This window comes from Miscanthus floridulus, chromosome 15 (assembly GCF_019320115.1).
Source record: "Miscanthus floridulus cultivar M001 chromosome 15, ASM1932011v1, whole genome shotgun sequence".
Lineage (NCBI taxonomy): Eukaryota > Viridiplantae > Streptophyta > Magnoliopsida > Poales > Poaceae > Miscanthus > Miscanthus floridulus.
Genome location: NC_089594.1, coordinates 86,928,252 through 86,998,529, shown reverse-complemented (window position 1 = coordinate 86,998,529; position 70,278 = coordinate 86,928,252). Strand labels below are relative to the sequence as shown.

General features: G+C 43.5%; 2 protein-coding genes and 2 long non-coding RNA genes across 31 annotated transcripts; 3 read left to right on the top strand and 1 right to left on the bottom strand.

The window, feature by feature from the left end:
• The first annotated feature begins 22,131 nt into the window (after window positions 1–22,131).
• On the top strand, window positions 22,132–24,431 carry LOC136508472 (uncharacterized). Its single transcript, XR_010771984.1, has 3 exons — window positions 22,132–22,878; window positions 23,697–23,758; window positions 23,893–24,431. It is a non-coding gene; the product is annotated as an uncharacterized lncRNA (long non-coding RNA).
• Window positions 24,432–28,858: 4,427 nt separating this feature from the next.
• LOC136508940 (uncharacterized) lies at window positions 28,859–36,013 on the top strand. 5 transcript variants are annotated; one of them, XR_010772150.1, is made up of 6 exons: window positions 28,859–29,357; window positions 29,455–29,516; window positions 29,742–29,825; window positions 30,202–30,345; window positions 34,603–34,652; window positions 35,720–36,013. It is a non-coding gene; the product is annotated as an uncharacterized lncRNA (long non-coding RNA). The 5 variants fall into 5 exon arrangements; XR_010772149.1 differs by lacking the exon at window positions 29,455–29,516 and having other exon boundaries at window positions 28,864–29,357; window positions 35,720–36,010; XR_010772148.1 differs by lacking the exon at window positions 29,742–29,825 and having other exon boundaries at window positions 28,867–29,357; window positions 35,720–36,009.
• An 8,929-nt stretch (window positions 36,014–44,942) lies between these two features.
• On the bottom strand, window positions 44,943–45,407 carry LOC136507854 (lysine-rich arabinogalactan protein 19-like). Its single transcript, XM_066502452.1, has one exon. The coding sequence runs from the start codon at window positions 45,405–45,407 to the stop codon at window positions 44,943–44,945; it is 465 nt and encodes a 154-aa protein (XP_066358549.1).
• Window positions 45,408–54,164: 8,757 nt separating this feature from the next.
• On the top strand, window positions 54,165–57,488 carry LOC136506549 (uncharacterized). Of its 24 annotated transcripts, none has more exons than XR_010771641.1 (6): window positions 54,165–54,763; window positions 54,943–54,968; window positions 56,449–56,487; window positions 56,610–56,731; window positions 56,868–56,920; window positions 57,457–57,488. XR_010771641.1 is itself a non-coding variant. In XM_066501462.1 (5 exons), the coding sequence occupies exons 1-4, from the start codon at window positions 54,573–54,575 to the stop codon at window positions 56,696–56,698; spliced, it is 345 nt and encodes a 114-aa protein (XP_066357559.1). In that variant the 5' UTR covers window positions 54,165–54,572; the 3' UTR covers window positions 56,699–56,731; window positions 56,868–57,018. The 24 variants fall into 24 exon arrangements, 5 of the variants coding, with proteins under 5 accessions (XP_066357559.1, XP_066357560.1, XP_066357558.1 ...); XR_010771642.1 differs by having other exon boundaries at window positions 56,594–56,731; XR_010771640.1 differs by having other exon boundaries at window positions 56,610–56,920; window positions 57,457–57,483.
• The last annotated feature ends 12,790 nt before the right edge of the window (window positions 57,489–70,278 follow it).

Sequence of the window (70,278 nt, the reverse complement as noted above, 5' to 3'; positions counted from 1 at the left end):
ACAGGCGAATAAGATCAAGAACTGGGGCCCTGGTTCACAGCAAGCAGCCTTGACGACACAGTTGCAGCAAAACGATGTCTGTTTCACGAGGAAATCAAGAACTAAACAAAACCCAAACCCTAAGGAGAGCGATGGCTGATAATTATAGAGTCTTGGGCGTCACCCCCCTGGACGCGCCCCTAATGGGCCCAAACACGATACACGGTCCAACGGACCAAAAGATGGTGTCGCAGCACCCTGGCAGATTCTGGACGTGGACTTGTGACCATGATTCCTGTTGATTCCGAATAGATTTTGACGTGAGACCACTTGGATTGGCTTCCTTATCAAATTAGCTTTCCATCCATATGTGGATCGTCGAAAACGGAGTCCGGATGCGTCCTGAGTGACCAGTTTAAGGCAGATTGATTCTGGAGACCGAGATGGACTCGAACTTGATTTGGGTCTCCACCTTGGTGACTCAAACCGGATGAGCTTCGGGCCTCCTTCTCGCTTAGGACACCCTCGCTGATCTCCTTGGTCTCTATATGATTCTCCAAGCATGATCATATCTATGGAGGTCATGTCCTCATCAAGCGTCCCATCCTCCTGGCTCAGGAAGCCTCCATGAGCGTAATACCAATTTTTCGATCGATCGGGCCATTCAATAGTTGCTGGTATGATACCCCGATCGATCAGGTCTTGTTCCATCTTGCGCCATTTGGGAATTGCTGTGCTGTAACCACCTCGCCCTAGATGATGATGGTTCTCCTTCTGACCAGCATTTGTAACGTTGGTCTGGACCTTTTTCACACTGTCTTCGCTCCTCTTGTATTCGACAAATGCCTCTCAGTGGTCCCTCAACTTTGGCCACACATTGAAATCCGGAGTTCGGTCCTTCTTAATGTACTTGGCAACCAGCATCTTCTTGAATGTCTGGAATTGTGTGGCCATCTTCTTGAGCGTCCACGCTTTCACATCCTTTTCAATATATCCTTCGGGAAATGTGAAATGTTTCTTGACATCTTCCCACAGCATATTCTTTTCTGTTTGCGGGAGCGCGTTGGATTAGTATTTTTGCCCTTCCATTCCCTGATGCTGATGGGCACATTGTCCCATACGATTGCCCCGATCTGACTCATGTACTTTGTTGCCACTTTTTCGGGAGCAACCGGCCTGCCCTCTTCTGTGACTTCCGTGATGATAAGCTTCTGATTTCCATCCATCACCATGAACGACCTCGGGTCTTCTTACGGTTCATCGATCCAGAGGGCTAACAGTTCAAGATTCATTAATTAGTACATAGTAATAATCAAGAAGACATTATAGATGGGGTAAAACATTGGAAATGATATATACCTCGTTGGAACCTTCCGCCCCGGCAAGGTTTTGCTGGGGCTCGGGCTCTTCATTATCGCCATCGTCGGACATGTTGAGGAACATGTCCGCCTGGTTACCCTCTTCTTCGGTGTACGTTATAGGAAGGTTGGAGCCGGTATCATTACCAGCAATAATCTGCTCCATTATTAACCTTGCGGTCTCTTCGTCTGCCATCTCAACTACTTTAAACACACATGAAATCATAGTTACATGTACGTTAAGGTATATACATGAAATCATAGAACAACCATGAAAAAAAAACTGATTGAAACGCACACATGAGACCATACACGAAATTAAACTTACATGAAAACTTACAAGAAATACACAAGAATGTCTTGAATGAAACTTAATTACATGAAATGTCTTTAATGTGTTACATGAAATCATAGTTACATGTACGTTAAGGTACATACATGAACTCATAGAACAACATGAAACCATACAAATTTCTACTAATTCCTGCTAAATTCTACCAAATTTGAAGTGTTTATACAAATTTCTACTAATTTATTGGAATTTCTAGAAAATTTCTACTAATTCGTACAAACTTTAAGAATTTCTACCAAATTTGAAGTGTTTCTACTAATTTCTAAGAATTTGTACCAAATTTCTTCTAATTTCTAAGCATTATATTTCTACCAAATTTCTACAAATTTCTAGTAATTTATAGAAATTTCTACCAAATTTCTAAGCATATGAAGAACTAATAAATTATATAAAATGTACACAAAATTATATATACTAAGCATATTTGAAGAACTAAATTGTACTTAGTTTCAACTAATAATAGTAATTTCCTATTGATTTTTTACTAATCTACTGATTTTCTAACAATTTCTATTGATTTTCTAACTATGAAATTAAAAAAAAGGGGCTCTTGAGTCAGCAAGCCAGTGGCTTGCGTTAGCAAGGGCCCCACCATACGTGCAGGAGCAAGAGGCGTCAGGGGGTTTTACGCACGCGGTTACGCGACGGCGGCGGGGACGATGCGTGAGAGGCGGCGTCCGGCGGCGGCTGGGGCGGCAATGCGCGCACAACGGGATGAGGATGAGGCCGGCGGACAGGGCGCTGGAGACGAGGAGGAGGAGGCCGGCTGATGGCGTGGTATTCGAGGCAGTGGCACGCGACGACGTACGAGGTGGGGGATCGGGCCAGGCGACGCTGGAGACGAGGCGGACGAGGGAGCGCGAAGAGTTGGCGCAACAGCATGGGGGCGACGAGGGGCGCCGGCGATGGGGACGGAGACGTGGCCGGCAACGGGAACTCCGGAGGCCGACGACGATAGGGGAGGCGGCGACGGGGATGGAGGCCAGTGACGAGGATGGAGGCGGCGACGGGGACGGAGGCCGACGGCCAGGGAGGCGAACGGGCGGGATCTTGGGAAGACGCCGTGAAAATTTCGCTAAGTGTTGGGCGCACGGGTGTGTGTGTGTGTTTAGAAAACGCCTGTTACTTTTATCCCCCCTCCTTTTATCCCGGTTTGTAATTGAACCCGGGACTAAAGGTGCTTTTGTCCTGGGTGGCAGTTGAACCCGAGATAAAAGGCCCCCCTTTTATCCTGGTTACAATTTGGAACCGGGATAAAAGGGTACGTTCCAAGCGGGAACCAAAAAGTACCCTTTTTATCCTGGTTCCAGATTGCAACCGGGATAAAAGGGGGGGCTTTTATCCCGGGTGCAATATGGAACCGGGATAAAAGGTCCTTCTCCCATTTTTCATCTCCCGCCTGTTTTTTGGAAATGGATTTTATTTATGTTTTCGCTGGATTTCAGGAAGCAAAAAATAAAAACTTTACATATTTCGAACATGCAAAAATATATTAAATTATCAAGTATATTTACAATAAGTTTGAATGAGTCATAAGTTCTATACTATTTCTTTTTGCTTCTAAAATAATTATGTTAGTTCATCACTATCATCAAGAAATTATCAATTAAATAATCTCAACGGGCGAAAAATTCAATTGATGTATGTGGTTAACATTGTTCATATTGATCGAATAAATCTTCATCTCAACTAATTTTAATACACAAATTTATATATGTTTTCAACTGGATTTGTTAAAGAAAAAATAAGAACTTTACATATTTCGACCATGAAAAAATATATTAAATTAGCAAGTATATTTACAATAAGTTTGAATGAGTCATTAATTCTATATCCATTTTCCTTTGAACGGGCAGTTTGTGAAATTCTGTATCCATTCCTAAAGATATTAGTAAAAGATATGCTGCCTGCTCACCTCGAATGTATCCCTGCAAAAACACATCTGACATTTTTATAGTACATATCTAATAAACATGAAGCTTCCACCAACAATGAAGGATCATTGAAATCATAACCAAGCATCACCTCCAAACTTCTCAGGTTAATGAACTCTTCAGACTTGATTGTAAAGATGTTTGCAGATGATAATGATACTTATGAGCACTCTGATGATGAAGAGATAGAGGAACATCTGGCCCGTCAACGTATTTCAAAGTACCACGTCAAATCGCACTCGAGATCTCTCACCAACTCCTCCACCACTTTCCAAAGGCAAATCAGCTTATTATCACATGGTAGTGCCTTTGAAACATGTTTAGGGTACAACACATTACGTTTATCATCTTTTGCACAACAACGAATGTGACTTTTGGAAGATAGCCCTTCACGGTGCTGGTCGAGATGAGCTCCGATTCTGCGAGCACCTTGGAAAGTGGAATTAAGTGGAGCCTGGGTTGACTTGTTGGTACAATTAATGTAGCCCCGGCTCCACTTAAGCCCCGGCTCCACTTAATTCCACTTTCCAATGTGCTGGCACTGAAACTCCAGTTCATGTGCGTGTACACGTAGCTCCAGGGGCTCAAGCTCCACTTGGGAAATGGGTTATCCATTTTGATTGCGTAAGCCCAATAGAGGTTGATTACCGAAGATGTCCACAATGATGCTTTCTACAGCTACCAGCATCAAGGTTTGCAATGGATTTTTGCTAACTTCAAAGCTAGGAGGAATGTTATTCTTGTTTCAATTAAGTAGAAAACAAAAAACATGATAGATACGTTAAATTAAAAATTGTATCAAGTAGTACAAGAAATCATAGAACCTTACAGTGTAACTTTACATAAAGGTGAAGCAAATTTAGCGCATTACAATGTAACGTTAAAAAACTTCTTCACGAAAGTTCCTTGGTCACGATCGCGGCGTAAGTATGGAGCCTCTTCCACTAGTACAGAAACAAGCTGTACTCCCGGTTGGGAAACCCCTTCAGTCCCGGTTTTCCAACCGGGAGCACGAATCCAGGACTAAAGGGCCTCTCCTTTACTCCCAGTTTCTCGCCCGGGACTAAAGGTCCAGGGCTAAAGAGGTCTCCCGGCCTGGCCACGTGGGCCGACCCTTTAGTCCTGGTTGGTATTACCAACCGGGACTAAAAGTTTTCTTTTTTTTCTTTTTTTGTTTCTATTTTCAATTGATGATTCGTTTTGGTTTTCGAATAGGTTTTCGAATATGCATTCTACGCTGCTAATAATATACGTATTCTACACGCTTATAATGTTCGAAAATTTTGTACAAACTAAAGTATGAAACTAACGTATATATTACATGCATATACATATATTGTACGCTATTTTATGTACATATACTATGTATATATATTACAAATAAAGCTTGCATTGTATATTCTATCATATCCTTGGGATAACAAATTCACTCCATCTGGTTTGGCTTCCATGTTTCGTTTATGTCATTGTAGAACTCGCCGGCGGGGTTTAAGACCTGGTCATTAAGAAATCCTGCTATGGTCTCTTGAATTGCTTTTAGTTGGTCACGTCGTATGACTTTTTCTTCAACCATAGAGTCTTCAATAAAAGTTAAAGGAAAAGTATTAATATATATATGTGTGTTGGTCACGTGATTACTTATATATATGAGCAATAAAAGAAATTATGAATATATGAATATATTTATATAACGTACTTTGAGGATCTCTTCAGAAGTTCTTTTTTAGTACATCATGACGAACTCGCAAACATAGTATCCGCAGTAGTTGGTCCCATGTTCTTGCCTCAGAACCCACTTTTACGAGAAAAAAGATCCGGTGCATTGAAAGCATGCATGGTGTTAATTGAATTATATATATAAATGTAGCTAGTACTTACTTTGTGTGCGATTACATCCAGTGACGCTTTGCAATGTTTCATGTGGTGTTCCTCAATGAAACTTTCCAAATACTGCGCCCAATAAAATAAAAAATTAATTTGACCTTTAATAATTGCTGCAGTTAAGAGATCGGGGTATATATAGTTGTTAGAGAGACCATATTACCTTTGGATAATATCTATCATGTCTTGGTACTTTGTTTGCTCTTTTCTTAACGAGTCTAAGATGCTCAACCGACTATTGGCCATATCGATGACCATCAATATCCAGTGATTGCTGCATATGTTTTTATACACAAATATGATCGACATTAACTAGAGTCAATATATATATATATATATATATATGGGAGATAGCTTAGCTAGTAAGCAAATAATTGAACAAATGTCCATATGATTGACATTAATTATTTAACACTCACTTGAAGTTGTAGGGGAAGAGTATGTCCTTGTTTTGTTGGTTCACTAAGAACCTCATGAGATTTTTCTCGAGTTCAGCTTTCTATTCAGGCGAGGGATTAGGGTGTTTGAATAAGACATTTGGATCAACAAAACCAACATCATTATCCTTTCTCTTTCTGAGTTCTGTCTTCTCATATCTGCATATATAAAAATCTAGTGTGAGGATATATAATTTATATATATACATGTAGCTTTATATATACACTTTAATAGTAGAAAATAATCACACTTACAGACAATAGCAGCTAATGAGGCTTTTGTCGAGAGAGTTCAGGTGGCATAGTTGGTGTAATTCTAAAAACTCGATATATATAACATCATCGCCACAGAAGTAATGTTGGTTTCTAACTCTGATAGAAACAAAGGTCTCTCCCCGTTCACACGCCGTCATGTACCACTTGTTTAGTAGGTACATTTGTGTACCCAGTTCACCTAAGGCCTCAGGGTTGTATAGACTCTTTCCATGTTCAAATTTCTTTCAAGGATCCACTTTCGGAGCAGATGGTCCTTCAACGAGCACTTGGGCAAGGTCCAAACCAGTATCCTTGTAAAACCGAACCAGGTCCTCAAAATCGACGTCCAGTAAGTCTAAGTTTAAACCATATTCATTATGAATGACAAGAGAGGGACTGATTGTTGCGATTGTTGTCCGAGTTGTGCAATATCTTTCCCTGCTCTAGTCTTTTTCTGCGCCGCCTCAAATGACTTGGTGAGAGAGCGGTCGTAGTCCGATTTTGCAGGGTCTTTTGAGATTCCCGCTTTTTCTGGTCCACCTTCTTTCTTAGAAGATCTGGAGATAGGTAGAAGTACGGTTTCTCCGGGTTCTCCCTCGCTTCTCGTTGCTTTCTTACTTTTTTGAAGAAACTGTTAACATCTTTTTGTACTGCATCATTTAATTCCTTTTCACTTTTCTCATAAGATAGTTTTTGGGGAATAACTGGATTAGAGGAGGCTTTCTTCTTTGCCGGCTGGTGGGCCAATGGCTTCGTTTGTGGGATGGACCTCTTAGGAGCTGGCTGCTTCTTGGTCATCAAGGGAGGCGGGGCAGCCGTTGGAGACCTCTTTGGAGGCGTTGGAGACCTCCTTGGAGGTGGCAGCAGTGGCGGCGTTGCATAATCATTGCCTGGAGCACTATGATGATCTGGAAATTGAATAATTAGACTTAGGTTGACGGAGGCCCTGCTGTGTGAGTACAAAAAAGAATAATTAGGTATAAGAAATTGTTATTATTAATCATGCATGTCAATAGAAAATTAGTGAAAAAATTGTTTCGTTCACTTTTATCCGCACCTATTGTCTGGCAGTTGAGGAAGCGGCGGTGGACTAGAGACCCCAGGAATAATGATGTAGCGCTTGCGCCATAGTATGAATGTCTTCTCTGCTTCTCCTAGAGTCTTCTCCCCATCACCTCCTAGAATGTCAAGAGCCAGATCACTAAAACCTTTGTTAACTCTATTCACTGAGATGCTAACATACCCAGGTGGTATTATTGCCCCATGAATTCTTGGTGTCTTGGTAGGATCTGGAGGAGAAAAAACACCGAGGGCCACCATAATTGTGGCATTCCCTTTTGGAATATGTAGCTCACATGATGTAAACGGTGTAGTAATATCATCCACGGGGAAACGTAGCATTGTGTCATCTTGATTTGATAACTCTGTGGAAGCGCAACTGCTTTTCAACTGATCAGGGGAGCTAATATTAATGTTGATTCTTGGATCTGATGCTAGCCTTTGGCACTTATTGCTATTTGCACTTGCTTTATGATTTTTTCCTGCATTCTAGCTTGCATGTCTTTTTCGCGCTTCTGTGCTTGAAGCAACGCCTCCCGTGACTCACGAACATATTCCTCCAACCTGCTGATCCACGCTGCTTCCTCATCCTTCCTTCTCTGTCGGCTTCTGTAGGTATCTCTGTCATTAGGGAAACCATGCTCCCAAGAAATGTTCCGTCCTAAACCTTTCGTTCGGCCACTGTGTTCAATAGTCCCGATGGCATACGTCAGTTCATCCTTCTCTCTATTGGGCCTGAACACATCAATAGCTTTAGCTTATAGAGTATAAGAAAATCTTTGTGTTGCTCTTTCGAGTTTTGGGCCATGAACCAGCTTCCTAGTCTCTAGGTCCAGTCTTCCCCCATGAGAAAAAAATCAATTCTTCACGCATTTGGCCCAATTGAGTGATTCTGGTGTGATACCCTTGGCATGAATGTCCGCTTCCATTTTTTCCCACATGGGAATGGTAGTCGCATAGCCACCTGATCCCATGCCATGGTGGTATACCTTCTGTCGGGCATTCTCTTGGTTCCTTCTCACCTGTTCCTCACCCTCTTCCGATGTCTTGTACTGTACAAAATCATTCCAGTAGGGCCTCAACTTCGCGAGCGGGCCCCTAGTATTGAAATTGGGCGTTAGGTTCTTCTTGACGTATTTCGTGTATAGGGATTTCTTCCAAGTCTAGAATTGTGTGGCCATCTTCTTTATAGCCCATTTTCGAACTAGCTCCTTCAATTCATCATCGTTGATATCATCATAATCATCCGCTTGCAACGTGAAATGTTGAAGGATATCATCCCAAATTAAATTCTTATCAAGATCATAGACAAAACTAACATAAGGCTCGTTGATCTTTTGTTTCCATTCACGGGCACTGATCGGAAGTCTGTCCCTTACAAGGTACCCACAGTATTGCACAAATTTCCTTACATGTGGACCAAGTGGTTCGCCTGTCTTGATATTGAATTCTGATATTATGTAGCGCCCCTTCAATAGCTTTTTTGGGCCTCGAATATTTTTATTTTTCGCCGTTGTGGTCGTCGATCCAGAGGGCTACGTATAAAAAAAGAATAAATAAATATCATGTGTACACATAATAGATGATAGATATTCAAATATATATATATATATATATATATATAATATTCAAATATATATACCTCGCCAGTAGTTTCTTTCACAATATTTTCTTGCTTATTTTCAAGAGCCAGGTATTGACTCCCGTCATCTACATCCTGCTGGTCACCATCGGTAAATTGGGTGCCGGTGTTGATAATATCCATCATTTCTTCATCCATGTTGTCTCTCGGGATAGCCATCTAGCTTTTACACCACTAGATATATATATATATATATAAAATAAAAATGATATATCTATAAAATGGATCAAGTCATCTGCTTAAAATTAATTAAATAACTACACTCAAAATTCAAGTCTCCAAAGCATAACTTTGATTTCTTATTTTCTAGAAATATTTATTGACAAGTGATATATATAACAATATAAATTTAAAACTCTCTAATATGTATAACAAATATATATATATATATATATATATATAACAATACAAATTTATAACTCTCTAATATGTATGTATAACAAATATATATAACAATATAAATTTATAACTCTAATATATATGTATAACAAATTTAGCTATATAACAATATAAATTTATAACTCACTAATATAGATGTATAACAAATTTATATATATAAAAATACAAATTTATAATTCTCTAATATATATATATAACAAATTTATATATATAACAATACAAATTTATAATTCTCTAATATATATATATATATATAACAAATTTATATATATCAAAACACAGTACGTTGGGGCCGGCGACGTTGGTGGCGTGTGGGGCGGCCGGCGTTGGGGCAGCCGGCATTGGGGTTCCAGTCGAGGCCGTGCACCTCCCGCGTGTGCTCGCAAAGGAGGCGCACGGGGTTCTACGGCGTCGGGATTGATTGGTTCATCATTGATTCCGAGGTGATTGGTCATCATTGTTATTCATCTTCGTGATTGATTGGTTCATTCATCTACATGGTGGTATAACCCTCTTGATCACTCTCTTTACTTTACCGCAAATTAGTTGACAAGCTCTTTAGTGTAGCTAGTTGTGAGAGCTTGCATGCTTGGTTGGTGTGGCTCTTTAGTTAGCTTTTGAGAGCACACTAACATAGGGTAGTGTCATTGCTCTTGTGTGAATTGACACTATCTAAATTAGAATTGTGGTAGGTGGCTTGCATTTTGAGTAGGCTAGCGCAACACTCGCTTCGCCTCATAATTGTCTAACCTTTTGGTTAAGTGTTGTTGTAGAAATTTTTATTAGGCTATTCACCCCCCCTCTAGCCATTAGGACCTTTCAAGTGGTATCAGAGCCGAGGTCACCGTTATTTGAGGCTTAATAACCTTCGGTGTTAAAATGGCTCAAATCAACAACACCAAGAAGCCACCCTAATTTGATGGCTCAAATTATTCTTATTGGAAGTCAAAGATGGCCACATATATCAAGTCAATCAATAGAAAGGTGTGGAAGGTGGTAGAAACCAAAATTGAGATTGGTAATCCGGAAAATCCCACCGCCGCCGAAGAAGTACTTCTCCAAAACAATGATATTGCTCTAAGTGCCATTCATGATGCAATTGATGCAAGAACATTTGAGCAAATAAAAAATATTGAGATGGCACATGAGGCTTGGAAGAAGTTGGAAGAATCATTTGAAGGTACTCAAGCCGTGAAGGGTGCAAAGGCATACATCCTCAAAGAAAAGTTTGCATGCTTCAAGATGAAGGAGGATGAGAGTGTGCCAGACATGTTCCACCGAATGGAGGTGATTGTAAATGATCTCAAAGCACTTGGTGAGAACATAGAGGACAAGGACTTCTCAAACAAGTTCTTGAGATGTTTGCCCGAGAGATTTAAAATGTTGGTCACCTTGCTAGTGAGGAGTGGTTTGAACACAATGACACCAAATCAAATCTTGGGAGATATCATGACCAATGATGCTTATAGAGATGATGATGAGAAGGAAGAAAAGAGGGAGAAGAAAGATGAGAAGAAGGATGACAAGAAGAAGAGCGTGGCATTCAAGGCCACATCATCCAAGGGCAAAGCAAAGCAAGAAACATCAAGTGAGGATGATGATTCATGGGATGATAGTGATGATGAGAAGATGGCTCTCTTTGTCAAGAGGTTTGGCAAGTTCATGGTAAAGAAAGGCTACCATGCAAGAAGAAAGAAGTCTTCATCTAAGAACAAAGATGAGTCAAGAAGATGCTTCAAGTGTGGAAGCAAAGATCATCTTGTTGCTCAATGCCCATATAATAGCGACAATGATGATGACAAGAAGAACAAGAAGAAGGACAAGAAAGAAATGAAGGAGAAGAAGGACAAGACATTCTTCAAGAAGAAGGGTGGATCATATGTGGTCATGTGGGATAGTGATGCTTCCTCAAGTGATGATGATGATGATAGTGATGATCACAAGACCACCAAGAAGAAGGTTCTTGCAAGTATAGCAATCAATGAGAAGCCTTCTCTCTTCGACTCTCCATCATGCTTCATGGCTAAGGCCACTAAGGTACAAACTTGTGATGATGGAAGTGATAGTGAACATGATAGTGATAGTGATGATGATGAACCTACAAAAGATGAATTAATTGACATGCTAGAAGATGCTAGAGAACACTTTGACATCTCAAGAAAGGAATGCAAAAGCTTGCGTAAGGAACTAAAAGCCCTTAAGCAAGCATTTGATGAGCTTAATGCATCTCATGAGAAGCAAGAGGATGCCCATGAGAAGCTTTACAAGGCTCACAAAAAGCTTGAAAAGGCTCATTCCTCTCTACTTGATGAGCAAACTAAAAATAAGCATGTTGAAACTTGCAATGTAGGTTTAACTTGTGATTTAATTGATACATCACTATCTATGCCTATCATTGTTCCTCCAACTAACCCTTCTTGTAGCACTTCCACTTCTACCTCATCTAGTAGTGATGGTCACACTTGTGACACCTCACTAGTGGTTGAGAATGAGAACCTCAAGAAGGAGGTAACTAAGCTCACTCACACCTTGGCTAAGGCTTATGGTGGTGAGGACCGCTTGCTTATGGCCTTGGGTAGCCAAAGAGCTTCTCTCTACAAAGAGGGATTGGGCTATACCCCCAAGAAAGGCAAGGCGGCCTTTGCTCCTCACAAGACAAGTTTTGTGAAGAACAATGGTCGGTTTTGCACTAGTTGCAAGCAAGTTGGTCATAGAGAGCATGAATGCACCAACAAAAGCAAAAATGCTAATGTATCCTCTATTAAGCTTAATTCTTCCTATATGCTTGTTAAGGGTACAAATGGTGTGAAGGCTAAGTTCATTGGCAAACCATGGATGGGCTCAAAGAAGAAAGCCATTTGGGTGCCAAAGAGCTTGGTTACTAACCTTCAAGGACCCAAGCAAGTTTGGGTACCTAAAAAGAATTGATCTTCTTTTGTAGGTCAATTACAAAGCCGGAGGAAGGCATTGGGTTCTTGATAGTGGGTGCACTCAACACATGACCGGTGATGCAAGAATGTTCAACTCAATCAACACCAATGGCAATGATGGTTATGATAGTATCACATTTGGTGATAATGGCAAAGGCAAGGTCAAAGGGCTTGGTAAGATTGCTATATCCAATGATATGAGCATATCTAATGTGTTGCTAGTAGAGAGCTTGAACTTCAATTTGCTATCCGTAGCTCAATTGTGTGATCTTGGATTCAAATGCATATTTGGAATAGATGATGTAGAGATCATAAGTGTAGATGGCTCTAACTTGATCTTCAAAGGCTTTAGATATGAGAATCTATACTTGGTTGATTTCAATGCTAGTGAAGCTAGATTGTCTACATGCTTGTTCACTAAGTCTAGCATGGGTTGGTTATGGCATAGAAGGCTTGGTCATGTTGGAATGAAACAATTGAATAGATTGATTAAGCATGACTTAGTTAAAGGCTTGAAAGATGTTGTGTTTGAAAAGGATAAGCTTTGTAGTTCTTGTCAAGCCGGCAAACAAGTTGGAAACACCCATCCTAAGAAAAGCATGATGAGCACTAGTAAAGCATTTGAGTTATTGCACATGGATTTGTTTGGACCAACACAATACACTAGTATCGGTGGAAATAAATATGGATTTGTGATAGTGGATGATTACACTAGATACACATGGGTATTCTTTCTAGTGGACAAAAGTGATGTATTTGCAACATTCAAATCATTTGTCAAAGGCATTCACAATGAATTTGAAACAACCATCAAGAGAGTTAGAAGTGACAATGGTAGTGAGTTTAAGAACACTAGAATTGATGAGTTATGTGATGAATTTGGAATTAGACATCAATTCTCGGCCAAGTACACACCTCAATCAAATGGCCTTGTTGAGAGAAAGAATAGAACACTCATTGATATGGCACGGTCTATGCTTAGTGAGTACAATGTGAGTCAATCCTTTTGGGCTGAAGCTATCAACACGGCTTGCTATTGTAGCAACCGCCTCTATTGTCACCGATTGAAAGAGAAGACACCATATGAGCTCTTGAATGGTAGAAAGCCCAACATTGCATATTTTCGGGTCTTTGGTTGCAAATGCTATATCTTGAAGAAAGGCACTCGACCAGCCAGGCATCGGCGGGGCCATCCCCTTCAGCTCGACTAGCACAAGAGTCCCCGAGACTCGAGTAGGATGTCGGAATCGGCGAGCAGTAAGTGCCACGCGCCCCGACCAGCCAATGTAATAGGCTTAGAGCTGTAGAAGGAGGACATAGTTGTGTTATTGTAAACTTGAGCCTCTTCAGGCAAGCTTGTAATAACGTAACTGTATATCATTATAAGCTTGTTTGCTTTGTATGAAACGTATTTAAGCTTGAAACTTTATGTTGGTGTAACTAAGTGAGAACATGTTAACGTTCTGTTTAGTTGTACCATTTTGCTCGACACATCATCCTGAAAAGTTTGTGCGGCCCTAGCTTGGCATGTGGTCGGAGTGTGAGGTACAGTGACCTGTGCACACGTAGACGCGGACAAGTCAAACCAAGGGGGACCTGCCGATCACCCGTAACGTAGAGAGCGGATCCCATGCACGTGTTGGGAGGAACCGGAGACAGGGCCTGCTCCGAAAAACCATAGAAGGAGTGGTGGTCGGCTTTTACTGGCCTAAGTTAGAATAACCATAAAATTCGAAGTGACACATTAGAGTGGTCGGAGGAATCATAATTGCTTTATTGAAGTAAATCGAAAGTACAAGAGGAGTACATATCTCAGTAGTTAAGCATAGAAACGTCTAAGCTTGTCGATGTGCCACGAGTTTGGTACGTCCTGTACCGTCCAGGTGAGCTAAACCTGTAAGACGTTGGTCGTGTGACTTCCTTGATCATGAAGGGTCCTCCCATGGGGTTGCGAGTTTATGGACAGCCAGCCTGGTTTCGTTTTCCACTTCAGGACCAGGTCCCCGACCACGAAGAAACGCTCTTTAATGTCTTGTTGTAATACCTGCGACAAAAAAGCAAGGTACTTGGCCGTACGTACACAAGAATCGAGCCTTTTCTCTTCTGCGCTGTTCACTTCTAGCTCCGTACTTCATTGACCTTGCCTTCAGTCGGAAGTTCTCTACCCGTGCTGATCTGAAAAGCTATATCTGGTGGGAGGACTGCCTCAGCGCCGTAAACCATAAAGTATGGTGAGACGCCGGTGTTTCGACTGGGCTGAGTTCTGAGGCCCCAGACCACGGCTGGTAACTCTTTGAGCCATCTGTCCGGGAGCTTTGTCGTTTTCTCTGTACATCCTCTTCTTCAATGCGTCCAGGATCATACCATTTGCCCGCTCGACTTGTCCATTAGCTCTAGGGTGAGCCACCGAGACGTATTTTACTACTATGCTCCTTTCATCGCAGAAGTCCCAAAAAGCGTTCCCGGTGAACTGAGTTCCCAGATCGGTGATGATGCTGTTGGGTATGCCAAAACGGTGGATGACCTGGTTCGAGGAACGTGACAGCCTTCTCTGAGGATGCCTGTACCAAAGGCATGTATTCTATCCACTTAGAAAATTTGTCGATCAGCACGAAGACGCATGTAAATTTCCCAGGAGCCGGTTTAAAAGGCCCGATCATATCCAGTCCCCAGCATGCAAAGGGCCAAGAGGCTGGAATCGTCTGGATCTCATGTGCTGGTACGTGGATTCTCTTGGCGAAGAACTGACAACCCTCACAGTGGCGGACTAGCTTCTCTGCTGTCGGCTACTGCTGACGGCCAATAGAACCCTGCTCGGAAAGCCTTACCGACCAGTGTTCTTGAGGCCACGTGGTTGCCGCAGGAGCCAGAGTGGATTTGGTCCAGGAGATGTTCGCCTTCCTCCTGGGTTATACACTTCATCAAGATTTCCTCCTTTGCGTTTTTGCGCCATAACTTGCCATCGACGAGCAGATACTGCTTACTAGCGACGCATCAGGCGCTCATTTTCTATCCGATCAGTATAACCGCTGCCATCTGTTAAGTACTTGATGAAAGGTACTCTCTAGTTCGGGCTCATGAGTGGTCGGAGGCGGCCCGATGGTGCTCGGCGCCGGAACCATAGCCACCAATTGCTGGTCTGGAGGCTTGACTGCCGTGGAAACTTCCTCTTCGATGGAAGGCGTGAGCAGGTCTTGGACGAATACGCCATGTGGGATTTTGGCTCGGGATGATCCTAACTTTGATAGCGCATCCGCTGCTTGGTTCTTGTCCCGGACCACGTGTATGTACTCGATGCCATAGAACCTGCCTTCCAGCTTTCTTATCGATTTGCAGTATGCGTCCATCTTTTCGCTGGTCGTGTCCCAGTCCTTGATTGAGTTGGTTGATGACCAGAGCTGAGTCTCCGTAGACATAGAGACGTTTAACACCAAGCTCAACCGCAATGCGTAAACCATGCAGGCATGCTTCATATTCGGTGGCGTTATTAGATGCCGGGAAATAAATCCTGAGGACGTACCGGAGCTGCTCCTTGGATGGTGACACGAAAAGAACTCCTGCTCCCGCACCAGTCAATGTTGAGAGAGCCATCGAAGTACATCGTCCAATATTCAGTCGGATCCTAGAGAGGCAGGCATGCTTAAGTCTGTCCACTCGACGATGAAATCGACGAGTGCCTGAGACTTGATTGTAGTACGGCTTGCAAATTCCAAGGAGAAGGGGCATAGCTCCATTGCCCATTTGACGATGCGCCCGTTCGCATCCTTATTGCTGAATGATGTCCCCCAAAGGGTACTCGGTCATGACCACCACACGATATCCATCGAAGTAATGTCTCAACTTTCGAGGATGTTATCAGTATTGCGTAGAGCAGTTTCTGAATCTATGGGTACCTAGTCTTGGATTCGTTGAGTACCTCACTGATGAAATAAATTGGCCGCTGTACCTTATAGGCGTGGCCTGGCTCGTCGCGCTCGACCACCATGGTAGTGGAGACCACCCGATTGGTTGCCGCAATGTAAAGTAGGAGAGTTTCGTCTTCTCTGGGAGCAGTGAGGACCGGAGGTGATGTAAGGTATTGTTTTAGCTGCGTGAAGGCAGCGTCTGCTTCCTCCGACCACTCAAACTTCTCGGATGCTTTGAGCAGTTTGAAGAATGGTAGCCCTTTTTCTCCTAATCTTGATATGAAACGGCTGAGAGCAGCCATGCATCCGGTAAGCTTCTGGACATCCTTTACCTTTTTTGGGGGCTTCATGTCTAAGACAGCTTTGACTTTCTCTAGATTAGGGCGTATGCCATCGTAGCTGACGACTGTTGCCTAGCAATATACCAGAAGGAACACCAAAGACAGCACTTCTTTGGGTTTAACTTCCATTGGAATGTATTGAGGGCTACAAAGGTGTGTTTTAGGTTGTCAACAAGGGTATGTGCTTCCTTGGTTTTGGCAACTACATCATCCACATAGGCCTCTACAAGGTCGTCTTTTATCTCGTCTGCGAGGCAGGCCTGAATGGCGATGTTGGTATGTAGCCCCAGGCGTTCTTGAGCCCGAACGACATAGTCGTGTAGCAGTAGGCCCGAAAGGCGTGATGAAAGACGTCTTGATCTGGTCGTCCTTTTTGAGAGCGATCTGGTAATAACCAGAGTAGCAATCGAGAAAGGAAAGGAGCTCGCAACTCGGCGGTTGAATCTACGACCTCGTCTATGCGAGGTAAGCCGAAGGGGTCCTTAGGGCAGTGTTTGTTGAGATCAGTGTAATCAACGCACATTCTCCATTCATTATTCTTTTTGCGTACAAGAACCGGGTTGGCTAACCACTCTGGATGATACACTTCTTTGATAAATCCGGCTGCCAAAAGCCGTGTAACTTCTACCCTAATCGCCTCCTTTTTGTCAGCGAGCTGAACCGTCGTAGCTTCTGCTTGATAGGTTTGGCCTTGCTGTTGACATTCAAGGAGTGCTCGATCAAGTTCTGAGGTACACCGGGCATGTCGGCAGGTTTCCATGCGAACACATCCACGTTGCTCCTCAAGAACCCGACGAGCGCGTCTTCCTATTTGGGATCCAGGTTGGCCCTGATAAGGGCCTATTTTGCTAGGGGTCGCCGTCGACCAGCTGGATCACCTTGTGCTCCTTTGACTTGATGTTCTTGCGTGGAGCCTCGAGCTCTAGGATCTCCAAGGTGGTCGGCTAAGGTCTTCTTAGCGTCGAGCATGGTCTCGGCCATGCGAATAGAGAGGTCATGGGCCTCTGCTATTTTGAAACTGTCGTCTTCGCAGGTGTAAGCGGCGTACACGTTACCTCGGAGGGTTAGGACTCCTTTCTCGGTAGGCATCTTGAGCACCAGATACCTATAATGAGGTATGGCCATGAACTTGGTGAGCGACGGTCGACCAAGAATAGCATGGTAGGTGCCGTCGAAGTCAGCGACCACAAAGTTGACGTAGTCGGTGCGGAAGTGGTCCGGGGTCCCAAACTGCACAGGTAGCGTGATCTGCCCGAGAGGTGTAGAGCTCTATCCAGGGAGAACACCCCAGAATTGTGCCTCGTATGGCTTAAGATCCGCCTGAGCTATCTTCAGGGCGGGCAGACTGTTCTTGAATAGTATATCAATGGAGCTGCCTGCCGTCGATCAGTACTCTGATCGAACTGGACCTTGTTGATACAAGGATCGAGGACCAGGGGAAAACGTCCTGGCTCTGGTATTGCGGCCCATTGGTCCTTCCTGCTGAAAGAGATTTCGCGGTGAGACCACGGAGGGAGCCGAGGATCGGCGAGGAGGTTATCGGCGTTGGCCACGTTCAAGCAAGCACGGGCGAGCAGCTTGCGTTCCCGCTTGGTCTCGATGGACACTTTGCCTCCGATGATGGTGTGCACGCGATCGGTTGGCTTGACGTACTTGTGACGAGGGTCTGCATCGTCGTCGTCGTTATCCTCGTTGCGCTGTTCCGCTGCATCGTTAGGCTTGTCGGATATATCCAGAGCCTGTTGACGTGTATAGATAGACTTGAGAATGCGGCAATTTTCCATGGTATGGTTTGACTTAGGATGGAGCTGGCATGGCCCCTTCAATGCTTTGGCGTAGTCGTCTTCGTAGTTGCGACGTCCGCCACCCTTTTTAACGGTATTGACCTCGCCATCGTCTTCCCGAGCACGCTTGCTCCTATAATCGTCATGGCGGTTACGTCGCTGATTACGTTGGTCGTGGTGGTCGCGGGAGTCAGTTGCACTGGTTGCGGCGGTCAAAACTATCGTTCCAACCACTGGTTGCCGCGGTAGTCAGTCGCAGTGTGAGGGGTGGTCGGAGCGTGGAACCCTTGCTGCTTCTTCAATAATTATCTTCTTGGCGTCGTCGGCGTCCGCATATTTCTTAGCGGTGGATAGGAGCGCTGTGACCGATTCAGGTCTCTTCCGGAGGAGCTTGTCTCTTAGGGCGTCGTGGAAGCGGAGGCCAGTGATGAAAGCCTCGATTGCCTCGTTGTCAGAGATTGATGGGACCTTGATGCGCATCTCTGAGAAACGCCGAACGTACTCGCTGCAGTGGCTCATCTTTCCAATCTCGGATCCGTTGCAGATCATACTTGTTGCCCGGTTGTTCACAAGTAGCGATGAAATTGTCGATGAAGGCTTGCTTAAGCTCCTGCCAAGAATCAAAGTAGTTCGCCGGCAAGCTAACCAGCCATTGGTGACATACATGGCCAACAGCGACTGGGAAGTAGTTAGACATGACGTGCTCGTCAGCCATGGCTGATCTGCACGCGGTTTCGTAGAGCATGACCCATAATTCGGGGTTTTCTTTACCGTCGTACTTCTGAAGTTTCTCGAGCTTGAAATTCTTGGGCCATATGACTTGGTGAAGGTGTGGAGTAAACTGCTTCAAACCCAGGCAGACCGTGGGCAGTGTCATACTCCATACGGCGATAGCTTTTGTGGGATGCTCGATCGTCGGCTCTCTGGTTGATGCGAGCGCGTAGATCGCGTCCACCGAGGTAATGGCGGAGATCGTTATTGCCATCGCGGCGATCTCGATTGCCATCTAGGATTAGCCCTGCGACCGCGGTTATCGCGGCGATTGTCGTGGTTGTCTCGGTGATTATCGTCCCGGACTGTCGCGACGGTTGCCCTCCTGACGGCGGTTGTCATCCTGACCACCGTCATGGCCACCGTTTCCGCCTTGACAGTTGTCTGATGGGTCGTTGTTGCGCGAGCCACAGTGGGTTGAGTGGCTGTGAGCGACTTGGAAGCTGGCGGCTGTGGCTTGACTCGATTGAGACAGATGGAGCCTGGACTTGATTTACAATCTCTGCAGTCTAGGCCATGCTAGCCGTCAGATAGGCTTGTATTTCATCGCGAACCGCTTGGGTTTCTGGGGTGTTGGGTAGCCGTTGCATTATTGCCATGGCGACGGCTACGTTGGCACTTGGAGTCCTTGAAGACCTGTTTGTCCCCCACCCTGTTGAAAGCATCGTTGAGGTCATGTGGCTGGACCCTTATGCGTCGCGCCTCCTGGTCTGCTTTGGCTTCGATTTGTCGGCGATTGAACCGATCAATATTGCGTGCTTCGCGCGCGGTCCTTTCTTGTTCTGTTTCGCCAACCACCGGCGGTTCGTCATTGTTAACAACATGGATCAAATCCCCTCGTCTTGGCAGGAAAGACGGGAATTGTGAAAACCCCGGGGCGTGGTCTAGCAGATCCAGATCGTACTTGGTGCCGTCGTCTTCGTGATGCTGAAGCTCGGTGTGTACAGATGCTTTAGATGCGATGCTAGACGAGGAGCTAGAGTCACCCTCTTGGACTGTGTGGATGGATCCTTCTTGATAATCTTCAGTCCTGGATCATGTTGACGAAGTCGCGCGGCTTCGGCCGAGGTCGGTGCATAAAACACAGATCCAAGCGGCGTTGTAGGTTATACGCGTAGCTAGAGGCAGCGTTTCGTAGGCCGTAAGGCTGGACCTGGTGGTTCTCCGTCGAGGCTTCGTACTCGAAGAGCTGGAGACCCATCGCGGAGGCTGGCCGGCGACGAGCGGAGCGCCCTTCAGGAGTAGATATGACCACGAGATCTATACCAAGTCATGTCAGGACGACTGGTCTGAGCTGGTCGGGTAGATCTGTTGTGGAGAGCGGTTACCTGCTCGTTAGGTTGACTTTGAATCGTACTTACCAGAGCTAGGGTTTCAACGAGTTTGGTACCGATCCGATCGATGGAGTTGAGCAGGTCGGTGTTGTCGATCTGCTTCCCTTTGTAGTGGGGAAGTGGACGATGAGTCGTCGGCGTGGCTGAAGATGATGCAGGCATGGTCGGAGCTAGATGTACCATGGTCGGAGCTAGATCCATCGTGGTCGGAGCCAGACGTACCGTGGTCGAAGCCAGATCCATCGTGGTCGGAGTTGTACCCGTCGTGGTCGGAGCCATAGCCGATGTAGGTGAAGCAGTGGTCGGCGCAGACTGAATCCATGCCTCCTCCGTGGTCATGGCGATGAAGTCGTCGAAGCCGATGGTCCAGGTGATCTGGCCGACGGTGAACTTGAGGTCGTTCGGCGTTGCCATGGAGGCGGAGACGATGACCATCTTGTTTGCTTGGAGAGCAGTACGCACACACCCTACCTAGTGTGCCACTATCGACGAAATATGGTTGGCAGTCTACCTAGGGGTATGCTCAAGATAGTAGATTGTCGGCAGACAGATGCGTAAGCCACAAACAAGACGGTGACGTAAGACAGACACGAGGTTTTATCCAGGTTTGGCCGCCAAGAAGGCGTAACACCTACGTCCTGCGTCTGATTTGTATTGCTGTATGTCAATGAGAGATATTTTTTAGAGGGATCCCCTGCCCGCCTTATATAGTTCGGGGGGGGGGCAGGGTTACAGATCTGAAAACCAATCATAGTCAGTTACAATTGCCATATGTGGCCGGATAAGGATTCCTATTCTAATCGACCAGGATCCTGCTTGATCGCCAAATCCGCCTTGACTCCTTGTGCGGGACTCCGATCAGGTTGGCTGGGCCGCACGTCGTCTTTCGGGTGGACCGGACCCATCGATCCGGGCCGGCCCAAGCTTAGCCGTCAGGGTATAGGGGTTAATACCCCCACAAGCAGGTACACTGGATGAGGGCGAGCATCATCCCTTGGCATGCTGCGATGGCGGGGAAGTAGGGTCAGGTCGACCTAAGGACGCGGACATGGAGGCGCAAGGAAGGGAGACACGGCAGTACATGGATCCGCGCGCGCCAGCGTTTGGGGTGCGGCGCTAGGACCTGCGGGCGACCTGAGGATGCGGAGACGACAGTACCTAGATCTGTCACGCTGGAGGGCTCGCGCACGCCGGCACCCACGGCGGCACCGATACTGTTGCGGTGGTGCGCGCGTCGGGAGCTGCGGGTGATGCGGGCGGAGGTGACTCGGCGATGGCGTTGCGGCGGCCGGTGGGCGAGGTGTCGCGGTGCTCCGGCGGGGTTGCGGGCGGCGGGTGCAGGAGCGAGGGCGATAGTGGTGCAGTGTGCGGGGATGGGGATGCACGCGCCGCGGCGGCCCATGGGATCCAGCGGGTCGCAGGGGGCGGTGATTGCGGCTTTCGCGCGCGGACGGGAGGCGTGGATTGTAGGGGAGGGGCGGACCGACGGAGCTACTATCGTCGCACGAAACGATAGGGAGGAGCGACCCAAAAAAAACCGTACGAAAAAATAGTTTACTTTTGTTCTTTTTAGTTGCAGAACATATTAAAACGAGTAGCGAATCCTTCACGCGTTATGCCCTATTAATTTTCGTCCGCCGTCCTCATTTCCAAAAAAAAAAACCCTGACCTTTCGTGAAATCAACCCACAGTCAAAATGCTGAATAGAGGGGGGCTCGGATTGACAAAGCAGGTAAGGGAGGGGTTAAAGGGGAAAAAGCTTCTCCTTTCCTCCGTCTCTTTCCCTCCCGTCCGCTGCCTGCGCTCCCTCATCCACGCCCCCGGACCCTGCCCCGAGCCTCAACGGGGAGGCCGGCCGATCCCCTCTGCTCCCCGCGCCGCACCTTCCTCCTACACTGGGCGCGTTGCCTCTGCTGCCGCCGCCGTCCCCCGTGCCCCTGCCCCCGTCGCGGCCGTGGAGAGGGGGAGGAGAGAGAGTGTGAAGGGAGGTCCTCTCCCCTCCTCACCTCGGCGAAGGAGGCGCTGGAGGCGGGGCGCCAGCAGGGAGGCGAGGCAGAGGCGGCGTCGAGCAGCAGCCGGCGGCGATTGGACGAGGGATTCGAGGGAGGGAGTCCCCTGGCTGTGCGGCCGGTGCCCGGGCCGGTGGGGGCGAGCTCCCCAGTCCGGCAGGGGTGATGTCCCGAGCGGTGCGGCTGGGACCTGCGTCCAGTGGGGGCGAGGTCCCCGGACGGTGTACCCCGCCACTGGAGGCGGTGGGCCCGCTTGGCGGCCACAGTGCCTGGAGCACGGGGCGGGCGGGGCCAGCGGCAACGCGGTCGCGCAGCGTCTCAACCACAGACGCGCTCTCGCCGCCGACGGCCGTAGCAGCCTCTGCAGCTCTCCTTTCTGTCCGTGCATATGGCCGCTGATCCCTCTGACGAGCTGTCTCTACTGCACACAAGTTGTTTGTAGAAATGCCTAATAACAAGAACGGAAGCAAGAGCCTGTAATATTGTACATGATTATGACCCCGCGCAGGTATTAATCTATCCACAATATATATTCATTTGAATTCAATATCCACCAATTTCCTACCAGCAGCTGAACATAACCAAAACAGCAATTACTAGCATTACTCACTGAGAAATGACTAGAAGTCTAGAACTATTCTTCTGTGCTGTATAAATTACCATTTATATTAATTATTTCTCAAGGAATTGTGCTTCTTTTGTGGTACTCAGTTTGTTGAAACGATGATTGCTCAAATTTGTATCAAATGGTAACATTCAACTGGGTTCCATGGCGACTCAGCTGAAGGAAACATGTCTCTCTAAATAGGAAAAGCATATGGCTGCCTGTACAAGTCGGAGATAACTACTTGCTGTTAATAAACATAATTAATTATACTTATCCTTAGTCTCGCCGGATACAAAGCAACCATATAACAATGTTGTCTTAATCTCATGTAGAATATGGGCTTAAAATTTCATAACAACTATTAGAGAAATCAAATAGCTCTCTTAGTTTCTGAACTGGAAATACTGCTCTTCTAATGTTTTGGGCCACAGACGTGTGCTCAAACAGGCATCAAGAACAAACTTTCTGCATGTATCCATGCATGAATGGCTATGTGAAATTTAAATGCTACGACATAGAACATATGAATCAATAAAATAGTAGGTTTTGAGGTTGCAACCTAAAATTAAAGCACCCGGACAATACTGATCTGAAACTTGGTAGATAGTTCGAGAGCATATATAATGAGTTTATTGCTGTAAAACATTTTACATAATAGTATGTCCATAGCTTTACTTCCTTCATGACTACTTGAAAAAAATTTCATTTTTATTTTACAGTGTTGATTCTCTGAATGTCAACTGTCACAAGATATTAAGAACATGGAAATCGTAGAACCAAGGTAATGTAAATCATTGCATTCTGTATTAGATCTAATTATTAAGCAATGAATCTGTAATTCCCAAAGCTTGCAAAAATTCGAAATGTTATCTGATCACTTTTTAATCTCTGTATGCCACTACGGGGTGTTTCCAGGAAGCTCGGCAGCTCATGGTTAATCCTTAATTCCTTATATACTATATGCTTGCCTGGGATATGCCTTGGGACTGTTGAGAAGTTCGGTGCCCCTTGCTATGTTAGTTTTGCACTTACTGAACCTGCCTAAAATTTCTGAACTAGCTCCCACTCACATGATGTCAGCCATAAGCTTTATTTCACCTTTGATAAGATCTGAGTGCTCATACACAAAACAAGGTGGAACAGTAAGGTAATGTCTTTGCTATATTCTTGATGTCATTTTACATAACCCTTTTATTTAAAAAAATCATAAACCTGAAACCAAACCTGATGATTCCACCTCCGTTGACAAGTGCATCAGTTAAGCCTGAAAAGACAAGTTATGACAGTACTTTTTATTGTGACTGCAGCATCTCCACGAGCACTGTTGTAGAAAAAAATTTGCCATACAGACATAGTAGGCCAAGAATCAATGCATGTAAAAAGTTCATGCGTTGAGACAGAGTCTGGATATTATTTATAGATAATACATGTAATGTTCAAGATCTTCACCTGTAGATCCAGTAGCAACGCACGGGCATGTTTGCTAGTATTTCTAAAGCAAGCAATGTTGCCGGTCCGTCCTTTTTATATTTCACCGATGTGTGGGCCTCATCAGTCCGATCCGCCCCTGACATGTTGGTAAATGGGTCTTCCCATAATATTTTGGTCATGTATCAATTACATGTGGGCCCTCCATCTCTTTTTGCATGTGCCTGGAGGAGAAGCAAAGAGGAATGAGTTAATGTACTGCACGTGAAGAACAAATAAGCAAAGAGGAGACGGAAGAGACAAATCGAACAAATAAAGAGGAGGGGCTTCGGCTCCTTCTGCCCGGAATAAACATTACATATATAACCCATTTCCGTTGAGCCGAAATGGGTTAAAAAATGTTGTATACCGGAATGTTTCTTGGTGAGCACCGGAAATGGCTAGGCTTCCCGTTGGGCCATCCGAGAAGAGAAGAAAAGAGAAGCCTTGGCCTGCTCTGTCTATCCGTGTCTGCGAGGCCCATGTACTACGTACACGCCGGCAACCCTAAGCCTGATGATGATGATGATGATGATGCTAGAAGGCAAGTAAAGTTGGCAGGTAAAAAAAAAGTAGGCAAGTAAAGTATTTGACTATTGTCCCTTCGTATACATTATGATCAAGGAGATGGTTGCAAATTAAATCGTTGCAACAAGCAATTCAAGTTGATGCAAGTGTGACATGTAATTGTCTCCAACTTTCCCTCCGTCGCAAAGCAAGGTGAGGGAGGCTGGCTAGCCAGCCAGGGACGACGATCGTGCATGACAAGAGGCAACAGAGCACAATCTACAATAATTGGAAGTGGCATATGCACAGAGCAACGCACAGGCATATTTACTAGTAATATTCTAAACACAATAATCTTCCTTCCCAAATAATGTTCCTACAATTAAAACAGAATTATATTCGAATTTCAATTCTAAACCCTCATCTGACAATCTCCGAAATTTGAACATTTCCTAAACTCTCCTCTGAACACAATTCGAATCCACATCGAACCAAATTCGAATTTAAATCCTATTAAAACTTTTCCAAACTAATCCTAATCTTGGTGGATGGCTGTGAGGCTGAATTTGAATGGCAAAATGGCGGGAAGCTTCGGGTACATGTGACATGGAAACAGGAGAAGGATGGTGTCTCTGATGTGGCCTTCAGTTACTGGGAGAAGAGAGGGGGGAATTGCTGAGTTGTTCTCACTGGTGGAGAACTCACTTTTAGTCCTGGTTGGTAGGGTGCAAATCTCCTGAAAAACCATCTAGGATAAAGCAATCGAGACAAAGGGGGGGGGGGGGGGGGGGGGGTCTTTAGTCTCGGGTCACTCAACCGGGATTAAAGACACCCTTTAGTCCCGGTTGGTAAGTGCATCCGTAAAAATTCAGGCGCGCGCCATGCAGGCCCCTGCATGGCGCCTGTAATTTCATGCATCACGTACCCCTTTAGTTAACCTTTAGTAGTTGAGAGTTTTTTTTATAATGAAATCAAACTAGTATTTAAACGAATCAAACTAGTATTTATACAATTACTATATGTACAATTCTTAGTATATGTACAATTCTTAGTATATATACAATTAATTACTATATGTACAATTTTTAGTATATATACAACTTTTAGTATTTATACAATTCCTAGGATATAACTACGCCTGATTCTAACACTAGGAACAGGATATTTTTACTGTAGGGGCGGCTAGGGTTGGGGGCGCCCGTACAGTGGGCGTCCTCGGGCCCCATCAGCCCAGCCACCCCTACAGATGGCACTGTAGGGGCGGCTGGTAATCTGAGCCGCCCCTACAGTTGGGGCTGATCTATAGGGGCGGCTCAATCACCAGCCGCCCCTGCAGTGCCCATTTGTAGGGGCGGCTGCCACCAGCCGCCCCTGCTGTTCAACTGTAGGGGCGGCTGAATCACCAGCCGCCCCTACTAATGGCGCACGAATAAATAGCAGCCAAAATTTGAAAGGTTCAAATTTAGTCAAATGACAAGATAACCAAAATAAAAGTTGTAGATCTTGATGAGTTGAACAACTTTTGTATTAATCACTTTTACATCTGAAATCATTTAGGGTTTGAAAATTTGGTTTGAACTTATCAAATTTCAAATTTTAAAATGTGTAAAACATTGTCACATCCAAGTTTGATCAAACTTAAATGCTAAAGCATGATTTTAGAAATTTTTAGGAAAAAAAAACCATCATATTTGGAGTTAGTATGAGGGAGAACAACTAGTTACAAAGTTTACCCACAGATTAAAAAGAGAAATCACACTGTTCTAGATGATCCTTACATAATCATAGTGAACAGTGTGATTTCTTTTTTTAATCTGTGGGTCAACTTTGTAACTAGTTTTTCTTCCTCATACTAACTCTAAATCTGATGATTTTTTTCCTAAAATTTTCTAAAATCATTCTCTATCAATTTATTTTGTTGGTTTTGTTAATATATACATATGAAAAGTTCGAGCAATTTAAATTTTGAATTTCAAAAAAATGCAACTTTAGACAAGATTTTGATACCCCAAATGATTTCAGCTGAAAAAGTGATAAATACCAAAGTTGAATAACCTTTCAAGATCTACAACTTTTGTATTGGTCATTTCTTCATATGACAAAGTGAAACTGACATTGTTCACAAATGTGACATATCTCTCGTGAGGTTTTATAAACTATATAAGACATGTGTAAGATTAGTGAACAATGTGTGTTAAGAATTTATCAAATGAACAAATGATCAAAATAAAAGTTGCAGATATTTATGAGTTGAACAACTTTGGTATTCATCACTTTTTATGTTGAAATCAATTTGGGTCTCAAATTTTGGTTCGAACTTGTCATTTTTTAAAATTTTAAATTTGAAAGGTTCAAATTTTGTCAAATGACAAGATGACTAAAATAAAAGTTATAGATATTAATGAGTTGAACAACTTTGGTATTCATCACTTTTTATGTTGAAATTATTTTGGGTCTCAAATTTTGGTTCGAACTTATCATTTTTTAAAATTTCAAATTTGAAAGATTCAAATTTAGTCAAATGACAAGATAACCAAAATTAAAGTTGTAGATCTTGATGAGTTGAACAACTTTTGTATTCATCACTTTTACATCTGAAATCATTTAGGGTTTGAAAATTTAGTTTGAACTTGTTAAATTTTCAAATTTCAAATTTTAAAATGTGTAAAACATTGTCACATCCAAGTTTGAACAAACTTAAATGCTGAAGCATGATTTTATAAATTTTTAGAAAAAAAACCATCACATTTAGAGTTAGTATGAGGGAGAACAACTAGTTACAAAGTTTACCTACAGATTAAAAAGAGAAATCACACTGTTCTAGATGATCTTTACATGATTATAGTAAACAGTATGATTTCTTTTTTTAATCTGTGGGTCAACTTTGTAACTAGTTTTTTTTCTCATACTAACTCTAAATCTGACGATTTTTTTTCTAAAATTTTCTGAAATCATTCTCTATCAATTTATTTTGTTGGTTTTGTTAAAATATACATATGAAAAGTTTGAGCAATTTAAATTTTGAATTTAAAAAAATGCAACTTCAGACAAGATTTTGGTACCCCAAATGATTTCAGCTGAAAAAGTGATAAATATCAAAGTTGAATAACTCATCAAGATATATAACTTTTGTATTTGTCATTTCTTCATATGACAAAGTGGTAACGAAATTGTTCACAAATGTGACACATCTCTCATAAGGTTTTATAAACTATATGAGACATGTGTAAGATTAGTGAACAATGTGTGCTAAGAAGTTGTCAAATGAAGAAATAACCAAAATAAAAGTTGCAGATATTCATGAGTGGAACAACTTTGGTATTCATCACTTTTTACGTTGAAATCAATTTAGGTCTCAAATTTTGGTTCGAACTTGTCATTTTTTCAAAATTTCAAATTTGAAAGGTTCAAATTTTGTCAAATGACAAGATGACTAAAATAAAAGTTGTAGATATTAATGAGTTGAAGAACTTTGGTATTCATCACTTTTTATGTTGAAATCATTTTGGGTCTCAAATTTTGGTTCAAACTTGTCATTTTTTAAAATTTCAAATTTGAAAGGTTGAAATTTTGTCAAATGACAAGATGACCAATATAAAAGTTGTAGATCTTCATGACCTCTACAACTTTGATGTTTATCAAATTTTCATTTGAGATCATTTGGTGTCTCAAAATTATTTTAGTAGTTTTGATTTTAATTTTTTAAAATTTATTTTTTTTTCATTTTTAAAGGTTCAATTTTGCAATTTTAAACTGTTGTAGTTGTTTTAGTTATTGTATATGTAAATATATCTATAAAAAAATAATTATAAAATTTTGTATTGTATTATTTATTATTTACATGTGAATAAAGTTTTGGCAACAAAATATGCAAAACTCTCGGAGATTCTAACAAAATCTCCCCAACGCCGCTGCCTCCCACACCCGTTGCGGCCACCTCGCCACCCAGTCTTCGCCCGCCCCTCCATCCGCTGCGGTCGCCTCCTCCGCCTGCGCCCCGCCCGGCGCAGCCGCCCTCCTCCCTCCGTGTCGCGGCCAGCTCCTCCATCTCCGTCGCGCCTGCCGCGGCCAGCTCCTCCGCTCGCGCCTCGCCCGTCGACACCCCGTCTATTCGCGAGAGCATCTCCGAGCCCAGTTTGCCCTCCCCAACCTAGATTCATCCAGCGTCGACGGCGCCCCCACGCACCGTACCTACTTGGTGCCGCCCCAACAGGCCATGGTCCTCACCACCACCTACGACTCCTCCACAGCGGGGTTTGGGCCAGGGCTGTCGGATCCGAGACCGTGCTGTCGTCTTCTTCCTCAGGGTGGGTCAGAGTAGGCAGATTTCACGGACGCCCCTTTCCACCGGCAACGTCGACGGTCGTTCCCCACCCCGTGGAGGATCCATCCCGTGTCGAATCGAGGTATTTTTTGGATCTAGCATTTCATCCAATCCGAGCAGGATAGCAATTGCAGAAAGTAATTTTCTTTAAACTATTCATGTTTTGCTTTCGGATGCAGTGTAATTGTTCGATGGTATTCCACTAAGAAGGCCTAGGTTCAGTCCTGTCTGCATCTTGGATGTATGATCTGTAGAATTGAGTCTCTTGCTTTGCCTTTAATTGATTCTTTAGAATTGAATACTCATGTAAATATCTATTTGTTGAAATAGAGATAGTGTGCCACTGCTAAATATTTTAGTCACCTTGATGCAGTTTTGTGTAAGATTAAAAGAAAAACGATAGTCACATACAAAGGGTTTTACTGAACTGACTTATTTCGCTTTTGTATGAACTCTGAACTTGTAGGTTTCACCCTACCTGAACATGAATACCTGATCACACGCTTGTCAGAAGTTGATTACCTCTAAATTTGTGGTACCATGATCCATTGTAAGAACTAGAACATTAGTGTGTTTTTATACTGAACTCCAATTTATGAGATTCATCATATATTTTATTTTTTAAATACTCACATGAAAGTTCCAGCCCAAACTAAATATTTGTATACTCAATACATATGCTACTGTAAGTGTACCCATACCTAGTAATATAATGCTACAGATTTATGCATATTTATGTATTTGCTGGTCCATCTTGTGATGCTTAGGTTAGCTTCTTAAATTTGTATATGACAAATATATCATAGAAGCAGGACGCATATGACAAGGCTAACTGGACCTCGACCAATATATATAGTGATAGTGATCGTGCTGATGTTCTAAGTGAGAATAATTTATCCCTTGTTCTAAAAGATGTGACACTACAGGCAGCGGCCGTGTTCCTGTGCTGAGCGTTACCATGCGAGTGGAGCTGCTAGTGGCAAGAGCGAGTCTGCTAGTGGCCGAGCAGCAGGTGTTGATGTTCTGACTTCCAGGGAAGAAGCAAGCAAGCTTGAGGCTTCAAGTACTAGGTATAAAAATACATTTTCCTCATTTCCTGTAATTAGCTCTTGTGTTGATGGTTTTATGCCGTCTTAGATCACTAGTAGAGAACAAACCTTTGATCCAAGAGCCAAACCAGGCTCTAGTCCCGGGAAATATTGCGCCCGAGACTAGAGAGACCTTTAGTCCCGGTTGGTGGCTCCAACTGGGACTAAAGGTCCCTACCCAACGGCTCCTGCGCCAGGCCGTTGTGGTAGGGGACCTTTAGTCCCGGTTGGAGCCACCAACCGGGACTAAAGGTCGACCTTTACTCCCGGTTGGTGGCTCCAACCGGGAGTAAAGCTCTTGTCCCGGCTAGTGGCGTGGCCCGGGACTAGAAAGTGACCTTTAGTTCCAGTTGGATCCACCAATCGGGACTAAAGGTCCCCCCTATAAATCCTGCTGGCCATCTTCTTCATCCCTGAGCCCGCCCGAGAGCTTCAGTTCAAATTTAAGCAGCGTTCTTGCTCTTTCTCCATCTATTCTTTGATTCCTCCGTCGATTTCTTCGATTCCTCCATCGATTCTTCGGTTCTAAAGGTTACCAACTTCATACTCTCATGTTTCACCATTGTCTTATCTCATTTTGTTCACTATATATATATATATATATGGTTCTTTATTGTGGTTTTTTTCATTTGTAAGCAATTTGAGCTCAAAATCACTTCAAGCTTGCATATTTACATGAAGGAAGGTTAAAGTAGCTATTAAAAACTAGTATTCACCATTCATTTGTAGCATGCATAGCACACTTCATTGTTTAGAGATATAGAGAATTTTAGAGTTTTTTTTAATTTTATTTGTTTATAAAATGAGAAATTTATAGTGTATTAAAAAATGAGTATAGAGAGTAGCTGGCAACTGCTTCCGGGTCCTCGGCCTCTCATGGGTTTCCAAAGCGACTTAGGCCGGGTCTCCCACTCATTGCATGTGGCAAGTGTTGTGATGAGACGAAGATTGTGATGGAGTACCAAGTGAAGAAGGAGGGTCCCAACAAGGGTCACATTTTGTACAAGTGTCCGGATCGCAATGTGAGTTATTTTATCGTATTTAATGACTATGGTTAGTTTATACCTATTTTCATGATGGTTGTGATTAAAGTTCTAATTTTCTGTTTTAATTTCAGTGGGATGGCACTGGATGTTCAGGCTTCTACTAGGAGGAAGAGTATGTTGAACTCGTGTAAAAATATCTTGCACAATAGGCAAATATGGCGGCTAATGAGGCAGTGATCCAGCCAAAGAAGTCCAAAGATGTTGAACAAACGGGAGATCTGTCTGTTTTAGTTGGGATTGGTCGCGAAATCCTTGTGCTGTTGAAGTGCATTTTAGCTTTAGTGTTTTTAGTGGTAGTTGGGATTGTCTACATTGTAGCGAGGCTTTCTTAAATTTATAGCTTTTATGGTGGTATGCATGTTGTATAATTAACTAATTATGTTCTAGGTTTTAATACGGTATTTATGTCATGTAATGCAGATGAGTTGGCATTGGATGTACAATGCTGATCGTCGCTCCCAAGAGTTCATGGACGGCGTGCATTCTTTGTTACATGCGGCCGAGGCAAACAAACGCGATGGTTTCATGTGCAGCCCATGTGCCGTATGTAAGAATACGATGGAATATGCTAACTCAAACACTCTTCATTCACACTTGTTCAAATCGGGTTTCATGCCAAACTATATTTGTTGGACGAAGCACGGAGAAACTGGAGTTGTAATGGAAGAAGGTGAAGAAGAACAATGGAGCGATGATGCCATTTTTGCTGAATATGGTGCCTTCAATGATACTGCAATGGGGGAAGCTGAAGAAGAGGCGGGGGCAAAGGAGAAACCCGCTGAAGAAGAGGTGGGGGCAGAGGAGAAGCCCGCTAAAGAAGAGGTAGGGGCAGAGGAGGAGCCCGCTGATGATCTTGGTCAGGCCATTCGTGACGCACAAAGAGAATGCGAAAGTGAAAAGAAGAAGATCAAGTTTGACCGCATGCTAGAGGATCACAAGAAATTGCTATACCCAACTTGTGATGCGGGGCAGAAAAAGTTAGGTACCACATTGGAATTGCTGTAATGGAAGGCAAAGAATGGTGTATCTGACAAGGGATTCACGGAGTTACTAAAAATCTAAAAGAAGATGCTTCCAAAGGATAATGAATTGCCCAGCACTACGTACGAAGCAAAACAGGTAGTCTACCCTTTAGGATTACAAATCCAGAAGATACATGCATGTCCTAATGACTGCATCCTCTACCATGGCACGAAGTATGAGAAGTTGGATGCATGCCCTGTATGTCACGCGTCGCGGTATAAGATCAGGCGAGATGACCCTAGTGATGTTGAGGGCGAACGTCCTAAGAAGAAAATCCCTGCCAAGGTTATATGGTTTGCTCCTATAATACCACGCTTGAAACATCTTTTTAGAAATAGAGACCATGCAAAGTTGTTGCGATGGCACAAAGAAGACCGTAAGGTAGACAATATGTTGAGACACCCTGCTGATGGGTCCCAGTGGAGAGCAATCGATAGAGAATTCCCCGAGTTTGCAAGTGACGTAAGAAACTTAAGGTTTGCTTTAAATACGGATGGTATGAATCCTTTCGGGGAGCAGAGCAGTAGTCACAGCACTTGGCCTGTTACTCTATGTATCTACAACCTTCCTCCCTAGTTATGCATGAAGCGTAAGTTTATTATGATGCCGGTGCTCATCCAAGGCCCAAAGCAACCTGGCAACGACATCGATGTGTACCTAAGGCCACTAGTTGAAGAACTTCTACTTTTGTGGAACAAGTCAGGTGTACACGTGTGGGATGAGCACAAGCAGGAGCACTTTGACCTGCGAGCATTGTTGTTCATAACAATCAATGATTGACCAGCTCTAAGTAATCTTTCAGGACAATCAAACAAGGGATATAATGCATGCACGCACTGTTTCGGTGACATGAAAGGTATATTCTTGAAAAAGTGTCGCAAGGTCGTGTACCTTGGGCATCGACGATTTCTTCCTACAAATCACCCCGTAAGAAAGAAAGGCAAGCATTTTAAAGGTAAGGCAGACCACCAGACCAAGCCTCGCAACCGAACTGGTGAGGATGTCCTCGATATGGTCAATGATGTGAAAGTAATATTTGGAAAGGGACCTGGCAGCCAACCTGTTTCAAAGGACGCCAACGGTCATGAACCCATGTGGAAGAAGAAGTCCATATTTTGGGAGCTACCCTATTAGCAAGTCCTAGAGGTCCACAGCGCGATCGATGTGATGCACCTGACGAAGAATCTTTGTGTGAACCTGCTAGGCTTCATGGGCGTGTATGGGAAGCCTAAGGACACAATTGAAGCACGACAAGACCTGTGGTGTTTGAAATAACGAGACAACCTGCATCCAGAGAAGACAGATGATGGGCGCCAGTACTTAAGTCCTGCCAGCTACACTCTTAGCAAAGAAGAGAAGGACATCTTGTTTGAATGCCTAGATAGCATTAAGGTACCGTCTGGATTCTCCTCGAATATAAAGGGTATAATAAATGTGCCAGAGAAGAAATTTGGACACTTAAAGTCCCATGACTGCCACGTGCTCATGACTCAATTGCTTCCGGTTGCATTAAAAGGAATTCTACCGCCAAATGTACGTCTAGCCACCGTGAAGCTATGTGCATTCCTCAATGCAATTTCTCAGAAGGCAATTGATCCAACAGATCTAGCAAAACTACAGAATAATGTGGTTCAATGTCTTGTCAGCTTTGAGTTGATGTTCCCTCCTTTGATATCATGACACACCTCCTAGCTTTGAGGGTACCTTTAGTCCTGGATTGGTGCTCCCGGTTGGGAAACCGGGACTAAAGGGGTTTCCCAACCGGGAGCAAAAAGCCTTGCTGCACCAGTGGATTAAGGTATTTAATGGAGTAATGACATATTATCATTAGTCAAGAACTTTGTGTTACTTGGCAACTCTGATTTTGCACTTTGGTTGACAACAAAATGCCCAAGTTACTTTAGTTATGCTTGGTCTTTTTGTATATTGAGCAGCTCTTTAATGTATGATTACAGTTGCATTGCTATTAGCTAATAGACTAGTATTCCTAGTTAGAGTTGCACTGATTGTTAAACTTGCATGGATTCAGTTCGTGAACTGATTTTTAACCTTGCAGCTTTAATTATTTTGGGTCAGTACATGCTTATAATGTAAGTCTAGTATTATTGCCATCAGAACGGGTGGCTTTCTTGTTTCTAATGCATTGTTGCTTTACTTATAATTTGCACAGAAATATCCTGATAACCTCAAGCGGAAGAAATGGCAGTTTCTAGTTTGCAGGTATCTCAGTCATGCTGCTCTGTACTATGATGTGAAATTTAGCACGGTTTGTTATGCCTTGTGTATGATGAATTTAGGCAGCATGGTGTAGTAGCACTACTAATTCCTTTGTGTATTTCATGGGTTTTCCTCACATATAAATTAAGACAAGAATTCTTATGCATAGTAGTTACTGTAATACAGTACAATTCTTCTGTTCCACGGAATGGTGGTTTAATATTTACTGTAATATAGTACAATGGTTCTGTCCCAGCCTCCCTCTTTGATCCGCTCTCCCAACCTCAAATCAGTTTTGCTCCTTCTGGATGATATGCAAATTATTGGCTAGTTAGGTTCTACACATGAGCATTGGTTCAATTGAAAATTGCTAGAAGACCATGAATATCAAATTATGTAGTTGTGCTGAAGACCAAAAGGAATGGGCCGAAAACTCTGATTGCTAGAAATATTGCCACTGAAGAAGTGTTTGGTTTAGAAATTTTAGTTGTAGTGCTGAGATGGTTCATTGAACATATTGACATCCCCTAATATTTCCTAGAAAAATGCTTTTTGTTTCACAGTATGGATTATCTGCTGAAGAAATAGCGAGAATAGTAGATGCATTTCCTAACCAGTAATAAGTGTATATATTCCTTTTGGGCTGTTTACAGTTAATTAAAAACTTTCTACTCTTCGCCGGGCCACTTAGAAAATAATTTAAGCATTTATCAATGGAATAGTTTTGCAGCAAACATGTATTGCATGATAATTTTTACAATCAGCTGAAGTGGTTCTAGAACTCGGCAAATTCAATTAATATCTCTTATTGAGTTCAGAAAGCAACAAATATTAATGCACAACAAAGTGAGCAGGTGCAGTACCTTACCATGCATTTTCTCTAGTGCTAAGATGCATATGCATAGCTTTGAAGCTTGTGTTTTTTTCCAAATAGTTATGATTTAGGACTGGCCATTTAATTGTGCATATGTGGCTCAGAAATTTTGGTATTTAGCCCAAAAATCAGTAACTGACCAACATGTATTGCATGATAATTTTTACAATTAACTGAAGTTGAATCATCCTTGTAGGTTACTGAGTCATCCCATGCTGAAAATGAAGCTTTTGGTTCTCATAATAGAGATCGGCAAGTTGGCAACTAAGGCAATGGCAGCAACATTAATCTGGAATGAAAAGGCAAAGCGTACAGTTAACCTCTTTTGTGTAGTTAGTATTATGCTCCTCTGGACTCAATATAGCTAGGAGATAGACTTGTGTAATATGTGACCACATAGTATAGGAGGATGTCATGTTGTCGAATTCCCAATGCCGGGACCAGCTAGCTAATATGTACAGATCAAGCACAAACATTTATATTTGTGGTGGTCAGATTCGAATTTAAATTATATAATATATATATATATATATATATATATATATATATATATATATATATATATATATATATATATATATATATATATATAGGGAGAGGCTATTCAGTAGCCAGCTACAGAATAAGTTATTCTGTAGCCACCTCCATTTACCATAATTTTATATACTAATTTACGATAATGTCAATATATATTTACTATAGTTGGGTTACTATAACACATAGGGATATTTACCATAACGTTATAGTAAACCACTTAGTAAGGAGTTACTATAATCTCATAAATTAACATAGTAATTATAGTAACTCAAGGTGGCTACAGAATAGGTTATTTTGTAGCCAGCTATAGAGTAGTTGTTCTATATATATATATATATATATATATATATATATATATATAGTCAGATTTGAATTTGAATTATTCATTTTTTTTTAGAAAATCCACTGTAGGGGCGGTTCTTGATTGAACCGCCCTTACAAATACACACAACAGGGCGGCTGGTGATACAGCCGCCCTTACAGAAGTCCACTACAGGGGCGGCTGATATTACCAGCCACCCCTACAGAAGGCACTGTAGGGGCAGCTGAAAACACCAGCCGCCCCTACAGAGGGCACTGCAGGGGCGGTCAGGAAACTGCCCCGACAGAGGCACTCTCTGTAGGAATACCCTGGGAAGGGCGGCTGGCACAGCCGCCCCTACAGAGGCTCTAGAGCCGCCTCTACAGTTAATTTCTGTAGTAGTGTATTCCCGTCGAGGTGTTGCTCGGTGCGTCTTAATTTCATCCATCGTAATGAAATTCTTCTTGTGGATTTATCACCTCGTCCACCAGGAATCCTACGAGACCTTCACATATTGCCCATATTTTTTCCTTCTCCAAGATGCTATGTTGAATATTATGCATCTGTAATTTGGAAATATGTGAATAATGTTACACGAACAATTAAATATAAGGATCTAGAAAACAATTAACTATTAATAGTTTTATTTTACGTACTTTTTTTTTCATGCTCCGTCAACCTGGCCTTGTGTGACACAAAACTGTGCATGTTCTCACAGATGTAGTAGCCACATAGATTATTCCCGGGTTCCTGTCTAAAGCACTTCAGTGGAAAAAGAAACGAGTTATGAAATATTCGTGATATACAAAATGTGCAAACTTCATACGTACCGGGAAGTCTGTGTTCCACGTAAGTTTTTCTTTGAATGCACCTTTGTGTTTCTTGAGGAATTGTCTCCATGCGCTACGGATTAAAATAATGAATGATACAGTGTTAGGCGAAAATTTAGGAAACAAACTTTTCCATTGAGATAAAGGTCCAGAATTATTACAAGTTTAGCATGTCTTGAATCTCTTGGTACTCCGCCGGTGGTTTCCTCAAGGAATCGAAGATAGTGACGTACGCGTGGCTTCTATCAGGCTCAATTATTATGAGGATCCAGTGGAAACTGCGTACGTAAATGGTCATATATATTAGAACTAACTAACATTAATCAGGTAAGGAAAAGAAAACGAAAATAGACGGTATACAAACGCTTACTTGAAGTTGTATGGAAGTAGCACTACTGGAGACGTCCTCTTTGTCGAGGGCTTCTGGGTTTGCCGAGGGCTACATCTCGGGCACTCGGCAAAGGGGATCTTTGCCGAGGGCCAGCCCCAGGAGCCCTCGGCAAAGCTAGGCCCTCGGCAAACAAACGGCCCTCGGCAAAATAAATCTTTGCCGAGGGCCTAGCCCTCCGCAAATTGGCCCTCGACAAATATGGCCGGATGGGTCACGACGGCCACTGGCGTCAGTCTTTGCCGAGTGCCCGCCGTTAGGCACTCGGCAAAGATTTTTATTTTTTTAAATATTCTTTGCCGAGGGCCATTGGCTAGGCCCTCGGCTAGACCCTCGGCAAAGAGTTTTTTTTTGGTTTTTTGAACCCAGTTTTTTTTTACCCTCGGCAAATATGACTTGAGGCCCAGGCGGATCGGGCGGCTGCCGCAGCTTGTAGGAAGTACGTCACCGAGATGCACCACCATGGGCGCGTCCAAGCCCACGTAGACTACTACAGGTCGGTACTTAAGCAGTCCCTCCCCAAGCCTCAAGCAAGACTGATTACGCTGACCCGGGACCAGTACCTTGAGGTAGGCGAATAACATTCATAATGATTCGTTTTGATATTAAGTAGGTTCAATTTTATCTTCTTATATATCAAATACTCGATGACTTGTAGGTGATTCCTTGGTGGTGCCGATCGTATCCCGAGTGCTGGGCCATGATCGTGGACAAGTGGTTATCATAGGACTTTGTTGGCACGCACGAGAGGCTGCGGGAACAGCGTCTGATGAGGCAAGGTCCAACTCACCATCAAGGCAGCCGCAGCCTTCCCGGATACAAACAAGCATACATAAGTGATTTCTTTCATTTATTTTGATGCTCAATTCTGCTTTCTCACCATCTTCTCGTCTTTCTCGCAGGAGGCTGCGCACCCGGGCGAGGAGGTCTCAGAGTTCTCTACGTGGGCTATGTCCCACATGGGCAGGGCGTCGTCCTCTGTCTCCTTCGACCCGACTACCCCGCCCCAGGTGTACTTTGACCCGAACGTATACACTAAAGTCCAAGAGTACACGTCCTCGGTAAGGGAGATCTATGGGGAAGATTACAATGTGCGCACTGAGCCCATTGATGCAGAGACGATCATGAGGCTCGGAGGAGGCAAGAAGCACGGGCGGCTGTAGATTGCAGACGGCGCCATCGACTCCACCACTGTTCCCTCCCTCGACGCTATCCGAGCACGGAGCACGAGCTCCAGCCAGCCCATACGCTCACGGCCTTCTCCAGCACTGCAACAGGTCCAGACACTCCAGGTAATTCCTGTTTTACTCGTCGTACGTTGATATTTACACACCTAAATTATATTTGCATTACTGATACATTGGAGTGAAATATTGCAGGCCGAGCTGCAAGAAACAAAAAGGCAAAGTCAAGAGCAGAACGCGAAACTGACCGCACAGCTGCAGGCCCAGCAGGTCGCGTTCGAGGCCGCGCAGAAGCAGATGGCGGAGATGATGGTGATCATGCAAAGTCTTGGGCAAGCATCAGGTGTACCTGTGCAGTTTTCAGCTCCTCCACCTCCTACTCCTACAGCTACTCCTGTAAGTATGAAAGTTCACTTTTCGCTTGTACTTTGCATGTATGTCGGCCTTCGTGCCGTTGTGGATGTCGGCGTTCGTGCCGTTGTTTCTTGCAGGTTTTGGAAACCTCCCCGTGCAGGGGAGGTGTTGCCGAAATTTTCAATTGAGTCTAATCTTTTTGTATTCCTAGATTACTGATGCAATCTCTAAGTTCCAAAACTGTTTTCTCGGATTACTCACACATGCAATCTCTGCTCCTTTGTACAGCCTCCGTCCGCGGGTTCCAATCAATTTGGTAGTGCGTCACCGAGTGATCCCACCTTTCCTTCACCACCGTCTCATAGGCTACCTTGATGAGGACTAGTGCTAGGTGATGTGGTTGGACTTTATTGTAATATTTGTGGTTTATGGTTTGGACTTGTGCTTGGATTTCATGAACTTATTGTAATAAACATGTGAATGATGATGAACATGTGACTTGTCATTGTAATATGTTGTGATTTGTGGTTCACAATTATGGTTGTGATATATTGTGAGAAAATGGGTTCTGTGTGATATATATATATATATATATGTGATGGTTGATATATATATGTATATATATGAAATGTTTGTGTCGATGGAATGCAAAAAACAAAAAAAAAAATTAAAATTTCTGCCTCTTTGCCGAGGGCAATGACCAAGGCCCTCGGCAAAGAAGGGTCCTTTGCCGAGGGCCGTCCCATTGCCCTCGGCACAGTGGCGGAGCCAGGATTCCAAACTTGGGTATTCCTACTTCCACGTCAATAAAAAAATCAGTTGTTTTTAACTGCAATGAGTGAAAATACTACAAAATATAAACCAATTTGAGAGACTGTTTTTTTACTGTTTTGGGCTTCAATGAGTGAAAATACTATAAAATATGGCATTATACATATACATATACAAGTATATACACATATATACATAGAAGTGTGCTAAAATAGTTGGGTATTCCTGGGAATATGGGGAATACCCTCTGTATCCGCCCATGCCTCGGCAAAGATTTTTTTTTAAAAAAATAAAATTTCTGAAACATTTCTTTGCCGAGGGCTATGATTAGAGGCCCTCGGCAAAGACTTTTTTTAAAAAAATAAAATTTCTTTGCCGAGGGCCTGCGTGGAAGCCCTCGGCAAAGATTTTTCAAAAAAAAAAGAATAATTCTTTGCCGAGGGCCGTCCCATTGCCCTCGGTAAATATTTTTTGGAAAAATTTTGCACATTTCTTTGCCGAGGGCCATGGTTGTAGGCCCTCGGCAAAGATTTTTTTAAAAAAAGAATAATTCTTTGCCGAGGGCCCTCGGAGACGACCCTCGGCAAAGACCCCGTCCCAGGCGCCGGCGCCGTGACGGCTGCTTTTCTTTGCCGAGTGCCGCTCCAGCCCTCGGCAAAGACCCTCTTCGCCGACTCAAAATTCCCCGAGAGCTCTTTGCCGAGGACCGCCCTTGACAAAGCCTTTACCGAGGGTTAATGGGCCTTCGCTGAGGGCCTCAGGCCCTCGGCAAATAGGCCGTCTCCAGTAGTGTAGTATGTAACTCTTGTAAGCTTGTTTGTCCAGGAAATTGAATACTTCCATCAACGTTTTCTCTGGAAAATCCCGTATCTGGTCTTGGTTAACTAGGGATGGATCCATGAAGCCAACATGGAAGTATCCTTCTCGTCGGTACTTCTGAATTAGCATCCTACATAAAATGGAAGACAAAGTTAGTAGGGCGACGCACACACAAAAAATAATGATATGATCCAAAATTTACATATAGATAAACGGATACTTACAGAGCCCAGGCGCTGATGAGAGAGACGTCTAGGGCATCATGATGGTACACTTCGTATATATCTTTGAATTCCAGCCAGAGGCATTTCTCGCCTTCGCCGAAAAAATCTGTCGGTTTTACCTTAAGGCCGAACATCACCGTCTGGTCGGCGGACGTCTTCATGTACCATTCATGGAATTCGTACATCTTTGTTGATAGCTTCCCTACCAACTCAGGCCTTACTAGAGACTTCCCTAGCTCAAAGGTCCATTTCGGTCGAACTGGCTGTGCAGCTGGCAGGTCACCTTGCCCTAGACATCACTACCAGACTCAGGCTCTTTGCCGAGTGCCTGTGACACTCGGTAAATCCCCATATACACTCGGCAAAGCCTTTGCCGAGTGTAACCCTCAGCAAAGCCGGTGACGGCAAAGGCCTCTTTACCGAGTGTCTTTTGTCGGGCACTCGGCAAAGGCTTTGCCGAGTGCTCGTAAACCACTTAGCAAAGAAAAGTTGCCTGACGGCGCCAATTGCCGGTGATGGTCGCTTTGCCGAGTGTCAGTCCTACTACACTCGGTAAAGGTGGCTGCTTTGCTGAGTGGCTAATGGCGACACTCGGCAAAGGCAGGGAGGCTTTGCCGAGTGCCTTACTGGTGGCACTCGGCAAAGCCTCCCTGCCTTTGCCGAGTGCAATGGCGATAGCACTCGGCAAAACCTCCCTGCCTTTGCCGAGTGCAATGACCATAGAACTCGGCAATCTTCCCAGCTTTGCCGAGTGTCTTGGTGATTACACTCGGTATAGCTGGGAAATTTGTTTTTTTTTGCATTTTTTTGTTTATTGCATCCACACATACATATATCACACAACCATCACATATATATCATATATCACACAACCATCACATATATATCACATATCACACAACAATCACATATATCACACAACCATCACATATAATCCATAACCATGACAAATATCATCACAAGTTGTCCACAAGTATCACATAGTCCACAAATATCATCCAAGTGCCGCCACAAGTGCCACCATTCACAAATAAGCATCACAAGCACAAGTCCATCTACCTCTATTGTTGACGGCCACTCCACCGGTCCCACTGCGATGGAGGTGTGCCCTGAGCTGGAGGTGTGCCATGAACATCATTCGATGCCGCCGATTGCCCCTGCACAAAAGAGAAGTGATTGTATATATAGGGGGGGGGGGGGGGGGACAATAGATCAGAACTGCTTGCCTCGTCTTTGTCAGTATATATAGGTACACATGCGTAGTGCTTGCATTGCACACTAGTAGTATATAGGTAGTACAGTACTGTAAGAACCACGAGAGTAGCAATGATCAAGTTTTTTTGGGAGTATGAGGCATCAGGATACATAGTTGATTTCAAGCCGCTGCAACACAGAAACCAACACATCTTGGATTTCTGCACTTAGAACATGGACAAGGCACGACGGCCAGCTGCTCCCCAGCAAGGCATGCAGCCGCTATCTCCCGTGGGACGTGAGAACCATGCAGTGCTAATGACATGCTGACTGTACGTGCACCTACCGCCTGTGCCTGGCCATGTACTGATGCCACAGGCAAGATGTTCAATGACAGTTATTACTGTCTAGTGATGAACACTTGAACAGCATCTGGACGAGCTTGGTCTACAGCCACAAGAAACAGTCCAGGTCCAAGTGTCCAACCAAGGACGAGTTTTGGTTCAATGAAGAATTTGCCATGCCGATTTGCAGACAATAGAGGTGTGTGGTACCACGAATTGTCAAAGGTCATCTCACATATTAGGGTCATATATCCATATCCACATTCACATTTAGATTTAAAGTAGAGAAACTCACATGAGTGACAGCAGGATCATTTGGTGGAGTGAATATCATCGGTGGCGGAACATAGCCTGAGTAAGCTCCAAGACCTTGAATATACTGAAACATCTGCTCCATCCTCCGTCGATCCTCCTCAGCCCTTGCCTCAGCCTCCTCCCGTCGCCTCCTCTCTTCCGCCACCTCGGCCTACAATATTTCACCCCAATGTTACAACGCAAAGCAAAGGTATGTAAAAATCAATGAACAACGAATAAAACAGAAATAACCTTGAGTGCCTGCACCGTGTGCTGTGTACAGTCCGGCCATGTGCGTATGGCCGGGCTCGAGCTCGTGCTCCTTGCTCGAATCTCGGAGAGAGACCTAGTACGGGCCGGGTCGATTGCGCCGTCGCCAATCCAGTACCGCCCGTGCTTCTTCCCTCCTCCCAACCTCATGACGACTTCTCCATCAAGGTCCTCGGAGGTGGTATATGTATTCTTTTAGAATCTTGGTATTATAAGTTGTTTCTTGAAATATATATGATTCCGCTTTTTAGATTGATTAATTAATATGGACACACAGGACATAGATGACGACTATGAATATTTGATGGAAGGAATAACCGTGCTCCCGGACCTTACAACTCTGCACCTCATTGTAATGTCAAGTGGACATTGCTTTGGGGATAGCTCATTACATGTTCTCAGGATTTGTACTGGTATAAGAAAGCTGGTCCTGGAATTATCAAGTTTTCCCGAATTGAAGGTAAAGATGTGCTTTGCTTATCTAAGACTCTCTAGTTAGCTAAAAAGAAGAGAAATATAGCCCCAGATGTACAACTTGTGTGGTGGGTGCTAGTAGGTCACAGATATCGTAAAATGCTCAGCTTGGTCAATTAAGTTTCTTTAGATTGTATGTAATGATGACATGGATTGATTCAGCGTGGCTAATGATCTTGAAGTAATTTGGTTGTCTCATAATTTGTTTTTAGATTCCTCTACTTTCATGGCATCCAAATTTTTAGTTGATCTCATCATGCTAATATGCTTTGTTGTTGTGTCAGGAACCATGCCCATCAGGCTGTATTTGTGGGCAGCAGTCAAACTGGCAAACTGAGGAGCTTGTGTTGGTTTCCCTACAAGAAATAGAAATCCATGGATTTGGACGATCTGAACATGATATTGGTTTTGTGGAGCAGCTATTTGGTTGGGCGAAATCACTGACAATGGCGGCAATATTTTTTGATGAATCGGTCACTGAAGGCGTGGCCAAGGAGTTGTGCTGGATGTTTCAGTTCTTCCGTATGCCTAAATTACATATAGACTTTAGGTATCATAACAACAAGAAGGTGCCTGAAGAATCTATTCTACAATCTGTTAGCTTTTGGCAGCCGGACATGGATACTACTTGCTGTAAATATGTATCTTTTCTGCATAGTTATCAGTCTGTTTGAACTTTGAAATATACAGAGGTGGAAATATACAATCCCTGAAGTTTCAGTAGTTTTATTTGTATACTAAAAAAGAAATCCTTTTAGCATAGAACAATCATAACTACTTCCTCTATTCCAAATTACAAGGCGTTTTAGCCTTTCTAAATACATAGCTAATTTTGTTATGCACATAGATATAATTTTGTTATGCACATAGATATACACTATATCTTGATACATAGTAAAAGCACACTATAGAAAAGTCAAAACATTATATAATTTGGAATATAATGGAGGGAGTATTTGTTCTGCAATGTGTGTTAGCTTTTGATGATACAGTATATCTCAGGGTATTTAGGCAACAACATAATCTGATAACCTTAGGCATGCTGCTCTTCTTATCTGATAGAATAACAGCAGTTAGTTTTGCAAGGATTTGGTCCCTGTTTCAGGCACAAACACTCCATCCTCATCCGGGAGCTCTAATGGAATCTCCTTAGACAAAGTAGAAATCCATGATGAGTTGTGAGGATCTGAACTTGAAGCTATTTTGTGATCTGACTGTCCAATTGGGTGACAGTGCTAAAATAATTTTACAATAAACATTGTAAAGGAAATAGCCACTACTAGTTATCAGATGCTCTCTGGAGATCATCGTGCACTATATATATAGCGTCCCTGGCTATCAGAATTTTACAATAAACCTTGTTATCAGATGCTCTTTGGAGATCATCGTCCACTAGTCATCAATTCCAAATAACATGAAAGAGATGAACAAGGGATTACCTAGGTACTGCACAGGAGGCCGGGCGCTGGAGCCTGCGTCGTCGGCGCGCGGGGGAGGGCGCCGGGTGCGGGACGCCGGGGGCCAGCCGCGGGAGCCTGCGTCGTCGGCGCGCGGGGACGGGCGTCGGGTGCGGGCGAGACGAGTCCAGGCGGCGGGCCGCCGGAGGGAGCGGCCGGCGTGGGCGGGCGGGCGTGCGCGGGGCGGCACGCAGGCGCGGCGTTGCAGGCGGGGTGGCGTGCGGGGTAGTGACGGGGGCGGCCAGCGGGCCAAACTTTGCCGGTGGAGGCGGCTTCGGGGCCGCGGCGGGCGGGCGAGTGTGCCGGGCGCGAGCACGGCGGGCGGGCACGAGCGGGGCAGCGCGGGGAGAAGGCGCGGCGGCGCGAGGATGACGGGAAGAGCGGGGGGCGGCGCTAGCAGGGGCGGTGAGGGAGTGAGGGGACGGGATTGTGCGTGCGTGCATGAGTGAGTCTCGGCCGTGCCAGTTAAGTCTTCGGTCAGGCCTTTGCCGAGTGTCCGCGATCCGACACTCGGCAAAGCTGGGATTTTTTTAAAAAAAAACATTAAAAATCTTTGCCGAGAGTCAAGCCAATAAGGCACTCGGCAAAGACTATACTTTGCCGAGTGCTAACCCTAGGACACTCGACAAAGATATTTTTAAAAAAAAAACTTTTCTATTTCCTTTCCCTTTTCCTTAACCGTTTTTTCCAAATTTGTTCCAATACACTTTGAAAATACCTTGTCAAATTCACTCAACAATGCAAATTTGATGCTTCAGCGAAAAAATAGACCATGATTTCATATAGTTATAGCTCAAATTCCATTTATATAATTGCAATTAAAAATTAATAATTATCAAATGGATCCAAAAAATCACTAAAATTTAACATGACACAATCTTTGATGTCTATTGGCTATACAAAAAGTTTCGGAGTCAAACCACATCTCGACCGTTACTTTCACTCCAAATCTTACCAGATCATTCTCAACAATCATGAAACTTCTTCGGAGATGTTTCGGTTTGTAAGCAATGTACGTGACAACTTATGCGACACCTTCTCAATTTTTTACCACAGCCTCCACATATGATATCATGACATCTTATCAAATTTCATGATTTTCGGACTTCCTTTCCTTTTTATAGAATTTAAAAACCATTCAACCACACAAGCTCGGGGTCATATTTCCGAAATAAGATGTTCGAAGCCCCTTATAATCTTATAGGTAAGGCCTCAAACTGGGTTGAATAACATGAATATCAATTTTATACTCATTTTTTTTCCAAATATTTGAATCACTTGCGGTTCAAATTTAACTTAATTCAAAAAATTGCTTGAAATGCAATTAATTAGTTAAATATAGCAAATAAATTCAAAAATACACCAAACTTAAGCATGAAGTACCACATGTGGTACGTGGAGAGGTGAAAATTTTTGAAGTGCAGGAGTAAAAAAAATTATACTTTGCCGAGTGTCTGCTTTTGACACTCGGCAAAGAGCCTCTTTGCCGAGTGCTGCATTTTAACACTCGGCAAAGAGCTGACGGCCGCAGGCTGGTTTAACGGCGGGCTAAAATTTGCCGAGTGTGAGACGTTGACACTCGGCAAAGAAAGTCTTTGCCGAGTAGCATGTCTGAGCACTCGGCAAAGAGGACGTCTTTGCCGAGTGCCGACCCTGAGCACTCGGCAAAGACCAGCTTTGCCGAGGGTCGTGTCGTTGTCGAGTGTTCGAGTTTGGGCACTCGGCAAAGACATCCTTTGCCGAGTACCCGATATAAAAAAACTCAGCAAAGTTCTTAGCACTCGGCAAAGCTTGCGATTCCGGTAGTGCATGCATCAAGTCCCATACATGAATCTTCCATGAATTTCAATACTTGTTCTTGTTGATCCAAGGGCGTTGCTGCTATCCTTTTAGTGTCTTTTTCTGGTAGATGCCCGAGGCGGGGGACAACACCACTTGAAGATGACTTTCCTTTCCTTTTTTTTTCCTCTCATCGTCTTCTTGACACTACCGGTGACTGGCTCTTTGCCGAGTGGCAAGTGGTTTGCCGAGTGTTGTTTTTCGGGCGCTCGCAAAGACGCCTTTGCCAAGTGTTTTTTTTGACACTCGGCAAAGAAGCTCTTTGCCGAGTGTTTTTTTGACACTTGGCAAAGAAAATTTCAAAACATATTTTGAAGCAATAAATTAATTCAAATGAAAAAGTTTTCAACTACAAAGTTGTATAACTCATCAAGATGTACAATGTTTGTTTTGGTCTTTTCTTCATATGACAAAGTAAAAGTAAATTTGTTCACAAATCTAACATATCTCTCTTGTAGTTTATGAAACTACAAGAGAGATATATAAGATTTGTGAACAATGTTAGAACGACCATGTCGGATGAACAGATGACTAAACAACCAAAATAAACTTTGTATATCTCGAAAAGTTATGAAACTTTGTAATTGGCAACTTTTTTATTTGAAATCATCTTGTCATGCAAAACTATGTTTGAATTTCAAAAATTTAAAATTTGAACTTTTCAAACGACCTTGGATGGAAAAACAACCAAAATAAACTCTGTAGATCTCGAAAAGTTATGAAACATTGTAGTTGACAACTTTTTGATTTGAAATCATCTTATCATGCAAAACTGTGTTTGAATTTCAAAAATTTAAAATTTGAACTTTTCAAACGACCTCGGATGGAAAAACAACCAAAATAAACTCTGTAGATCTTGAAAAGTTATGAAACATTGTAGTTGGCAACTTTTTGATTTGAAATCATCTTGTCATGCAAAACTGCGTTTGAATTTTAAAATTTTGAAATTCAAATTTTGTAAACGACCTCGGATGGAAAAACTTCCTAAACTAAAAGTGTAGATCTCGAAAAGTTATAAAACTTTGTAGTTTACAACATTTTATTTGAATTCATTTAGGGCCTCAAACAAGCAATTTACACTACTGGACTCGCATGCTTTGCCGAGGGCCCTTTATCGGGTACTCGGCAAAGCCTTTGCCGAGGGCCAGGACGGCCCTCGACAAAGAAAAGAAGCCGTCACGCGCCGGCGCCGTTGGCGGTTTCTTTGCCGAGGGCCGACCCTCGGCAAAGAAATGATTTTTTTTTGAATTTTTTTTGCCGAGGGCCTCCTCCCTGGCCCTCGGCAAAGAAATTTTCAGGATTTTTCCAAAAAAATCTTTGCCGAGGGCTATTGCCAGGGCCCTCGGCAAAGGTTTTTTTTTTAAAAAAATTGTTTGCTGAGGGCCGGCCCTCGACAAAGAAAGTTTTTTTTTGAATTTTTTTTAAAAACCTTTGCCGAGGGCCTGCTCTCAGGCCCTCGGCAAAGAAATTTTCAGGATTTTTCCAAAAAAATCTTTGCCGAGGGCTATTGCTAGGGCCCTCGGCAAAGGACCCTTCTTTGCCGAGGGCCTTGGTTATTGCCCTCAGCAAAGAGACATAAATTTTTTTTGTTTTTTGTTTTTTGCATTCCATCGACATAAGCATTTCATATATATACATACATATATCAACCATCACATAGAACCCATTTTCTCACAATATATCACAACCATAACTGTGAACCACAAATCACAATATATTACAACCATAATTCTAGATGTTCATGCATCTACACAGGGCACAGGGCACATTACACAATAATTTAACACAAGTGATCCATGAAGAGTTTATTCATCATAAATTCACATGTCCCCAATCCAAATAGACCGAACTGTACAGACTAGTGAACTAGGAATACAGCAATACGACAGCCCTTATATACTGTTGGTTTAGAGCAACATGCAAATCTTTACTACACAACAGGTCTAGCTCCTAAATACAGAGTTCACAGAAACATTTGGACAGCACAACAGAAAAGTCCTTGCTTGCACAAAAGAAAAGTCCTTGCTGGAGTTGACATCACTACAAATATGGGTGTGACCCAATGACCTACAAGGAGTAGAGTTATAGATTATGCACTCTGCAAAAATAAGATATTATCTTTATACACAAGGCAGCCAGATCAGTACTTGCAGGACACAACTATAAAATCTGTACAGACCTCTTGCACTCGTTTTGATGTAAATTAGAGACAAATAGGAACAAACAACATGAGGGACGGTATGTGTACTTGCAGTTCCCAGTTAGCTACTACAGAATGTATTTGGAATAAAGGGAAATGGAAAGAAATTCAAAGGAATTGAATGTAGCAAGAGACAACTACTTGTAAAATCCACCAAGAGACATTGTCATAGTGGTCTGCTTAGTCTGGACTATGGAAAACAGACATTGGCCCATTATTTTACTTCGAACTCTTTTCATTTCACTTCAAGTCTGATACTTCTTAGATAAAGATATGTTGGTACAGATATTTTTGCAAGTCATTCATTTTTCATTCCTTTCTTTCCTTGTTAAATTGATCAGATACTACCTTAACTTGTTAAGATCTTTTGCTATCTTAAGATTGGTAACAGGAAAAAGAAAAAAACAGTTGCACAAATGACTTTTTTTCATCCTATTTGATTATCTGTTAACAACACTAGTGTTAGTGTGACCAGCATCTGTAAATCCTACAAAAGGAGCAACTACTTTTGTTTCTTGTAGTTCAAGAGCCAACTGATAATAGTAGTAAGATATCGAAGTACTACTATAGCTGCTGCTTTAGCTGAGCACAAGCATATCCATAATATTGCATAAATGATAGATGCAAATATTTGCACACAATTACCCTTGCGATACTTCCCTGCAAGCATATTAGGAACCGTTGCTGTAAATTGGAGTGTATGGAGCAAAAAAGGGAGTTTTGTAATTAACAATGTGCCGTTACTCGCAAAAAAAGGGAGGGAAAAGCTACACATAACATCAGTCTGAAATTAGACTGGCCGGGCAAGCAGTAACGTGAGGAAACACAAAAAAACAGGAGCAACTAAAGGCTATTGCTGCACAATAGAAGCATGCACAAATGAGACGCAAAGGCAAAGCAAGATATACCTATAAAAGGGAGAAACCTGAACTGTTGGCCCCCATCTGTAGGTACAGTAGCAGCACCTGAAATCTGAGGGCAGGAGGATGGTGAAGATGACAATGAAGTTTTGACACGCTCACAATTGCAGATTCTACCTACTTGGCCAACAGCTAAAAAGCCAAATGAAAAATATCAGACTTACTTTTTAAAAAAAGGGCCCGCCCTTCATCAGACTTACTTTTTAAGATAGAACAAATTAATTTATGCCACTATAACAGTAATTAAGAAAACAAAAACAAAGAGGAGGGCAAATAAAATGCAGTTGGCTGCTGCTTCAGGTCACAAGCATGTGCTAATATGCAGTTGGCTGCTGCTTCAAGTCACAAGCATGTGCGGCAGGGTAACAGGTATATGTGAAAGTTTGTTAAATACTCGACAGCGGAGAACGGTCAGCTGCCAAGCATAGAACCAGAGATGATGCACAATTAAGTTGATAAGTATGTCATCGCCGTGATGTAATCACAAGCTATTGGTGAGTCGTGCAAGCAATACATGAAAGGGAAAGCTAGCAGTCATAATTTGCAGCATGGAAGACACAATGAAGGTGAACAGAGTTCGGACCAAATAATCACAGCAGGAAGCTTATACTACCTGAATAAGGCGAAGGGGACAGGGGGTCTCAGATCCAGCCAACAGACATGGATGGTATGGAAGATTCGGGCATGATCTGAAATTTGTGAGGAGCATGGTTAGACTAAGAAGAACCTTTGTGTGTAGCAGAAGGGTAAATAGGCAAACTGGACCCGTTATGAACAGGCGGCTCACCATGGAGTCGATGTACTCCACGAACGGCTCCCAGTACCTGTGGTAGAGCTGCTGCGACCAGTCGTGCGGCGGCCTCGGCGTGCACACGCTGTATATCTTCCTGCGTCAAGGGGACGAGAACTGTAGATCAGAGCCGGATCGAGGTGGGAAACCCTAGAGCTGCCGTGAAGGAGATGGCGGAGGCGAGGAGACACCGGTTGACGCACCGAGAACGGCGGCACCGTGCGCGTAGAGCACTGCGAGGAGCAAGATCCGGGAGGGAGAGGGTGCGGAGGGCGAGATACTGCGGTGGGGCGAGCGGAGGCGGCGATGCGGCTGTGGGGCGACGGGCCGCCGCCGTCCGCGCCGAGCACTGTGAGGGTCGTGAGGCTCCGCGCACAGGACGATGTGCCGGCCCGTGGGCTGCAAAGGCGGACGCGGTGCTTGGCAGCAGTAACCTCGCCGGGGGCGGGGGCGGCTGCGGCGCTCGGTGGCGGTGGGCACGGTGCGGAGGGACGAGAAGCGTCGGGAAGGAGCAGAGAGTGGGGAAGGAAAAGCAGAAGCTGGAGTATTTTTTTTTAATTTTCTTTGCCGAGGGCCATTGGCCCATGCCCTCGGCAAAGATCCCTTCGCTGAGGGCCAAGCTAGGCCCTCAGCAAAATTTTTTTTGTTTTTTTTTTGAACTCAGTTTTTTTGTGCTATAATACATTATTTAAAACTCAATTTTAAAATTTGGGTCAATTTTGACTTTTTTTTATATATTTCCCTAATTTATTTCTTTTCGTTGTTTTTTTCGAATATTTCAAATTTGAACTGCAGGTGGATGGAATAATACAATTTAGTGATTCAAAAAATGTTATTCATGGTATTTGGTGTATGTTGAGTCCCTATTCACGAACTCGCATCAAATTTCGGGCATCTTCTTCACATAACATGTCGAGAAACTTGTCGGAAAAGTGTTTTTAAATTATATAAAATCCATACGAAGTCCAAAAATCACGAAACTTGTCGATGTGTCATGTTATCGCATGTGTAGGCTGTGGTAAAAAATTGAGAAGGTTTCGAGCGAGTTGCGACGTCGGATGCCTGAAACCCAGACATCTCCACATGAGGGGGACTAAATGTGATGTGGAGATGTCTGGGTTTCAGGCATCCGACGTCGCAACTCGCTCGAAACCTTCTTAATTTTTTACCACAGCCTAGATAACATGACACCTCGACAAGTTTCGTGATTTTTGGACTTCGTATGGATTTTATATAATTTAAAAACACTTTTCCAGCAAGTCGGTCGTCATGTTACGTGAAGAAGATGCGCGAAATTTGATGCGAGTTCGTGGATAGGGACTCAACATGCACCAATTAACATGAATAACATTTTTCGAAACACTACATTACAATATTCCATGCACCTGCAGTTCAAATTTGACATATTAGAAAAAAATCAAAGAATCGAAATAAATTAAGGAAATATACAAAAAAAGTCAAAATTGGCCCAAATTGTAAAATTGAGTTCAAAACAATGTATTGTAGCACCACAAAAAAACTGGGCTAAAAAAACCAAAAAAAAAATCTTTGCCAAGGACCTAGCCTGGCCCTCGGCAAAGGGCTTCTTTGCCGAGGGCCTCGCCTCGGGCCCTCGGCAAAGACGATTTATATAAAAAAAAATTGGCTGAAAAACTGGTTAAAAAAACTTTATCGAGGGCCTGGTCTAGGGCCCTCGGCAAAGACTTTTTTTTTAAAAAAATTTTTGCCGAAAAACCGGTTTCACAGAAAAAACCTTTGCCGAGGGCCTAACGGGTGGCCCTCGGCAAAGCTTGACGGGAATGGCTGCTGTGACCCAACGGGCCTAATTTGCCGAGGGCATCTTTGCCGAGGGCCGCAGCCCTCGGTAAAGATTTGATTTGTCGTGGGCCTGTATTTGCCGAGGGCCGTTCTTTGCCGAGGGCTCCTGTGGTTGGCCCTCGGCAAAGTGTGTCTTTGCCGAGTGCCCGAGATTTGGCCCTCGGCAAAGCCTCAGGCCCTCGGCAAAGCACGCGTTTCCAGTAGTGTTGCACTTGGTTTAGTATAATATGTTGGGAACTAAAACGGAATCTAGACATAAGTGACAGTGTGGTGTAGTGGTAGAGGAGGTTCGCGCGTAGGGGGAGGTCGCGGGTTCGAATCCTGTCGGCCGCGTTGCTGCGAAATTTACGCGAAAAATACCGGAGATGGGCGCGGGGGCCTCCACCAATTAAAAAAAAATTCCATTTTTTTTTTCCATTTTTCCCATTTTTTCCGGGTTTTTTTTTCGGTTCCAACTTTACCGAGTGTCGGGCACTCGGCAAAGGCTCGCCGAGTGCCCGACAAAAAAACACTCAGCAAAGACACCTTTGCCGACCCATTTTTGGCCGAGTGTCTTTTGCCGAGTGCAGCACTCGGCAAAGCCTTTGCCAAATGCAAATTGGGCTTTGCCGAGTGACCCTGGCACTCGGCAAAGCCACTGAGTCTGGTAGTGTGACTGATTCTGACATCTTAATAAAAAATTGTAATTTATTTGGATCTACCGGTTGTGGCACCATCTCCCTTGCTTTTTTTTTCTTCAGCCCTTTTCCTGAACAACACCCTGCATTCTGCTTGGATTTCGGACCAGCGTTCCTCGTGAGTCATTGCCTCCCAGCGTTCCTCAGGAGTGACTTCAGGCTCCTTTGGTTTCTTCTTTCTCTGTGTTGGCTTGGGAGGCGGTGGTCGCGACTTCTTAAGTGGTGCAGCAGGTTCCTTGCTCGGGGCTGCTCTTAGTCCCGGCGTCGTCGTCGCCAAGATGTGGTGGAGATGGAGACCTTGATCGAGCACGAAGCGACGGTCCCGGTGGTGACGGTCCTGGAGCAGGCCGTGGTGGAGAAGTCGGTCTTGACCTTTGAGGAGATGGTTGCGGCCGGGGTTCTGCGGGGAGCGGTGATGCCTCCGTGCCGGGATGATGACGTAGCGTTTGCGCCATAGAATGATGCCTGCTTGAAGCGCATCTCCTAGTGTCCTTTCCCCATCGCCTCCCGGGAGCTCGAGCTCTAGGCCTTCATATTGGTTATCAGCGAGCTGCTCTACTCCGACGCTGGCGTAGCCAGGTGGAATCTCCATGCCATGGCTTGTCTGCCCTGCCAGGATTGGTAAGGCACTCCCGTACGCCACCTGTACATATAGCAGAAATAAAGATGTTATTCAATTCAACCCAAACAAAGATGGCCAGCTCCTCTGAAGGAGCACCTATGCACGTCACCCCAAAATCTACCGTCTGTTGGATCTGAGAATTTACGATCAAGATTTTGCTACACCAGCTTTTGCCCTGAATCAGCTTCGCTTACCTTTTGTGTCTCAATCAGCTTTCTTCAGCTTCTGTTCTCATCACCCCGCTTAACTTCACTTCAGAATCTAGATATCTCACCTTCGACTTCCCAAAAAAAACGCGTCTCTCCTCTTCCTCTCCGTCTCAATTTCCCCCGAAGCGGCGGCCACAGGGGCGACTGCGCCGGCCGAGACGGCGGGCGCCGCCCTCCTCCTCCCGTGCCTCCTCCTCCTCCGCACAGCCTTGCCTACCTCTTCTTCCTCGCCGGCGGCCGTGATGAAACCTAGCTGCCTCTTCTTCCTCGCCGGCCCCCCTGCGCTGCATGCGGTCCGCGGCCGCTCGACGAAACCCTAGCCGCGTCTTTCTCGCCGGCAGCAACGGCGGCCAAGTTCGCCAGCTTTGTATGGCGGTGCATCACCATCTTATTCCCCTACCCCTCTCCTTCTTCCTCTCCCTCTCCGTGTGGTGCCGAAGGCGCGGTACGGGGCGAGCACCCTACCCGGTGCGAGCGCGCACCGTACCGTAGCGACGCGGACGTGCGGTGGCGTAGGCAAGCGTGCGCCCTCCATGCGTGGCCATGGGGCGGTGCAGGGCCGGTGCGCCCTCTGGCGGGCCACGTCGGTGAGCGCGGCTTTGGGGCAACTGGGCGGAGCGCGCGACGGCTCCGACACGACCAGACCAACAAGGACCACCTCGTCGCTTTCCCGGCTAATCCTCTCTCGCCCATCTTCCCCTTCCTCCGTTCCAGATACTTATTGGTGAGGCTCCATTTTTCTCCCTCCCCTCGTGCTCTTCCTGCTGCACACCACAGATGAATTTATTTGAGGGGTATTTTTCACCTTTGTCCCTTTCCTGTTTGGTTTCGAGGATTCCATTTGAATCCTCTTCGATTCTTGGTGATTCGAACTGAATCTTCTCCGATTTTTGCGGATTACAGGAGGAACACGCTGATAGAGAAACGAGGTACTGACCAATCAGTTCTTTTGAGGAAACATATAAGCTGATGACTTTCTTGTACTTTTGTCCAATCTGTAATTTTCTATGTATATGGCCAGATACTCCTACAACATGATCAGGTGATGATCTACAATATCTGATGATTACATCATAAATTATGTTTAACTTTTACAGCAATGATCACGGGAGATCTTTCCTTCTTGTGTTTTTCTTTTTCTAGAATTCAGCCTATTTTCAGTGAGTTCCATTCTTAATGTTTGGCTGATTTGGTGTGTTCGAGTTTTATTAGAATCAAATTGGGTTTGAACCCATTCCTGGTGAATTTTGGACAGCCTCCGTTTGTACACTGCATACTATTGTGCTTTTGAAACAATGGTTTTCACATACACATCAATAGCAAAAGCAGCACTCTTCTAATTTTCAGAAACGTGACTCCTTCCCAGCAACAGTTACCTACTCATTGTCCTTATCTAATTTTCCCACCTTTTATTGGTTTGATTTTTTTGGTGAATTTGAGAGTTGTTTAGTCAGCAGGCTTATGTACTGTTCCGAAACTTATTGAAAAGCAATAGTTGCCAGGCTGCTTTGGTTTCTCAGTCTAGCTGCAATGCAGCATGTGCTATTCCTCCGACCGCCAGATAGCTGCTGACTGAGTTTGGACAACAAGTTCAATCCGCTGAACCTGGTAGCTGCATCTCCTTTCAGTGTTTTAGTCATCGGGAGTAGTAGGATTTCGGTGGCTGCAATCTACCAGGAAAACATCAGTTGTAGCTAGGCCAATATTATCTATGCACTCCATAGCTTGTGTAACAAATTTGTACTATTCTGGAATTCCGAATACAGGTATCTTATTTGCGTTTGCTTTTTTCAGTTCCTAATTCCCATGACTCTAGACAAAGGAAGTTATCAGTCATGGTTGATCCTATCCGTTTTACCTTGAATCGTTGCATCCATTGTAAAATGCTTATCTACTTTTTCCTGTTTAAAACTAAAAGCTGGGTGCTGATCAGGTACTGCTTCGCATCCATCTAGAATCCACTGTTCTCTATTTTCATACATAAAAATAGATGTATTGTCTTCTATCTCCTGCTTGTTTCAAAGTTCTGCTATACACATATTAGAGTTTCATAGTATGATAGTACAAGTCTTGAATTTCCATTGGTAGTTCTAGATTTGCCTACCACATTAACAAGCAATTTATCCATTGCAAACTTGGGATCAAAAGAACAAAATCAATGATGCTTTGTACATTCACTAAAATATTGTGTTTCTTGTGCTTACTCACACTTAAATTTGAAGCTCCCTCTTCATGACACTGCTTAACTGCTAATGTCGATTTATTGTACAGAGTATTGCTTCATCTGGTTGATCTGCTATTTTTTTATAATGCCTCTTCTGAGAAGATTACATTTTAAGTTTACATAAGCTAGCCTTGTATCTTGCTTCCAGTAATTTGTTAACATGGTGGTACACTCTATTTTTTCAGAGAAACAAGAGGCAGTGAGGAAGCTGATGGAGACCTCAGGTATCTATGAATTTTTTTCTAAATCTCTAAATGTCTTCCCTCCTAATGCTACAGCTGTCATATCCTCCATTGATTATTATATGCCTTTAATACGTTGGGGCTAAAGAGAATTCAGGGTGTAGCTTTTTTAGAGCAAGGTGGTGCTGGAGGTTTTGTCGGTATCAAATTGAAAAATCCTGAAATGAAACGTGTGTGTGCTTCTATGGAATAATTGCATTATGGTTCTACCTCTGCTTTCTATTAGGTAACTAAAGGTACCTGTACAGATAAAAAGTGGTATGCATTTCCATCAATTTTGTACCATTAAATGGTGCATTAACAACTGTGTTCCCTGGACTAAATATAGTGGCCTGATCCTATTCATGGCTGCTGATATGCAGGTTCTTTCCCTTATCAGGATCTCGGGTTGATGATATTTGTAGCTCATTCTAAGGTATCCTGTTTCTTTGATGTTAGGTTCTCATAGTACATGCTCATTTCTTTTTATTAATCTTACATATAGTGCCATGATCCTTTTCATGGACAAGTGCTCTGCCAATTTGAGTTTTTTCAATGGTTCTTCCACAAACATACCATGTCACAATTTTTTGAGTGCCTCGTCCAATAAGAGATTGAGAAACATATCATGATCCGTGTTAGGATTCGATTCCTATATTTTTTGAGATTCAACGCTTTTCCTTGTGTTCTATTTTTTAGATTTAAGAGGAATATATATCAATTGAGTTTAGGATAATAGGTACATTTAACTCTGCCCAGCTTTACCCACTGTTAACATGATTTCACCATGATATGATATTTCATTACAATCTAGGTTTACCGTGCACACGTTATTCTTCAATTTAGTTTGCAAACAAATAATAGTACCCAGTCCTATTTTTTGCATTTCAGTATTGGCATCCATTCATCAATAATTTAACGTACCCGCTGATCACAGCTTGCTAAGAGAACTTCCTATTTGCTTTCCTATAGGTCCAGGAGGGAGGACACGAGTGTCTCCACCATGGAAGCCAGGGAGAGGCAGGCCACAGCCAGCAGCTGCATCGCCCAAACATTCTGCTGCGTGTACTCATGGGAAAACACCAAAAAAAACAGCACAATAGATATTCTGTACGAACGATCCACGAAACCAGGGACAGATCATACATGTTCGATATTCTTGCATTGCAAGTACCGTACGCCGAAGCCCTACTTGTGTGATATCCAGGCCATTGCACCACCATCTATGGTTAGTTAAAAGACGTAAACTTACTTGCTTCCTTTACAGCCTATTGAATGTATCACGATGAGCATTCTTAAGGTACAACGATGTGGCTGCGGACTAAACTTATGTGGCTATCTATTTCAATACTTAGAATAATACTTATCTACTGTCGTAATGCTACCACACCATGAACTAGATTAAAGTCTTTGCTGTCGCGCCTCAGTTTTCTCAGATTTTTGACCGCACGGGCGCGCAAAAGTGCGCGCCCCACCACTAGTTAAACTCCAATCCCGAGGCGTGGATCGATGGATTGAGAAGATTGCATAAATATTATGTATAAGAGTATACCTTAATGCACTACTACAGAATGGACTTGTTGTCCCGGGCGGTAACAGCCTTTAGTCCCGGTTACCGTGCCGGGACAACGATCCCAGGACTAAAGGTGGAACCTTCAGTCCCGGGTCATCGAGCCGGGACTAAAGAGGGACCTTTAGTCCCGGTTGGTAACACCAACCGGGACTAAAGGCCCTCCAGCCGAGCAAACCTGGTGCACCCTTTAGTCCCGGTTGGTAACACCAACCGGGACTAACGGTTCACCCTTTAGTCCCAGTTGGTAACCCCAACCGGGACTAAAAGTTCCTTTTCTTTTTCTTTTTTTTTGTTTAATTTGTTTTCAGTTCAGTTACACATATTTGTTTAATATATAATATGTTTTTATGTATGTATTCTACGCTGCTAATATAAATACACGCATGCGTATAATTACATCTAATTCTCATCTTGAGCATTATTATATTCGAATAAAGTATAAAACTATATATATTATAGATATATATATATGTATATATACAACACTTTCATAATCTTGTTCTCAAAAATAACGATATCAATAAACATTTAATTTACATCATTTATTCCTTAGGATCAAAGTAGAACTCGCCGTTGGGATTTAGCACTTTTTCTAGAAGATATCCTGCTATTGACTCTTGAACTGCTTTCAGATGGTCTTTTTGCATGACCCTTCGTTTCAACCATTCAGTCTTGCATTTGAAATAAAAGGAAAAGTATTAATACACATATATGTATATATATTCATTTAAAAATAAATAAAAATTGATATATACGTACTCTGAGGACATCTTCAGGAGTTCTTCTTATGTGCGCAGTGATAAATTCACAAACGTAGTATCCACATAAGTTATTACCTGGTTCCTGCCGCAAACACCACTGTACGAGAAGAAGATTATTCTCATCATCTCACACGTAAATTGAAGTACGATATAGTAATTAAACACGTGGGGAAGTGTATATAGTACAACTTACTGGTATTTCAACTACATTAAGTGGTGCCTTGCAATCCTTGCGATGTTGCCGAATAAACTCTTTCCAAACCCTGTGCGACCAATAATGTATGATCGTTAATAAATTATGGCAAAGTCTATTCAATAATAGTTGTGCGCGAGAGATCAAAATTACCCCTGGATAATGTTTATCATATCTTGGTATAGTGCCCGTTCTTTTCTCAACAAGTCAAAGATTAGTAACCGACTTGAGTTTAACTCAATGACAATGAGTATCCAGTGAAAACTGCATTGGTTTATACACACACGTACATGCATATAAGTTGTATTGATATTACATAAAATGTGTAGACTACATTATTATTAACACTTACTCAAAGTTGTATGGGAAAAGTATTGTTGTCTTGTCGTGCTGCTTCACGAAGAACATCATGATATTCTCCTATGCTTCAGATACCCATCGTTCCTTGACAATAATACCGGTTTTGAATACGATATAAGGATCAATGAAGCCAACACTGGTGTCTTGTATTCTTTGGAGCTCTGACATCTGGAATCTGTATATAAATATAAGTTACATGTGAGGATAATTATATACACGTACGCATGGAAGTGAGTTTATTAAATAAAAGTAAGAATCACTTACAAACAAAAGGAGCTAATGATTGATTTGTCCAGAGCGTCCATGTGGTATAGTTGATGCAATTCTTCGAAACTAATATGTAAGATGTCATCGCCACGGAAGTAATGATGGTCTCTAAATCTGACAAAGATCCACTGCTCACCCCTGCCACACGCCTACATATACCACTTGTTGAGCAAGTACATTTGCGTACCCAATTCATTCAGAGCCGCAGGGTTGTACAGACTTTTGCCATATTTATAAGTCTTCTAGGTATCAACTTCTAGGTTCTGGATTGGAGCTTTGCCCGTCAATTGATCCAAGGTTAAACCAGTATCTTGAAAAAAAAGCATTAAGGGCTTGAACCGACACTTCTCCAGAGTTGTCTGGTCGATAGACTTCTATGTTGGAACCATATTGATTAGCAACAACAAGATTTTGCATTGGTTGCTTCTGTTGTCCGAGTTGTGGGACATCCTTCCCTGATGCTCTTTTCCTTTTCTTATCTGCATCATGTGACTTCATGAGGGAGCGGTCATAGTCTGATAGTGGCGAAGGCTTACGAAGTTCAATCAACTTTTTCTTGTGAGCATCGACCTTCTGCCTCAGCACCTCTCGTGGTAGGTAAAAGTACGGCTTCTCCTTAAGCTTCGCTTGACTCTTCTTTTTGGTATCTATAAAAAAATCTTTTACTTTTTTGTCTTCTTCAGTTGCTATTTGCTCATCAGTCTTTTCAGAAAGTATTTCTTGAGAAATAACTCTTTTTCTCGGGGTCTTCTTTGCCGCCAGGACCTTAGACGTCTTTGTAGTGCGTCGCTGTGGAGGGGGTGGGGGCGGTGTTGGAGACCGGCGTGGAGGTGATGTGGCCGATGTTGGTGGAGACCGGCGTGGAGGCGTTGGAGATCGTTGTGGAGGCGGTGGGGCCGGTGTAGGAGTTGGAGATCGTTGTGGAGGCGATGGGGCCGGTGTAGGAGTTGGCGATCGCCGTGGGGATGAAGTCGTCTCGCCCCCCGCGACGCTGTGATGAGATGGGGATTGAATGATTCGGCTAGGCTGGGGGGAGACCCTGCTACAAAAACAAGTTGTGTGTCAATTATTTTTTAAGCCAATAGAAAATTAATGGAAAATAATATTTCATTCACTTTCATTCATACCTAGGGTGAGGTAGGGGAAGCGGTGGCGCCCCAAGAATGATGATGAAGCGTTTGCGCCATTGAATAAATGTCTTCTCTGCTTCTCCTAGTGTCTTCTCCCCATCACCGCCTTCAATGTCAAGAGGAACATTGCTGTAACCTTTGAGCACTCTATCGACCGAGACGCTAGCATATCCAGGTTGAATAACTGACCCATGGATTCTTAGTGTCTTCGTTCGGTCTATTGGAGATACAACCCCGACAGCCACCATGATTGATGCATTATTACCATCTAGAATGTGCAGCTCACATGTTGTTAGAGGCTCGGTAATGTCATCAACAGGGAAGCACAACCCAGCGTCATCTTGAATAACTGGCAGCTCCGTAGAAGCACAATTGCTTTTCATCTGACCAACGGGGCTAATGGTGACTCCCGACGTTGATTGCGATTGCATTTGACTCATTGCTAGCTGCACTTGCCTCTTGATCTCCTCCTGCATTCTTGCCTCAAGAGATTTTTCTCGTTCACGTGATTCAAGCAATGCTTGTCGTGACTCATCAACAAATTGCTCCAATGCACGGATTCATTCTGCCTCCTCATCCTTCTTTCTTTGGCGGCTTCTGTAGGTATCCTTGTCTACTGGGAATGCGTATAGCCACGGAACCGCTCCATAGCCTCTTGTTCGACCACCGTGTTCGGGATTCTCTAGGGCATATGTCAATTCATCCTTCTCTCTGTTGGGCTTGAAAACACCACTATCAGCTTCTTCCCTAGCACGAGCTAGTCTCTGTGTTGCTCTCTCAATGTTTTTGGCTAAAAATTAGCTTGCTAGTGTCTGGGTCTAGGCTTCCCCCATGAGCGTAGAACCAATACTTCACGCGTTGAGGCTAGTTCTTCTCTATTGTTTCAGGTATGATTTCCTTGGCAGTAATCTCTGCTTCTAGGTTCTGCCACTTGGGAATAGCACTCTTATAACCACCTGATCCCATGCGATGATGGTATTGCTTCTGTCGGGCATTCTGTCGATTCCTCATCACACGTTCCTCACTGTCTTGGGATGTCTTGTATTCTACGAAGGCATCCCAATGGGACTCCAACTTGACAAATGCCTTAGCATTGAAATTCGGTGTAGCATTCTTCAAGATAAACTTTTTATACAATGTCTTCTTCCAACTCTGGAACAATGTTGCCATCTTCTTCATTGTCCAATCCCTCACTAGCTCCTTCAAAGCATCATCTGCTTGTAATGTGAAATGCTGAGTGATATCTCTCCAAGCTAGGTTCTTGTCACGATCAGATACAAAACTAACATTAGGAGCGGATATCTTCTGCTTCCATTCACGAGCACTAACTGGGATCCTATCCCTTACAACGAACCCACATTGATTGACATATGTCTGAGCATGTGGTCCCAATGGTTTGCCAGTGTCGGTGTCGAATTCTGATATTATGAAACGGCCCTCTAATGACTTTTTTGGCCCTCGGACTTTCCTACTTTTGTCGGTGGTTGATGTAGATCCAGAGACCGGCTACATGAGTAGAAACACAACGATTAACAACAAATATACGTATGCATGCATTTTCTTGCGCGACAATTTGTTGATCTTCAACCACCGGCATATTCAGGATATCCTCATAATCAGCAAAGTACTGACTCGTGTCATCTACATGCACATTGGTGCCGGCGTCGATAATATCTACCATTATGTCATCACTCAAGTTATCATCCGGAGCAGCCATTTGTATCTTCAAGATAACACATAGATAGAATTACTATGGTACATAACATAAGCACATGTTATAACGCATATAGAATTACTAAATCCAATTAAATATAATAACACATAATATTTCATCAACATGGAAATAAGTACATGTATATATATACACATAGAATGATACAATATATTTTCTCTCTCTCTCAACACATAGAAATAAGTGCATATATCTATATCTCTAGATATGCATGTGATACACATAGAATGTCTCTCTAGATACAATTTTCTCTCTCTCTTAACACATGAAAATAAGTACATGTATATATACATATAGAAATAATTAAGTACATATGTATACATATAGAATCTCTCTCTAGATATAATATATATAGAGAGATAGAATATATAATTACTAAATCCAATTAAATAAATCTAACATGAAATTAGATAAACTAGTAATACTGTAATAGATAATACATTTTAATCTAACATATATCAAAAACTATAATAAAAAACTATCTAAAAAAACTATCTAAATAAAATACTAATTAAATTTTAATACATTTAAATCTAATATATCAAAAACTATCTAAAAATAACTAAAAAACTAACAATAAACTACTAATTAAAATTTAATACATTTTAATCTAACATACAGCCGAGACTTTGTAAAAAAAATCTAAAAAATATGGCCGATCGAGAGCAGCAGATCAAGATCGAGTTCGACGGAGGCCGTACGGCGTGGGCGCGCGGGAAGCGTCGGCGACGGAGGGTGGGGTCGGGTGCGGCGGCGGAGATGGGATGCGGCGATGCGGGCCTGGAGAATGGCGCGGCCGGGCGGGGGTAGACGACGACGGTGGCGCGGCAGAGACGAGCTCGACGACGGCGGATGGCGCGGCTAGGCAGGGCTGAGCGACGGAGGCGAGATCGAAGATGAACAGAACAGACGTTCGATATATATAGCCCGCGACCCTTTAGTCCCGGCTAGTAACACCAGCCAGGACTAAAGGACATCTAGTCCCGGCTGGTAATACCAAGTTTGATCATCTCAGCAAGATCTACAATTGTGAAGTCATAACATATTACATAATATCCGTGTCTAAAACAGAATATATTAAACATACATCGTTGTATCATGTGGGCACAACAGTGAATTTCTTCTTGACATATGACCCTTGTTTATGATCTTGTCGTAACTATAGAGTGTCTTCATCATTTAACATGATGCTTGGATCTTTCTTCACTATGAAGGGTGGAATTTAGACATTTCTTTCGTAATCTTCTAACATGTCTGACTTGTCTTCAATTCCCACTATATTTATTTTCCCAGAAAGAATTATGTGGCGCTTTGGCTCATTGATCATTGAGTTGATGTCTTCGTTTTTTCCTCTCTTTGATTTTGTAGACATGTCTTTCACATAGAACACCTGACTCACATCGGCAGCAAGGACGAATGGTTCCTCTTTGTACCCAATATTGTTGAGGTCCACTGTTGTCATTCTATACTCTTTGTCGACTGTTACCCCTCCTCCGGTCAGCTTCACCCATTGGCACCGGAACAAAGGGACTTTAAAATTAGGTGTGTAGTCTAGTTCCCATATCTCTTCTATGCGGCCATAATATGTTTGTATATTCCCATTTGGATCTGTTCCATCTATGCGAACACCACTATTTTGATTGGTGCTCCTTTTATCTTGGACAACTATGTAAAATGTATTCCCATTTATCTTGTACCCTTGGTACGTGAGGATATGCCACGATGGCTGCCTAGCCAACAAATACAATTGCTCATCAATATTGTCATCACCTTGACATTCTTTTCGCAACCAACCACTGAAACTTTCCATGTGCTGACGCCTAATCCAAGCTTCAGTCTTCCCTAAAAATTTGGATCGTAAGAACTCCTTATGTATCTCGATGTACGGATGCACCAATGACGAGTTCTGAAGAACTGTGTAGTGTGCTTTATTAAAATAATCGTCTTCCATGCCGATATATGTTTTCTTCCCTAAAGTTCCTTTACCACTGAGTCGCCCCTCGTGTCGTGATTCGGGAATGCCAATCGGGGCAAGGTCAGGAATAAAGTCAACACAGAACTCAATGACCTCCTCTGTTCCATAGCCCTAGGCGATGCTTCCTTCAGGCTTAGAACGGACTTTCACATATTTCTTCAAGACTCCCATAAACCTCTCGAAGGGAAACATGTTATGTAAGAACACAGGTCCAAGAATACTAATCTCCTTCACCAAATGAACTAGGATGTGTGTCATGATATTAAAGAAGGATGGAGGGAACACCAACTCAAAGCTGACAAGACATTGAACCACATCATTCTGTAGAGTAGCTAGTTCCACTAGATTGATTGCCTTCTGAGAAATTGCATTGAGGAATGCACATAGCTTCACGGTGGCTAGACATACATGTGGAGGTAGAATTCCTCTTAAAGTAACTGGAAGTAATTGCGTCATAAGCACGTGGCAGTCATGGGACTTTAAGTTTAGGAATTTCTTATCTGGCACATTTATTATACCCTTTATATTGGAGGAGAATCCCGATGGGACCTTGATGCTGCTTAGACATTCGAACATGCTGTCCCTCTCTTCTTTGCTAAGCGTGTAGCTAGCAGGACTTAAGTAATGACGTCCATCATCTGTCTTCTCTAGATGAAGGTTGTCTCGTTCTTTCATGCCCTGCAAGTCCTGGCGTGCTTCAAGTGAATCCTTTGGCTTCCCGTACATACCCATGAATCCTAACAGGTTCACACAAAGATTCTTTGTCAGGTGCATCACGTTAATTGTGTTGCGGACCTCTAGGACTTGCCAATAGGGTAGCTCCCAAAAGATGGACTTCTTCTTCCACATGGGTGCGTGTCCCTTAGCATCTTTGGGAACAGATTCACTGCCTTGTCCCTTTCCAAATACTACTTTCACATCCTTGACCATTACGAGTACATCTTCTCCGGTTCGGTTATGAGGCTTCTTCCGATGGTCTGGCTTACCTTTAAAATGCTTCCCTTTCTTTCTTACTTGGTGATTCAATGGAAGGAATCGACGATGGCCAAGGTACACGACCTTTCAACATCTTTTCAAATATATACTGTCAAGGTCATCAAAACAATGTGTGCATGCATTATATCCTTTGTTTGTCTGACCTAAAAGATTACTTAAAGCAGGCCAATCATTGATTGTTACGAACAACATTGCTCGTAGGTCAAAGTGTTCTTGTTTGTACTCATCCCAGACACGTACACCTGGTTTGTTCCATAAAACTAGAAGTTCTTCAACTAATGGCTTCAGATAGACATCAATATCGTTGCCAGGTTGCCTCGGACCTTGGATGAGGATCGGCATCATAATGAACTTCCGCTTTATGCATAACCATGGAGGAAGGTTGTAGATACATAGAGTAACTGGCCAAGTGCTATGACTAGTGCTCTGCTCTCCAAAAGGATTCATACCATCTGTACTTAAGGCAAACCTTAAGTTTCTAGCCTCATTTGCAAACTCTGGAAATTCCCTGTCTATCGCTCTCCACTGGGACCCATCAGCTGGGTGTCTCAGTATATTGTCTACCTTACGGTATTCTTTATACCACCACAATAACTTTGCATGGTCTTTATTTCTGAACAAACGTTTTAAGCATGGTATTATAGGAGCATACCACATAACCTTGGCAGGGATTTTCTTTCTAGGACGTTGTTCACCCTCGACGTCACCAGGATCATCACGCCTAATCTTATACCGCGATGCTTTACATACCGGGCATTCATCCAAATTCTCGTATTCATTGCCATGGTAGAGGATGCAGTCATTAGGACATGCATGTATCTTCTAGATTTTTAATCCCAATGGGCAGACAACCTTTTTTGCTTCATACGTAGTGGTGGGCAATTCATTTGGCTTCGGAAGCATCTTCTTTATGAGGTTCAATAAATTCCTAAATGCCTTGTCGGATATACCATTCTTTGCCTTCCACTGTAGCAATTCCAGTGTTGTACCCAGCTTTTTTTGCCCCTCTTCGGCCATCGGGTATAGCAACTTCTTATGATCCTCAAGCATGCGCTCGAACTTAACTTTCTCTTTTTCACTTTCCCATTCTTGTTGTGCATCACGAATGGCATCGCCAAGAGCATCACCGAGATCATCTTCTACCGCTACCTCTTCTTCATCTCCCCCCATTGTAGTATCATCAAAAGCACCATACTGAGCAATAATGTCATCAATGTCTAAATCTTCTCCTTCACCTTCTTCCATTATGACCCCGCTTTCTCCATGCTTAGTCCAACATATATAGTTTGACATGAAACCTGACTTAAGCAAATGTGAATGAAGACTCATTAAGCTTGAATATTCCTTTAAATTCTTACATAGGGCACATGGACAGCACATGAAACCATCCCGCTTATTTGCCTTGGCCACACCTAAGAAATAGTGCAAGCCCTCAATAAAGTCTTGGGAGCGGCGATCGGCATTGTACATCCAATGGCGTGACATAATCTGTATTACACGACAAATTATGAAAACCTTGAATATAATTTAGTATTTTATTACACAACATAAATGACACACACACGGTTGATTAATTAACTAAGTCTGGCTACAACGTAAGCAATCCCAACTATCACTAAACAAACTAAAACTACAATGCACTTGAGTAACATAATTATTTCGTGATCGTACGCAACTAAAACAGACAAATCATTCTTCTGTTGAATATCAATAAGCTTCTCCTGCTGGCTCACTGCCTCATCAGCAGCAGCCGCTACCTCAAGCGCACCCAAATTCTGCACGTATGTAGCATAATCTCCCTTCCAGTACCAACCATCACATCCATTGCCCTCCCACTGTAATTAAAGCCAAAAAATATTTAGTCAAAAATATTCAAGAAAAGCAGGTCAATTAGCCATAAAGATAAAATGCGTAAGAAACTCACATCGCGATCCGGGCACTTGTAGAAAACACGACCCTTGTTGGGTCCCTGTCTCTTGACTCGGTACTCCATCACAATCTTCTGCTTACACTTGCCGCAGATAATGAGAGGGAGTTCTGGCCTCAGTCGTTTCGCAACCGAATGAGAGGCCGATGATCTGGTACCAGTTGTCATCTACTTTCTATACTTATTTTTGCAAACTAGTGTAAATTTCTTATTTTCTAAAATGATATATTTAAACAAAACTAGTATGGATTTCACATGTTTCAATAAATAACCATCCGTACTAGTTGACCTTGCTTACGTGATCATCTCGGCCAGTATTTCTCCACCGGACGACACCGTACTTGGCCAAGGAAGAGCTCCGATTCTACGAGAAAGGGAACACGGTCTTCCACGACCGTTGCCGCTCTCCCTCGTAGAATCAAAGCTTCTCCTTGACATCCGTTACCGCTCGGCAGAGAACATGCTCGCCGACTTGAACACGGTCCGCAAGTTCAACTAGTACGGATTTTCTACAATTTTCTAACTATTTTCTAAGTTTTTCATTTCATGGAAAATTTAATTCTAAAAAATAAAAGGCATGATTTCTAAGTAGTTCATTTCATGAAAAAAATAATTCTAAGTGACCTGCTCGATATCGGCGAGCTCGCGGACGTTTAGGTTGCCGAGGATAGTAACATTTGTAGATGATATTTGTAGGTCTGAAGTTATCAAATATCCATCAAATTATAGCTCAAAAACATGTTTCAATAAATAACCATCCGTACTAGTTGACCTTGCTTACGTGATCAACTCGGCGAGCATTTCTCCACCGGACGGCACCGTACTTGGCCAAGGAAGAGCTCCGATTCTACGAGAAAGGGAACACGGTCTTCCACGACCGTTGCCGCTCTCCCTCATAGAATCAAAGCTCCTCCTTGACGTCCGTTACCGCTCGGTAGAGAACATGCTCGCCGAGCTGAACATAGTCCGCAAGTTCAACTAGTATGGATTTTCTACAATTTTCTAAGTTTACATATAAAATCATAATAAAGTCCAACATATAAAGTTACACATGCATCTACATCGCAAAATGAGATAAGCTACTGATAAAACATAAGAGGATTAAGTTTGTTACCTCCAAAATCAAAGAGCAACACCAATGGAGGGGGAGAGAGCAAGAACAACAACAAGCTGAAAAACAGAGGCAGTGAGTTTGAATGGAATGGCTCGGACTCGGAGAGGAAGAAATGAGCTGAATTATAGGCCGGGATTATTAGTCCCGGTTAGGGGTCCAAACCAGGACTAAAGATTAATCTTTATTCCCGGAGCATCACCCAAACCGGGACTAAAAGCTTTAGTCCCGGCTGGTATTACCAACGGGGACTAAAGGTTTACCTTTAGTCCCGGTTGGTAATACCAGCCGGGACTAAAGACCCCTGCCCCGCGGACGACCGTTGAGCAGGGACCTTTAGTCCCGGTTGGTATTACCAACCGGGACTAAAGGGTCCTTTAGTCTGGGGACAAAAAATGCCGAGGCTAATGCTAAATTAGGACATCGTTTTAAAGTCTGTTCTCTAGTAGTGATGGTCAGGTTGCCGACCGGTATATGCAGCTCACATGAGGTGCGTTGCCTGATGAAATCCACAGCGAACCGTTGCTCGTCCCGTGGATCGGGCTGTGCTCCAGATTGGGCAAGGGCCATTCGACGATTGATTTCATCCTGCATTCTTACTTCTACAGAATGCACTTTGGATTTAGTGTGCGCCGCCAGCTCTCCTCAACCAGTTCCTTTCTTCGCTTGCGGCTACTGTGCGAGTCTCTGTCGCCTTGGAAACCGAACATCCACGGAATGATCCCGAACCCTCGGCAACGTCCTGGGTGCTCAGGATTCCCGAGGGCCAAGGTGAACTCATCAATTTCTCGGTCCACCTTCAACCTCCCAGCCTTAGCATCTTCAATGTTCTTGATAAGCTTTTCAGCCTTCTGACGTATTGCCTCAGTGAAGATCAGCGTTGATGTAGACTAGACCCGATCTTCCGAAAGATATGATAGCGTTGATTGGTGGAGACTCGACGTTCACGATCTAGGCTTCGAACCAAGACTGATTCGGACCCCCGTAACCATTACACCACTGCTCCATTGGTTATCAACCACGCGAACGCGATTGACCTCATCGAGAAGGCTTTCCTACAAGCGAATCGAGAATACAAGCAAGAACGGGATGAACACAATCTGAAATTGCAAATAAATATGAGGCTTATGAAAACAAGAAGGAGTTCAAGTCTTTATTCGAAAGGACTAATCGCCACAGGCGAATAAGATCAAGAACTGGGGCCCTGGTTCACAGCAAGCAGCCTTGACGACACAGTTGCAGCAAAACGATGTCTGTTTCACGAGGAAATCAAGAACTAAACAAAACCCAAACCCTAAGGAGAGCGATGGCTGATAATTATAGAGTCTTGGGCGTCACCCCCCTGGACGCGCCCCTAATGGGCCCAAACACGATACACGGTCCAACGGACCAAAAGATGGTGTCGCAGCACCCTGGCAGATTCTGGACGTGGACTTGTGACCATGATTCCTGTTGATTCCGAATAGATTTTGACGTGAGACCACTTGGATTGGCTTCCTTATCAAATTAGCTTTCCATCCATATGTGGATCGTCGAAAACGGAGTCCGGATGCGTCCTGAGTGACCAGTTTAAGGCAGATTGATTCTGGAGACCGAGATGGACTCGAACTTGATTTGGGTCTCCACCTTGGTGACTCAAACCGGATGAGCTTCGGGCCTCCTTCTCGCTTAGGACACCCTCGCTGATCTCCTTGGTCTCTATATGATTCTCCAAGCATGATCATATCTATGGAGGTCATGTCCTCATCAAGCGTCCCATCCTCCTGGCT

Bases quoted from the DNA above. Each gene is read 5' to 3' on its own strand.
- LOC136507854 (XM_066502452.1), bottom strand. From the start codon at position 45,407: ATGCACGCACGCACAATCCCGTCCCCTCACTCCCTCACCGCCCCTGCT.
- LOC136506549 (XM_066501462.1), top strand. From the start codon at position 54,573: ATGCGTGGCCATGGGGCGGTGCAGGGCCGGTGCGCCCTCTGGCGGGCC. The intron at 54,764-54,942 runs GTGAGGCTCCAT...TGCGGATTACAG, and splicing joins TCCGTTCCAGATACTTATTG to GAGGAACACGCTGATAGAGA. The intron at 56,488-56,609 runs GTATCTATGAAT...TTCAGGGTGTAG, and splicing joins GAAGCTGATGGAGACCTCAG to CTTTTTTAGAGCAAGGTGGT.